The sequence below is a fragment of the Saccostrea cucullata genome, unplaced genomic scaffold, assembly GCF_032062105.1.
Source record: "Saccostrea cucullata isolate Sc308-1 unplaced genomic scaffold, CSIRO_AGI_Scuc_v1 ctg2262, whole genome shotgun sequence".
NCBI classification, from domain to species: Eukaryota; Metazoa; Mollusca; class Bivalvia; order Ostreida; family Ostreidae; genus Saccostrea; species Saccostrea cuccullata.
The window spans coordinates 213,656-285,744 of record NW_026927022.1 but is presented as its reverse complement, the minus strand read 5'-3'; the positions used below and the strand labels follow the sequence as shown (position 1 = coordinate 285,744).

Sequence of the window (72,089 nt, the reverse complement as noted above, 5' to 3'; positions counted from 1 at the left end):
GATTTTGTTCCCCTTTATCAACTGATGCTATACGCCAAAATTAGTTGAATTGGTTAAGAGCTTTAAAGAAGCTGAAAATGTTCAAATGTTTCTGAATGACTCAGGACTCATGACAAATGAAGAACGATAGACAAAAAATGGAGAGCAGTAGGTCATCAGTGTGACTCAGGTAACGTATAAAAAGGGGCAAGCAGCTTCAGAATGAAAATTTACACAGAATTGTAGGGGCCCCTTATAACCCCCCCCCCCCCCCCCCCCCTGCGCACAGCATGTCTGGTATTTTTTGTTCAAATGGAAATTTGATACATCCCTTAAACCTTTCTTTTTCATTAATATCTTTACCATGAAAATTTTGCTTTTCATTTAGTCAATTTTAAACTATCGGTGTTTATAAATCCACTTGAAGACATTTGATAGGACAAAGATTAACAAAGTCCACTAAGGTTATAGTGTACTAATTCTAGAATTAATCCTTCATGTCAACGACAATGATTTAGCACTTTTTCCCCAATAACTAGCGTTGCTTACTCTGCGGGAGCAAGGTAATGGATGTCATCTTCATTTCCTTACATTTCCTATTAAGGTTCAAAACCGCAGTGTCAATTCCTATAAAATTTCGCTTTCTACTAAGGTTCAACACCCCATTGTCCATTAATTCTATAAATTTTCGATTTCTAATGATCATAATGATGTTTTAAAACATTTCTCAGTTATACTTATAGATGATCTAGAAATTATTGAAATTGTAATATTTTCATTATTTTATATTTATAAAACAGCTCCTTTTTAAAAAAAGATTGAGAGAGAGAGAGAGAGAGAGAGAGATTCATATATAAATGATATACAATTTTTTGTGTGTGTTTGGAAGACAAGTGTGATATTGCAGTGCACCTAAAGAGGTTTGTCCCGTACATATACATGTATGCTCTATTGATACATGCAGATTTAATGGAAAGCTACCCATTTATTTTTCTTTCTGTTGACTGCTGATGTTGAAAATTATAAGAGACGGAATACTCCAAGTTTTCTCAGTATTGTTGGTTTTACAATTCTTTGATACCAATAAACATCTATATCTTTTAACAAAAGCAATCATTTTGAATAATAGCAATCAACCGGAATTACACTTGTAAAACGGTAAGTCAAACAAAATAAGAAAGAAGCAAGTGGGTATTGTCATTTGACATTAAAAAAAAGAATGTTTTCAAGCTACATGTACATGTATATATTTTATTTCTAAAATATTTGAAAAAAAATACATTGTAATCCTCTACCATTATACTCATCTCAAAGAAGTTGGGAGGGCAGCTCTTATGTAATACCGTCGGTGTCCCAGGTTAAGGTTTTTGGTGCGGACCTTTATGCCCTGCAATGATCACGCATGCATGGAAGATGCTTCTAGTGTGTTTCATTGTATCAGTCAAGGTTTCAGATGCTGCAATATCAGAGAGGGAATGACAGGTTCACATTTTTGGAGCAGGCTAACATTTTAGGTGCAGATTAAAGTTTTTGGTGAAGGTCCCATTTCGAGGTAACTATAAGCCCTATGTTATCCCAAGGATGTATTCACTATGACAAAAGAATTGACCTATAGGAGAGAACAATTTCCCGGAAAAAGTGACATTTAAATATCAATCTTTATTTGTTGTTTTCTACCATACATATGTCTAAATTTTTCAAATTTATATTTTATACCTAAAATTTATTATTTTCAACAATACAATAAACCTCCAAAGTTGGCCAAAACACCATTTTGTCCGTTAAAGCGTTGATTTTAGCATGAATTTTTACACAGAAGTCCTTCAGGGCAGGCCCGCCCCTTATAAAAATTGTGATATTTTGATAGGTTAGGATATAAGGAATAATTTAAGATAGGATTTTTTTAGGAGCACCCCTGCTCTAGGGTCGAAATTTACAAAAAACCTACAAAAAATTAGGAAACCTGATTTAGATAATCAGCTACAAATTTATACCTTCTTTTCTTATAGTCAGACTAGCTCAGTTGATATATGCGCTAGTTTTACACCGTGGAAACTTTCTTTTTAAAGTCGATGGATCGAATCCACCTGATACCACAATTTTAAAGTTTTAAATTTTGCCTTTTCAAAGACTATTTTTTAAATTTTTTTATAGACTTGTGTATTTTCCTTCAATTATCTATCTTTTAAGCATGCCCATTCTTGATATTAGAAACACTAAAGAGATATCAAATCGTAACAATCCAATGTACAGCTGTCAGTCAGGCGGAACAATTAACCTCAGCATAGGCACACTTTCTCCGAGGACAAGAATAACTCACTCTGTGTTATTAGATACAGTTATTCTTAGCAGCATTGAGCTGCGATGAATTTCAATTGTATATATCCCTTAGAATTTAATCACATTGATTTTGGCTACATATATCAGTAATTATACTCCTTTGGATTTCATTTAGGCTAATTTAATTTGCACACATAAATGACATGTTTTATTATATCCACGGATAAATAGCCTAGACATAAAGAATAGAATTTAAGAGACAGTACACATTACAATTATGCACAATGAAAAGTAAAAACAAATATCAATCATTACATTTGGAGATAAAAAACTCAGAAAATCAATGAAAGGGTTACTCCTACATCCACTCACGGAAACAAAGGTTTAGGAAAAACAAATTGTTATATGTATTCAGCCTAATGTCATTACACTAATCGGAACAGAAATCGACAAGCTTCTTGTAGAGAAAAAAGCCAAGCCGGGTCCTATAGGTCAGATTCCCATTTATAATGAAGTGATCCTTTGCATGGAGGAGGATGCATCTTAGGATGTATACTACCAAGCTTGCTTCGAATTCTGACCTACATTTTACAGATGAGTGAACAGGTTTATATTTTTGGTGCAGGTCTCATTTCCAAGTGACTATGAGCCCTATGATAAATAAGCTTGAATAGATGATACATCTAAATAAGTAAATATGCACACTACACAGCTTTCTTCAGAGGCTGAATCTGACCTACATTTTCCGGATGAGTGAACAGGTTAACGTTTTGGTGCAGGTTTTATTTCTAAGTAACTGTGAGCCCTATAATGACTAAAATTGTATGGATGACAAATCTAAGGATGCATACTTCCACACTTGTTTCTTAGGCTGGATCTGACCTATATTTTTCGGATGAGTGAACAGGTTTAAGTTTTTTGAACAAGTTCATTCTAATGTAGGTATCAGCCCTATGTTGAGCAAACTTGCATAGATGATACATTTAAGGATGCACATTAATTGACTCACTTTGGATCTGGATCCAACCCACATTTTCCAGATAATGGACCAAGTTAAAGTAATTGGTGCAAGTGTATTACTAAGACACTATGAGGCCTAATTAATTAAACTTGCATGGATAATGCAAGGGAAGAACACTCTCAAACTTGCTTTATATGCTGGATTTGATTGACATTTTCTTGATGGGTGGCTTATGTTTGAAAATTTTGGTTTAAGTCTATTCCCAAGAAATTACAAGCCCTATCAGATCAAAATTGCATAAATTTTGCACTTTGGGATGTAAACCTCTAGTATGCTAGTTAATTTCGGGACTTTGCCTTACTTAAAGACAACATTCGTTTTGTCCTTGGGACATTTTTGTAGTTTTCGGGTATTTAAAATGTTCTCAGCATTTTTCTATATTATTGAAAAAAAAAAAAAAATCAAGTTGCATCTTAAAAAGTAAGTCAAGGTTTTTGTACCTGCTGGATTATGTAGTTTTTATGAACGTTAGATTTATATAACCAGATTTGTTACAAAATGTTGCATTTAAAGTAACGTTTACTCGCAGCGTATTACAATAAAAAAGTTAATGTGTAATAATCAATATATTTATATATATTTTCTGACCAATGAATTCAAAGGATCCTTCTAAACTATAATCCAATAAAAGCTAGAGTCAGTGTGATAAATTTCTAGTCAGTACTAATATTATACAGAATTTGAGAACCCAAAAATTTTCAGAGTTATAATTTAGTTGTTGAATCAAGGTTAAACTACCAATGGTTGTACATATACCTCCTAAAACCATGATTGATGTTCTGCAGATGTATCTGTAGGTACTATGCCAATTGAAGGTAAGAATACTAAACATTTAAATACTAGTAGTACAAATTGTAAAAAAGAAAAAAAAACAATAATGGCCTTTGCGTTCTTCGGCGGTCGAACAGCAATTTTTTTAATAAGGATATTTTGCTTTTCGCTCTAATTAAAAAAATGCAGTGATTTGTTACCTGTATTTCCTCTCCTCTTTAATCAAGGTGTGAAGTCATTTTACCATTGTGTACATGTATTAAACACCTAGATCGGTGATTTGGTATCAGATGGTCTCGATTAATGAAATTGCAATGCGAGTCTATAGAACCGAGCTTGATGTTTGACTAGTTCTGGTTTCTAACGTTTATCAGAAGCTTGCAAAAGTACAGGGCTGTGGTAGGAAAGTCTTCAGTAAAATTACTCACTCACTCGGTCGTCCTTAGACGACATCTTCCTATCAGTCATCAGAAAAACTAGTTAACTTGCATACCTCGCATCTGTGTCACGTTTGTGTGTGTCCAAAAAGGTAGCCTTGGGAATAAAATTAACCAGATGGTAAATATAAGCAAAATTTCAAATGATATATTATTTTTGTCGATTTTAACTTGCATAATTTTTTTTCTTTCATTACCAAAGACATCGAGCCAAGACCTACTTTACCTTAAAAAAACTTGAATGACTCGGCATTAGTATCTTTCTGAGATTTTTTTAGTCCGTTAAATCTTCAAGAGTCATAGAGCAATTTATGTGATTCATACCTTTTATTGATAAGAACTTCATACTGTATTCACAAAATGAAAATATCTTTTAAAAAAAAAATAAAAATCTTATTCTACTGTACGAGCGCTGTTCAAAAATTACGCGGAGTAAAGTTATGGTTTTATATATTTGTCTTTGACCATAACGCTACAGATCCGTAATGCAAAAAAGGTGCAATTTTCGGCGCAATATTTTTGCGCACTTTTGGGGAGAATTTCTCCACTTTCCAGAATCGGTCAATTAACTACCTTCCACTCCCTAATTCTAGGCACATTATTTAACTAATCTGTATTGTATACCGGTATTTTATCGATCTCCCAACCCTTTATTATCGTCTCTACAAGTGATAAACTCGCTTGATTAAAATTATTTGTTAGATTGCTGAAAATTCACTTCAAGCGAGTTAATTGCCTGTAGAAACAACTATAAATGGCTGGGAGTTGGATAAAATATACATACTGGCTACAGAATCACCGGTTAGAACGGTGCATTCGGGGTGGCGGTGGGGCGTGACTCGGGGTGGCGGCACCGAAGCGAGAAAAACACCATCATGGTGTGTAAACCAGAATTTTTTTTTCATATGTTCAGGCGTCTTAAATACCCCATTCATACGACATGATTTGCATACCTCAGTATATTTTACACATGAGTAAATTTACTCACATGTGCAATTTTTGTCGTATGAACTGATATACTCATATGCAAATTCTGCACATTTGAGTAAATTTACACCTGATCAGGACTAGGTGCAAATTAACTTTTGCATACACTTTGTAGCAAATTATTAGTCCATGTTTGTAAACTGTGTCGTATGAACACGCAGCAAATTTACTTATGTATGTATTTTGTTTTGTTTATTTTATAAATTTCCATTTTAAGTGTTGTTTCAGTTGTGTATGCATTGGTGTGTGAAATATCAGTTCGTCAACATAGTGGTTAGATTGATTGTATGTTGTTTAACGTCCCTCTCGAGAAATTTTTACTCATCACTTGCCGGTGGACAGCTGCAAATGTTGTCCTATACTCGGCACTTAGGGCCATTTGTCAAGGAGGGCTCTTTTCATGCCAGCACCTACTGCGACACGGGACATCGGTTTATATACGGTCTCATCCGAAGGACCGATCTCCATGTCCAACAAAGGGATTCGAACCCGCGACGTAAGGATCAACTCCTCACTTCGCGACTCTATAGCAGACGCTCTAACCACTGCGCCACGCGGGCGACTTGATGGATAGAAAGCAAAACTATTAAACAAAGAGCCATTATCCCCTCCGAGATAAATTATCGAATTTGCAAAAACGAGGACATCTTGCACCCTTTCCGGCAAACCTTTGTTTATGTCTCTAAAGATATAGCTGTAGTCGCAAACAAGTGCCCTGTAGGATCAATAAGCAGTGTCCTTACTATTCAAGTTCTCTTCTTGAGAATGCTCTGGAGCTATGGTAGGAATCGCTAGGGCCCCATTACCGTTTAGCTCTTAATGACTTTCTTCTATCTTTCCCTGTTTTTAATTTTGGCAAGCTACTCATATATAAATAAATGTTACAGGAATTTCAATAAACTAGTGAAAATAAACATTCGTCAGTAACCTCCTTGGCACCTGATCTCATCATGAATGCCCAGGGGTTCGTGTTAATTTCTATTTAACATATTTGTACTGTTCAAAGATTTTTGAGATCGATCACTGTTAGATTTTTTCACCCTTTTCATTCTTCTGGAAAATACAAAATTATTAAATTATATTCAAGCAGATATTTTATAATGGCCTAACACACTTGATGTACTGTAGATTTCCCAACAGCAAAAATATTCTTAAATGGTCCTATTTCTGCCGAAGACGTCAACTAGTAGATGGCAAGTCACCTTTTTCTTTACACCCAACGGCTCTTCTACAATCTTTGGTAATGCAGCCAAAACATTTTTCAACAATAAAGCAATATGAAATGTATTTTTGAGAAAATTATTTTGCTATTAAAATGTGTTCTTATGATTATTTTGTATATAATTCAATCCCTTATGATTAAACCAAAATAAAATTTTTAAATTGTTTCAAAGAAATGTTTCTGTACAATAGAATATTATACAACTTGTTATTCACCAGAAAAATATTCATTATTGTCGTCCTGTGCATTATTGATTTCTTATCCTACATTTGAATAATGCTATTTTATACTAATGTGCGATAAGAAATCAATAATGCACAGGACGACAATAATGTCATTTTTCTTCAATTAAAGCTAATAAAAAGTTCTTCCATGGCAAATATGAACGGGGGGCTTTGTAGTTTATAAATGTTCTATTTTTTTTTATGATTGAAATAGTTAATTACAAATTTTCCCATGTCAATCTTGCAGCTCATATCGATAATTTTAATAAATTTTCCTTCTTCGTGTGTAAATTCTTATTCCATTCTTTCTCCTTAAAGTCATTAATTAAGTTGTTCCAAGAAATCAGTGGAAAGGACCCCTCCCCCTAGTTTCTTTGAGGGAGATTTAAAAGTGAGTCTTATACCCTTCTACCCAAACAGTAAGGAAATACCCCTTTTCTATAAAAAAAAATATCTGTCCATCTCCTTAGTTCATATGAAATTATGAGGATTTACTTACAGCACATAAATCTCGTCTGAACGCATAGCAAATTAACTTTTACTTACGTGTGTAGATTTACTTATATGTAAATTTGCACACATAAATAAATTTTTGTCGTATGAATGGGGTATACGATCAGAAACTTCTATGCTACGGAAGAGAACGAATATCAACGTAACCCTGACCGTTTAAAGAAGCCTTTGAGAGAGCTCCGTTTTCTCAAACACTCCTCCTCACTTTCGGGTATCAACGTTTTCGACTTCTGACATGATATTCTGTTTCAATATTGACCTCAAAGGGGTTTTTCCCCACATTATCAACAGTAATAAAGTTATACGATATAGAATTTAACTTCAACCCTACCTTAAAAGTCAATATATGTTACTAATTAAGCCAATTTAGGCTTCAAACTCTGTGCGACGATCGGGGTGGCGGTTTTTATGCCTTGCGGGGTGGCAGCATGTCCGAGAAATAAGGATTATTTTTTCATGCAGCGTTCTCCTGGCCCCCTTGCGAGACAAAACAGATTCAGATCTTTTAGAGAAATTTAGATTATGGCATGGCATGATATTTCGCTATAAATGTGGCTATGTCAAACTTTAAGAAGTTTTTTTTTATAATTTAAGGTCCGAAATGAACAAGGAATTGACACCTTATAATGATACAATGTAGTAGTGCGTATTGCTATATACAGTTGCTACATTGAAGTTTTAAACAAAAGTCCAATTAGGTTAAGCAGAATAATCAAGATAATTTCAATCACAATTTTTATACACATATAAACATCCTTGTACTCGTCCCTAAACTAACAAAACAACAACAACAACTGAGTGACTGTTGTTAAATTGATAATCTGTTTATTCCGGGATATACGTTCATTACCGAAAGATGTGAAATTAACTGAAAATGTCGATTTATGTGTATCACACTAAATGCTAAAATTGGCCAAACCTTCTACACCTAATTAATGCGTTTTACAAGAAGTTGACTAATTATGGACAAAAACCTTGAAAATCTATCATAGATGATCGGTATCCATTCCTATATCTTTTAATTAGGGCGGAAGGTGGGGGGGGGGGTATCCCATCCACTAAATGCAAAACAACAAATAATTTCACTTTAACAAATCCCTATACGGCCCTCAATAATGGACAAAAACTATACCATACATTAGCTTCAGAAGCAAAATGAAAGGGGTGGTGCTAATTGAAAGAGAACAAAATTCAAACCTGGAAAAAAATTGACAAGCAAACGAAGTAAATTATTCAAACGCTAAATCCTATTTTTTTTTTGGGGGGGGGGGGTGTGTTAGGATTGATCAAAATTCTTTCAGTACCATTTTTTTCAAAACCCCATGCACAACTCACCCTTCTTTGAATACAATTAACCTGTGCGTGTAGAAAAGGGTGGGGTGGGGGTGAGGGCTAAAACTACCCCCAAAATGTTCAATGTCTTTATTATGCCTATCTTTGCAAAGAGGGGGGAAGGGGGCTATGCCATAAAAGAAACTGTAGAATCCCCCCCCCATCCCCCCCAACCATGTTCGGTCTAATCCATTGGAACAAACGTAAAATGAACTGAAATAAAATGCATAAAAACGACAACGAGAGCATACCGGTGTTGGAGAGTAAGATTTTCCCCACAGCCAGCTTTCCCCCGCGGGGAAATCTCACACCAGAGTAAAATTTCCCCTCTTTCTTTCTCAGAGTAGGATCCCCCCCCCCCCCCCCCCCATCGTTATAGAGTCAATATAAACCACAGCCGCAATATCTTTGTGAAAAAAAAGATAAATGGTAAACTGATTTCTAAAAGGTAAATGAGTAGGTTTAATTACTTATATTGTAAGGCAAATCATGTAATCTCAAATCAAAATATTTAGATTTCAAATGAAATGTAAATATTCTCAAAATATAATGAATCAAACAAAAATGGATGTCTAGATTGGTATATATTTTTGGACCTTCATGTATTTTGGTTGTAAATGATTACAATAATAAAATTTCTAAACTATTTAAAAATTGTAAACTTACTATGATGTTCAACTTTCCACCTTTCTGTAACCATCCTTATTAATGCATACAATTTTTTCGTCATATTAAAAATTAATCTCTTTAAATCCCATTTTTGAAACTTTCAATGAAACATTTCATATTTAAATACTGACTAGCACCTAAATTGTAATTTTTAAGGTTTTTTAAATCATCTGTCCTTAAATTATATTTCATAAATCGAACTCTATAACTACTATACAGATTTTCCGGGGGGAAATTCTACTCTAGAGCCAGTTTTCCGGGGGGGGGGGTCTACTTAAGATTCAGTTTTCAGGGGGAAAGATTTAAGGGGGGAAAGCCTACTCTACAAGACCGGTAACAAACATAATTATGTATGTGGTGTAGTAAAAAACGTCCTTGAGCTACACCCCCTCCCTTTAACCTGGGACAAGAAAAATGTTGAGGGATAAATTTGATTTTTTATAAAACATGATTTCCTTTCAACTTTTAAGTTTTCACTAACTTAGTGGTGTAACAACACATCAATATAACAAACCATAGTCTTTTTTTTTTTTACCAATTTTTCTTTCCGTGTTTATTATTTTTTGAAATTCACTATTTTTGTCTCATCTTTTTGCCAATCGCAGATCATATAATGGGCACTCCAACAATATGATAAGATCACTCGTTTTGTACAAGACATTTTGCAATTTTTTTTAAAAAATGCAATCTTTTAAATTATCTACAGATATTTCTCAATGAAGCAATGTTTGCTGGAAAATATTCCTGGAAACCTCGTGCGCCAATCAATGCATTACTATGAAATCTTATCCTGGACAACCAGAACCGAAATGGACAGGGACTTCGTTATGTTTCAAGATTGACATCCCTGCATCATCCCTGTAAGAATATATAAATTCGAGTTTTCTTTTGAAGAAATGAAACTGACAAATTAAATTTGTCGCAAAATTATGGACTGTAACACATCATTTAAGCCAACAAACGTGCATATGTTCTCTGTAGAAACCACAGATACTTGTGAACAGACCCACCCACCACCCACCACTCCCCCGATATTCTATATTTCTTCATAAATTAATTAAATTGTTTATACTTATTCATCATGTGTGCAATAGGTAAAAATCCCAAAACAATGGCTCCACAAAAATACCTCTCTCTTATAATGTATAGTGGTTTATACTAGTTGCTCAACTTGGACTTTTGTTCAAAACTTAAACGTAGCAACTGCTTGTATAAAGCAATACGCACTGATCATGATAAAGTGTCAATTCCTTGTTCATTACTGACTTTAAATTATATAAAAAAAAAACTTCTTAAAGTTTGACATAGCCACATTTATAGCAAAATAACATCATGCCATGCCATAATCTAAATTTCTCTAAAAGATCTGAATCTTTTTTGTCTCGCAAGGGGGCCAGGAGAACGCTGCATGAAAAAATAATCCTTATTTCTCGGACATGCTGCCACCCTGCAAGGCATAAAAACCGCCACCCCGATCGTCGCACAGAGTTTGAAGCCTAAATTGGCTTAATTAGTAATATATATTGACTTTTAAAGTAAGATTGAAGTTAAATTCTATCGTATAACTTTATTACTGTTGATGATGTGAGGGAAAAAAACCCTTTGAGGTCAATTCTGAAACAGAATATCATGTGACAGAAGTCGAAAACGTTGATACCCGAAAAAGTGAGGAGGAGTGTTTGAGAAAACGGAGCACTCTTAAAGGCAGCTTTAAACGGTCTGAGGTACATTGATATTTGTTCTCTTCCGTAGTATACAATTTTCTGATCTAAGACGCCTGAATATATGAAAAAAAATCGGGTTTACACACCATGATGGTGTTTTTCTCGCTTCGGTGCCGCCACCCCGAGTCACGCCCCACCACCACCCCGAATGCACCGTTCTATCCGGTGAGGATGTGTCTAGAAATAGGGAGTGAAAGGTATAGTTGATTGACCGATGTTAGAAATGATGAAATTCTCCCCAAAAGTGCGCAAAAAATATTGCTCTGTAAATTGCACCTTTTTTGCATTACGGGATCTGTAGCGTTATGGTCAAAGACAAATAATTATAGTAAACCTACAGATCTGCAGCAAACGCGGACTCTGCTATTATTTACTCTTACAGACGTCATATAGTTATGGAATTTTCACAGAAATATGTATCTTAAAGATTCCAACAAATTTTGGGCAAAATTTGTGTAATTTAAAAAAAAATTCTTTTAAAATTATCGCAGTGTTGATATCGCTGATGGAGAGGTACGGAGCACGACAAAATTGAAACACAAACATGAGGAATCCAAAAGGATCACTTCATTATAAATAGGGATCTGACCTATAGGACCGGGCTTGGTTTTTTTTCTACAAAAAGTTTGTAGATTTCCATTCTGATTAATGGCATAAGGCTGAAAACATATAACAATCTGTTCACCCTAAATCTTTATTTCAGTGAGTAGAGGTAGGAAGAACCCTTTCTTTGATTTTCTGAGTTTGTTATCTCCAAATGTAATAATTGATATTTGTCTTTACTTCTCATTGTGTATATTGCTGATGTTTACTGTCTCTGAAATTCTAAGCTTTATGTATAGGCTATTTTCCTGTGGATATAATAAAACATGTCATTAATGTGTGAAATTGTATAGCCCTGAATGAAATCCAAGGGAGTACAATTACTGATATACACATGCATGTAGTTAAAATCAATGTGATTAAATTCTAAGGAATATATACAATTGAAATTCATCGGAGCTCAATGCTGCCGAGAATACCTGCATCAAGTAACACAGAGTGAGTTATTCTTGTCCTCGGAGAAAGTGTGCTTATACTGAGGTTCGTTCCGCCTGACTGACAACTGTACATTGGATTGTTACGATTTGATATCTCTTTAGTGTGTCTTATATGAATAATGGGCATGCATTAAGGATAGATAATTGAGAAAAAAAATACACAAGTCTATAAAAAAAATTAAAATAGTCTTTGAAAAGGCGAATTATTAAACTTTAAAAGTGTTGTATCAGGTGGATTCGAACCCCCGACTAAGAAAGTATCCAAGGTGTAAAAAGTAAGCACACAAATCAACTGTGCTAGTCTGACTATAAGAATAAATCGCATAAATTTAAAGCAGATTATGAAAATCATGTTTCCTTATTTTTTGTAGGTTTTGAGTGAATTTCTACCCCAGGGCAGGGGTGCCCCTAAAAAAATCTTATCTTAAATTATTCCGTACATCATAACCTAACAAAATATCACAATTTTATTTAGGGGCAGGCCTGCCCTGAAGGACTTTTGTGTCAAAATTCATGCTAAAATCAACGCTTTAACGGACAAAATGGTGTTTCGGTCAACTTTTGAGGTTTATTGTAAAGTTGTAAATAATAAATTTAAGGTATAAATTACAAATTTGAAAAATTTATACATACATACGATAGATAACAACAAATAAAGATTGATTTTTAAATGTCGCTTTTTCCGGGAAATTGTTCTCTCCTATAGGTCAATTCTTTTGTTAAAGTGAATATATCCTTTAACTCATAATTTTCTACAGTTCGCGATAATTTTGTCAAATGTATCTTTATATTGGTCTATTACTATGTATTTAATTTTCTAAAGATCTGATATTTGAAGTACAAACGTTAACAGAAATATAGTGATTTTTCTCCGATGCGATTACTGTGAAAATGACGTCTCCTGAAATGACGGAGCACCACACTTTTGTTAAATTATGTGTAATGCTCGAGTTATCGCAAACATACGAGGGTTGTCCGTAAAGTTCGTGGACAAGCTAGAATTTGATAAAAGTTGCGTCATTGATATTTAATATTAGCATATTTCTAATCCTTTACTAAATGTGATTTGAAAAATGTAAAGTCTTATTCAATTTCAAATGCTTATTTTCAATTATGGCTTCATAATTAGATTTGGAATGGAGACCCGGAGCACCGCAAAATTTTAATTAAAATATCATGTATCACTTTATAAATTTCTTTTGTATTTTATAAGATTCTGCGAAAATCTGGATGACTTTTACATTATGAGATTGACAGAAGCTATCACGCCAAACATGCAAAATTTGAAGGTTCAAAGTCGTAAAATGGCTGAGGGATCAAAGTTAGAACTTATTAAGACTGATCGGAATTGTTCCAAAAAAGGGACGTTTTCGGAATAGGTGGAGCAGTGAGCAGTAATAAAATTCTGCGTAGACATCGGATAAACACCTACAGAGACAATACATTTTGTAAACAATCGGGAAAACATAGTAAAAGAAGCTGTACATTAATATTAAGTGGCATATAATAATATTTTTGGACGGAAGAATCAGTTTATATAGGATTACATGCGTGAAGGAAAACTATCATTCCGAGATTGCAGTGCTGTAAAATGACTTTCATAACGTGACTTTACCGTATTTCCCTAAATAAAATCGTTTTTACGCGGACAGAAGTTGGATGATTATAGGATATGAGACAGGCATTGTTGAATATTATTTTACGTGTGAAACCTGAACATTTTGTGCACATATTTATGAGTGGTTAATTGAATATTTTTCCGAAAAAATAACAAAACATGTTTTTTGGATGATAAAGGCCACAGCTTTAATAATTGTTTCAATGACAAATGTCAGACAAGCATTTAACAATCATTGGGTGCCACACACCTAAATCGGTAACGGGCGTTATGGCACCTCGCCTTCTAGGGTAATCCATAGCAAGGCGTAACAATATGTATAAATCGACTCCTAGGGTACCCCTTAGCGAGTCAGCTGGGATATGTAATTGCCTCCTAGGGGATTCCTTAGCGAGGCACCTGTTATACCGAACAGGTAAGCCCACTATACCGAGTAGGGCAAAAATAACCACCCGTTATACCGAACAGGTAAGCCCATTATACCGAGTAGGGCAAAAATAACCACCCGTTATACCGAACGGGGTACGAGGTTACTGTTATACCAAACAGATCCCACACACAAGCTTCTAGTGCACTCCATAGCAAGCTTGTATTGGCTCCTAGGGTAGCCTTAGCGAGCCACCACATGCTCTACAAATCACGTAAAATAGATAATCATACATAACAATAATTAATATAATGATGACAAATGTCTCTGCTTGTCTGACATATCCGTAAAGCTGCGACAGCAACATATCGTCAGTCCTCAGTCCCATTGCCTGTAGATTACAATCTTGCGCAGATTAACATGAAACATCCATAGTTAATTGTAACCTGAAAAATACAAATAAACAGCAGAAACAACAGCATCTCAAATTCTTAACATGTTTAAGGTAGCAATCTATCAACAACTAAGATTTAATTTCTCATTAAGTTGGAGTGGTGGGTGGGAAACAATTATCAAAAGTGCAGAAACGCTGGGAAAGCTATCGAGCGAGAGGAGAAAAACGCCACGTGCGCCCCTCTTTTATACTCGCGGCAATCGGGGAAAGTGTCAAAATACCTACCCCCTGTGTTTTTCGGAAATCAATTAAATGCGTTTAATTAGCGATTGCTTTAAACGACCTTAATTGAATATTTTTCCGAAAAAATAACAAAACATGGTTTTTGGATGATAAAGGCCACAGCTTTAATAATTGTTTCAATGACAAATGTCAGACAAGCATTTAACAATCATTGGGTGCCACACACCTAAATCGGTAACGGGCGTTATGGCACCTCGCCTTCTAGGGTAATCCATAGCAAGGCGTAACAATATGTATAAATCGACTCCTAGGGTACCCCTTAGCGAGTCAGCTGGGATATGTAATTGCCTCCTAGGGGATTCCTTAGCGAGGCACCTGTTATACCGAACAGGTAAGCTGAGTGGTTAAAGCGACATAAGAAATCCATTGAGTTAAACGGTGACTATGTTGAGAAAGGTTACATGTAATACTCGTTATGCTTTTGACGTCGGGTAACGTCAAGAATTTTCATTCTAGTGCTCCGGGTATGAGTGTATGTCTTTTTTTTAATCTAATAAAAATATAGCTATTTGTGCTTTGTTTTTGTTGAAAACTTGCATTTAAATGAAAGGAAACATGAATTTAAAGAAAATAATAGTTTCATCTATTTTATCAATGTTTGTCAGTAATTATCAATGTTGTCCACGAACTTTACGGACAACCCTCGTAGTTCCAAAATATGCATAATAAAACATGTAGTAAGCTAGAGCATTCGTGACCTTTGTCTACAAATAGTAAATCGGAAATTTAGACCGTTAGACCTCTGTAAACATGGGAGAACGGGAAGAAGATTATCGACGATTTAAAGTTTTTACTTTATCCGGACTGTAAAGAACGTGATTGAGGGTGACCAATGTTACACTATCATGTCTCATAAATACCTGCCGTGTTTTTTTGTTTTGTTTTTTTTTTCATTTTTATAATGCCTGTGACGTCGAAGATTTTGCTGCTCCGTGACTTGATGATACATGTATGTCCTGATAAATCACCCAAATTGATATCCATTTTCAACTATTTGATATGAAATTTTAAATATAAGTAAAGATTCTTTTATATTATGTGTTGCATTTTGCCTGATTATGTCGTCAAATATTTTTTTTCTGTGCAACAAGTCCGCATAATTTTTTAACAGTCCTTGTATACTGTAAATCACTTTTTATTCGCGAGAACTTTATTTTCGCGTAATTACGCGAGACGGTATGCTCGCGAAAATTTAATTCTCGCGTATAAAAGAATTCCTTAAGATTATATAGACCAATGAAGTTGAATGAACACAATTCGTGAAAATTTTGTCTCGCTGATAAAGAGTCAATGACTATCTCACGAAAATAAAGTGTCCCGAAAATTAAGTGATCTACAGTATACATTTTGCGCATCAAATCATCGCCCATTGGAGAACACGGGTCCAAAATAGGGATCGATCATGATCGGTTAAATAATTATATGCAAGTATTCCAAAACTTTGTTGAATAATGGTCCGTAAACCCTTTGATCACTCATTTAAAATGTTGATTGAACCTTAGTGATTTTCAAAAAGAAATGTATTGTACACTGTATATTAAGTAAAATATAAACAATCGTAGCATTGCTTGCGGGGCAAAATTGGACAAAAAAGGCACTTCAACATGGCAAATAATTATATAAAAGAATAATAGACATTCATGTAATTAAGAGCTATCAGAGTATCAATGAACCTTAAATGCCCTCAGTATAAATGATGGGGCAATAATTTGAAGCCCAACATTCTTTAAGAATATGAAGGTAAGAAAATCGATTGCATTTTTATCTTAACATAAAATAATATCTATATTTTTTTTGTATTTTCAGTTTGAACCTAATACCAGTCTAAGGATATTGCACTGAGAACAATTTGTTTGTAACGCAAAACATTTAATTTTGAGGCAACATGGATATCGTAAGAGACACGGAATTCCAAACAAATGAAAGTTTAAACTATACCATACAAAGTCCAAAACTAGAGAAACCATTGCCAACACTTTTTATCTCAGTAATATCGATTGGCATTTTGGCAATGTTCATTAATGGCGGAGCGTTCATTCTTTTTGTAAAAAAGAAAACGATGAGAAAGAATCCGTATTATTTTCTTGTGTTCATGCTGTCTTTTAGCGATATAACAGTTGGTCTTGGAGTCCTTTGTATTATCCCTCCATATTTATACCCTTCTTTGAAGGGAAACAAAATTTTAACAGTCACGCAAATGGCTTTGATGACAACCGGACTGTATCTTTCTCTTCTGCAAACTTTTTTGATCAGTTTGCAAAGATATCTGGTGATATGCAAGGGAAAATGGAATTTAATCATTTTTCGCCAAAACCGGAAGTACTTTGTGTGTTTTGGTGGTTGGCTCATGGTAGTGATCGTAAATTTGATTCTCATTTCGCCGCCTTCTAGAGATTTTGATCTAGGACGAGATCGCTTCCTGTCATATGTTTATCATGGGCATTATCTAGCCCACATAATTCATAGGAGGATTTTAACACTGTCTCTCTTATCCTTAACCATAATCCTCTATCTGAAAACTGTTAGGCACGTTCTCAAATATCACAAGAAAGTACATGTAGCTCCAGTAAATGTACCCAATATCTCTTCACGTGTAAAGACGATGAACATTGAAATGGCTCAGACACCGTCCTGTTCTCATACCGGAGACAGGAATGAACAAAGCAAGAAGACAATTTCAACGAATTCTGTTACGGAGAGTAAAGGAAACCCAAAATATGAACGCAACCAACATGTACAGTCTACATTTAAACGAAAAAAAATTGTTAGCACTTTATATTTAGTCGGTCTTTTGATTGTCTTCCTTATTTTGTTTACAGGACCTTTTATTATGACATTTTGGATAGACAATCTTTCTTCTAGATTCATGGGTATTGTGTTTTGTCTATATATTTTAAATTCAGTTTTAAATCCATTCATTTATGTGTGGAAGCTAGTTAATGTTCCGAGATGTCTTAAGAAATTGTGTTCCTGTTTTTCTTCTTGATCAGCTCCTAAAGATGATAGATTATTGTTCAAATAAAATGTATTAAAATCAACTAGTATATATTTCCAAAATAAATCTCGTTTATAATTAATTTGCTTACATTATATCTTGCGTATGGAAATTTTCACCAAAAAAAAGTCAAACATGTATATCCCAGTAAGAGATTATAGGAGAATTATCGCAAGACAATATGTGGAAACAAGAAGTCCGACATTTTTTAAGGATATGGAGGAAAGAAAATCGGTTGTATTTTTATTTCAACATGAATATCGTATCCTTTTTTTCGGTTTGAACATAATACCTGTCCTGGGATATTGAACTGAGAACAATACCGGTAATTATTTGTTTGTAATGCAAAACATTTCATTTTTAGGCAACATGGATATCGTAAAAGACACGGAATTCCAATCAAATGAAAGTTTAAACTATACCGTTCAAATTCCAAAACTAGAGAAACCATTGCCACCACTTTTCATCTCAATATCGATTGGCATTTTGGCATTTGGCATTAATTGGCAATTAATGCATTTTGGCATTGGCCAATTGTCATTGGATTTTGTGGCAAAATTTTGGTATATGCCACCTTAGTTTTTAAATTGTTTTGATTTTTCATATCACAGGGAGATCCCCCTGCCATTGTTGTATATATGTTACCTGGTGATCTCCCATCTTCTCAATGTACATTCATCAATGATAATCATGTCTTGCTTAGACTTTAGGGAGATCCCGCTGCCATTGTGATATTAGGTGCTCAGTAAGTCTCTGTACGTTTGTCTGGGATCTCCGTAGTAGTTAAGGTAGTTTATTTGTAATTAGTTGTTATCTTCGTCATTAATAAATGACAATATTCATCAAACAATGTCTTGTAGTGTTTTAAGGAAGTAAAAATTAACGAAGCTGCAGGACCAACAGGGAACTGGTTTTCACGCATTCTTTACAATATGGGTATTTGTCTAGCATAAGATAAATGGAGGGCATAAATTCTTTTTGTTAAAAAGAAAACGATGAGAAAGATTCCGTATTATTTCCTTGTGTTCATGCTGTCTGTAAGCGATTCAACAGTTTGGTCTTGGAGTCCTTTGTATTATCCCTCCATATTTATACCCTTCTTTAGAGGGAAACAAAATTTTAATAGGTAGCTAGAACAACTTTAAGTTCGCTGAGATGTACCAGTAATAACGTTTTCGTAATTAGGACATCTTTGACAGAATATGGAAATAAGAATAAAAATGAATCAAAATTTACTATCATATGGAGCAAAATTAAACATTATTATAAATCATTTTGAAGATGTGTCAATGTACACATAAACTTGCAAAACGTATATGATTCAAAATTGAATAGATGTGAATAATTTGCCGTTTTCATAATACATTTGTTTTTGTCTTCAATTGATTAAAAGCTAAAAATGCTCTGCATGTCGATGTCTTTTATTATTTTACTTTTACACGCATATACCCAATCAGCAAGTCATCAGTTCTCAAGTACACGTACGGTAAACCGTTGTGACTTCATATGTTCTATGTAGATGCGCATCAGATTTCCTATTATTTGTAATTAAAAGGATAGATATTGACTTCCAGCCTTAAGTGCTTTCCCTATTTGCTACATGTTTAGATGTATAGTCCGTGATGTTTCACGTTTTTTGCCTCAATTGAGTTGAAAGATCAAGTGAGCTTTCTGATCACCCGTCATCCTTCTGTCTGTCCGTTTGTCCGTAAACTTTTAACATTTTCAACTTTTTCTCAAGAACAAATGGCTCAAGTTCAATATAAGACGAAAATAGTTCCAATTTTTTTTCTCGTAAGAATATTTTTTTTGCATATTCATCAATATTCATAAATGTATAAAATAAAATAAATTACCATATTTAGGGGGTTCAGGTAACCCGAGTTAGCTATGTAATTGGGCCATTTAAACGCAATTTATTGGTGTTTATAAACGTAATTTTTGCATAATTATTCATATTTATCTAAAAATTAAGTATAATGAATTTTTTCTACATTGTTTGAACTTTCGTAAGATGTGTGTGTTATGTCATTATGAAAAGTTTGTAATAAAAATTAACCGAGTCGAAGTTGTGCTAAAATTAAATGCGGGGTTTTCCCTTTGATACATGGCACTGTAATTTTGTCTCCGCGGCGTTGATAGCGTCATTTTGATTGGCTTTCCGGGAGACAATTTTTAAGGAATTGACGACATTGACATATCACAGGAAAGCTTACATTTTGCAGATTAATATTGTTATTGTTGCATTTTAATGCAATGTGCAGAAGTTTATGTATTTTCGTTTCAAAGGAAGGAGGCCAATTTTACTACGGTAAGTAATCGGAATATTTTTATGCAACATACACTATTAGAAAGCTGAGAAAATTTCGCATCTGAATTTTGTGGTTCTGTAATCATTTCCGAAATTAATTCACCCGGATTCCACTCAAAAGTCGTCACCCGACGCGCACTTTTGAACAGTTTCTAAGTACCTTTAAATTTATGCATAGTTTGTATCGTTAGATCACAAGAGAAAATAGAAAATGTGAGATTAAATAATTTTAGACTTTATGGAAAAAAAAATCCATGAAAACTATGGTCATTACCTACTACATATAAAAAAGAACCTATAACAGATGGTCCCTGAAATAAATCATTAAATGTACAAATTTGATTCTGTAACCAGGATTTTCTCTGAATTCTTAACTACTGTAGCATAACCCGAAGTTCTAATGTGATAAAAGAAAATGTTTATTTATTGTTTTACTGATAACTGTAAAAAATATTTATAATTTTTTTATGAACATGATATACTTTGTGGTTAATTTTTTTTCAGTGAGAATATACAGTTAGACTTCGGGAAAATGCTAGGATCTTTCCATATCATAATTATGGTACCCGCTGGAAGTTTAAGCAGGAACTTAACATTCAACTTGTCCAGGAAGCATGGATAATTTAGACTGAATATTTACAATTAGTAATTGAGGCAGAAAATTTTATATGTATTTTAAAGATCTATATAAATTCAAAATAAAGCTGTGAATTTACTGTAGTAAATGCTTTTTCCCCAGTCTTTGCCAATTTCATAATATTGACATCTTTCTTCTTTGTGATCTCCAGGCAGAACTCTGTCGTTTAGTGACCATATTTTGATAAGATTACTGTCTTTATAAATATTTTATAAGAAATAAATTGTGAAAAATAAATAAAATTTCATTATTTATTCCTAGCTTACATGATTTTGAAAGCATTTTATCAATAAGTCTGAGTTGGCCATTTTTACTATTGGCGGCCATATTGAATATTTTGCCGCCATCTTGGATTTTTTTAAGCTGGCGTGGAAACAGAAAATTAGGGCTTGCATAGACCTTTCCGAAAATATATAGTTTGCCATATTTCCAAATAAAACTAGACTCTATCTTTAAAAAATTACCCAGATTTAACGGATTTTTCTTCCTTTTATGTGCCATCATTTAGTTACCTTATATAGCTCAATTTTCTTGCATAAAACAGCAGTACTCACAACATTGATAATTTCATAACTTCTGTTCTACTTGGAATTTTTTCACCAAGTAAAGTTTTATATATTTCTTAATGTGTCCATGTTCGTGCTAGAATATATTTATTTGAATATATCTCATCGATAATTTTTACCTGAACCCCCTACCATATTTTGCATATGAATCAAATGTGAATATTAATGAATATTTGGGGCCATTATTGGTAAATTAGTTATATAAACCAATTGCATTCTATATTGTCAACCAATTATTATATAAAATGGATCATAAAGTACGAAACAAGATCTGTATCTTACATATGATTTTATTTAAGTATCAATAAATTTTAATGTGCACTTAGTAGTCATAAATGAACATTTGTTCATAAGCATGCTACTATGTCTGGTCGACAGGCAGACGGGTTGACATTATCATAAATGCTACTAAGGTTGACATTAGTGTAAATATATATTTCAAAGTCATAAAATATCATTTGTTCAAAAAAATCCTTACATGTCTGCTAAACAGGTTGACAGGTCGACAGGTCGACGGGTCGACAGGTTGACAGGTCGACGGGTCGACAGGTCGACAGGTAGACAGGTTGACATAAATAATACTGTGAAGTTTGAAAGTAAATTTGTTAATAAATGTGCTTTTATATCTGGTTGACAACATTATTCAAATGTATTTTTAATTGACAATAAGACGTGTTGACAATTTATATATTCAGCTCATTTATAGTAAAATGAGTCAGCATAATACACATTGTTGAGGTAATTTGGTTTCTGTGTCAAATGGAGATGTATATATATCTAACTGTTATCAGACACTGCGCATATATAATGAGAATAAAATTTAGACTTTCAGGCATTCAATATACATGTATCTTATGATATAACCTGTCTACCTGTCAACCTGTCGACCTGTCGACTTGTCGACCTGTCAAACCTGCTGTCAAATTGTTGTTCTTCATTTAAACTGTTGACCTGTCTACCTGTGGACCTGTCGACCTGTCAAATTGTTGTTCTTAATTTAAAATGTTGACCTGTATACCTGTCGACCTGTCAACCTGTCGACTTGTCAGCCTGTCGACCTGTCAACCTGTCGACCTTTCAAATTGTTGTTCTGAAAACAATTTCATTTGTTTAATATTCATTAAAAAGTAATTTGCATTAAATGTTTTGTTCATATATTTATATTAGAATATAATTTATATAATTATATATGAATATTTATGATCTTACAAAAATATTTTAATAACAAAACCGATTTACTGCAGATTATGTGGATGGGACTATTTTCGTCTTATTTTGTACTTGACCCGAACAAAGGGCCAATTATAACTAAAATTGGTACAAAAATGTGTAAAAGGGAAAAGACAAAAATAGGATGGGATCATTTAAAAATCTTCTCAGGAACTAATGGTCCAGAAAAGTTGAAACTTATGTGGAAGCAACCTGGGATAATGTAGATTATAAATTATTAAAATCATGACCCCCGGGGTAGGGCGTGGCCACTAATAAGGAATCCAATTTTTACATTGAAATATATGAAAATCTTAAAAATGTTCTTCTCAAGAACCACTGGGCCAGAAAAGCTGAAACTTATGTGGAAGCATCCTGGGGTGGTGTAAATTCTAAAATGTTCAAATTATGACTTCAGGGTATGGGAGGGCCGCAATACGGATTCAAAGTTTTACAATGAAATATATATAGGAAAAATCTTCATAAAAATATCCTGGGGGTAGAGTTGATTCTAAATATATTGTTCAAATCGTAGCCTCCTGGGTAGGTTGGGCCGCAATAGGGATTCTAAGTTTTACATTGAAATATAGATAGAAAAAAAAAACTTGAAAGATCTCAAATAAAACCACTTGGCCAGAAAAGCAGAAGCAATACAGGTGAAATATACCTGGGTAAAGTTAATTCTATTGTTCAACTCATAGCCCCCGTTAACTTAGGATGGGGCTGCAACTGGAAATCCAAGTTTTCAATTGAAATATAAACAGATTAGGAAAATCTTTTCAAATCTCCGCAAGAACTACTGGGCCAGAAAAGCTTAAAAGTAAGTGAAAGCACCTGGGGTAGTACAGATTCTTAATTGTTCAATGTTAACTTAAATGGAACAAAGTTAAACAAACTTTTATGAGAAAATCTGACTTGCCCTATGACTTAGATGAGTTAACAAAAACATTTTCCCTGAGACAGGCTTTCATACCTGATGTTTATTATTAACATCACAGCATAGATTATACAGCATAGTTCATAAAATATTATACATTAAAATTGGTTTACATGTATACTATGTAAATGTGTGAATCCAGTACTTTGTGATTAAGCTCTTACTAAATGGTTTTTGAGAAAACGGATTTTAAAAACATAATTTTTAATCATATCCCCTTCATAAAGGGTATGTCGCTTTATTTGAATAACCTTGAAACCCCTTTAACCAAAAATGCTTTGTTGCAAGTTTGGTCGAAATTGGCATAGTGGTTCTATATCTAACGCAGTAGTTGAAAATATGAACTATTTACAAAAATGTGCTCAGAAAATACTTACTTGGGCTTTCAGCTAAAAAGTAAAAGATAGAAATGTTCAATTTAAGCCACGTACGAACACAGGATGTGTCCATAGGAGAAATGTTAATGACGAGTAACTACATGTAAGAAACAAGAAAAAAAAGCCTAATTGTATGCAGAAGTCTTTTAATATTTTACAAAAAATTTTAACTCTTACTTTCACTTATAACAATTAAAGCATTTTAAAGAAACATGAAAAAAATATGATAGTAAAAAAAATAAACACCGAAGAAAACAAAATACAAATAAAATAAATTTTAACAATAACTGAGAATATACAATTTATAACAATTAACGAATCAAAAATTCAGAGAAGACAGTTTTCATAAGGGAGAGTCTTGAGGGATCTTTCTACCAGTTCTCCTGCAAAGAAAATTACAAGCTATGTAAAAAAACGTAAGCATTATAGGATTCAAAAGATGATATAGAGAATAAAAAAAATTAAGATTTACATCAATGGACCATCAGATGCTCACTTATAGAAGATTTTACAAAGTGACTTGTATCTCATTAACACTGGAAACCAAAACATATCAGTAGAGATCGGGTAAAAGTAAAAAATTAATAAGCAATAATTATTATTATAACCACCTGATTCAACTCCGAGTATCATTTTATATAATTTCATTTTGTGTTTTCTGTAATGGATATATGCCGAATACTGTTCTATATGTAAAATTATCAGACTGTTTGAGGCCCGTTAGGGCCGAAAACTGTCTGATAATTTTACATGTAGAATAGTATTCGGCATATATCTTACTTAAAACATTGCCATTTAAATGTCCAAAAGTTATCTGGAGGAGTCCGATAATAACACAAAGGGAGTTTAGGTATCAATTGTTTTTTTTTACCCGTCTAATAAGTAAACAAAAGAAATGAGACAGTAAAAAAATGAGTGAACACTTGTTTCATTTCATTCATTCAATGACAGACGTTTATTATGAAGAAACCTGTACAAGTACATAAATTATATAAAGGTATCTTAATGAGTAATATATCAATAAGCCATTCAAATTTTAAGCTGAGATTATTGAACAAAATTTGAAAACTGCTTGGAAATGACCTTAGAATATTGCTATATACATGTGTAAAAGCTACTTTAAAAAACATTTCTCGTCCATGTGGCGCAGTAGTAGAGCGTGTGCTCTAGCGTTTAGGAGTAATAAGAAGTTGATTCTTACGTCCCGGGTTCGAATCCACTCTTGGACGTTGAGACCAGTCAACATTCAGATAAGACCGTACAAGTATAAACTGATATTCCGTGTCAAAATAGATGTTGGTATCAAAAAGATCCCTCAATACTTAAAGACCATAAGTGCAAAATTTGCAGCCCTCCATCGGCAAGTATTAGCATCGCTATATGAGTGAAAATTTCTCAAGCAACCGTTTAACACCAAACAAACAAAAGGTTTATGTTTTGACAAGATTAAATTTTGTTGTGTAAAATGGTAAGCATATCCATTATACATGCAGTAAAAATGATAATATTATAAGCAAACTGCTAGGGATAATTTACTTTATATAGACATAAATCGTTCTCTCTGTTAAGTTGTGAGATAAATACCTTTGAAACCACGGGTAATTAAGAATAATTCGCTATAGGCGAGATTTCTGTATAAGCCTGTTTGCTATAAGTGTGTTTTACTGTATAGTATTTCATTCAATTTCAGAGTAATTCATTTTGAAACAGATTTTTTTTGTGAATCCACGAAAAACAAAAAACACAAAGATAATTAACTGTAGGATAAAAACTAAGTTAGAAATTTCTTATTAAGATACGTGACTTTAAAAAGATCAAGTAAAAGATAATACATACCTTATGCAGATGAACGCGTGTGCAAAAATATCTCAAGGCAAAGTAAATTTATACAAGAAAACAACATGTTGAAAATAAAAATTAAACCAGAATCCTCTGTCAAGACTGTTCTGTCGAGACTGTAGCTCTACTGATTTGTATTCGTAACAAAGGGAGAGAAGAATAGCTATTGCAGTTGAATCTATGTAATACCAATAAATAGAAGAAAGGTCCTCGGTTTAGTCTCTTTGTGGCAAGATTTATTGTAATCAGATAAAACTGTTGTAGGAGTAATCTTTTGAAAGAATTTCTACAAAATATCTATCTTTGCCTACCATGATTACACTGTTCATTAAATCAAAAACCAATTAATGCATTTACAACGCACTTTGAAAAATTACGCACTTTGAAAAAAATTTTCAAAGTGCGTTAAAATTTGGGACCAAGCTAACGCACTTTGAAAAAATAATTTTTTTTTCAAAGTACGTAAATATCGACCATGTTAACGCACTTTGAAAATAAAATGTAAAACTTGATCAATGTTCTCACAAGTAATCTGTATGATAAATAATAGATCATGGTTGGATAATTTTTCTTATGATGAGGTCACTTCAGGACATGAGATATAGAATATTAAATATCTTAGTTTTTGATAAAAGTTATAAAAGGGAAATGGGTCTTTTAGAAAAAATAGAGAGATAATTGTTTAATATCATTATTTTGTTTCTGTTTAAAAATTCTAGGTAATAGGTAGATGTAAAAGGGGGGGGGCTATAATTGAACGACTTAAAGCATTGAATTTATCTTAAGAAAAAGAGGCAATTTGATTTTTCAAAAGTATGAAAGTTCTTTCTATCTCATACGTTTTACTGTAGTTACATTTTTTTTAGTTTTCATCTGTATTGAAAGTTTACAACGTCATACCATTATGTAAATACATATTACACTTTTGGGTATATAGCATAGGCATTGACACCGGGCGAAGACAAGAGGAGGGGGCTAAGCCCCCCACATATTTTGGAAAGATATACATCATATAAGCATTGAAAATGCAGCTTATCCTTTTTGGGGTTTATTACTCCCCTCCCCCTTTTTTGTTACCGACGCCTATTTATTGGAATGATAAAGATTTGGACAGATAGATCTTCTATCCGTCTTCTCCTCTTCTCGACGGGAGTAAATTAATGCATAAGTGTTTTGAGAATAAATTACAAATAAAATATTTCCATTACTTAAATCTGAATCCAATGGGATCCAATATTTTTACATATTTTTTCAAAGTACGTTAAGCGTCTTCATGATAAAATATATTGATGTAAACTCTTAACGCACTTTGAAAAAAAATTTCAAAGTGCGTTGAGTTGGTCCCAAATTTAACGCACTTTGAAAAAAATTTTCAAAGTGCGTTGATTTTGTCACAATTTTAACGCACTTTGAAAAAAAATTTCAAAGTGCGTAATTTTTTCAAAGTGCGTTGCCACAATACATTAACTTAATATGTTTTTGAAGACAGATCGAAACTGTTGAAGGATATATGGAGTAGGATTTTTGAAGTATTTCACAGAAATTTTTATTTTTAGTAATCACTGCAACACCGTTTTACAAATTGAAAAGCAACAACTGATGGAATAAATTATGGATCTTAGTGTAGTCTACTTGAGTGCTAAGTTATATTGAAATCAGACCAAACCTCTGGGAGTAGTAGTATTATATAGGAATTACACAGCAATTTCTATTTTTAGTTCTGAAACTATTGCATTACCGTTAATCAAAATCTAAAACTGATGTATTAACAGGTAAATTATTTAGTGTAGTCTGTTTGTCTGCGAATCAAGTTACTAGTATATTAAAAGCAGGCCAAAGTTGTAGGAGGAGAAGCATTTTAAAGGAATCAAGAATATTCTATTTTTAGTAAACATGGCAAACTCTGTTCATCTAAATCAAAAACCTATACACTAAATCATGTATCTTATTAATCAATACAGATATTTTTTTCCAAGTTGTGGTGAAATCAGATAAAAATGTAGGAGTAGCATTTTGAAAAATTGTTTACAGACAGATAGACAGCTAGACTGAAGGACGACAGACACATTACTGTCACTGTATACTAGTTGTTCTTCACGCCTCTGACCAACAGAGTTAAAAAAAAAGGCACCATAACAGCTATACCTGTATTACTAGTAAGCAACCTATCAAAAGAAAATTTTATTAAAATAGACATTAAAGTAATTAAATTAAAAGCTCATAAAAATCATATCAGGAATCACATTCAGGTAGCTTTTTTTATTAAAAAAAAATTATGACTGTTGTTTCTCTTTTCCATCAGATATAGCAAACAGTAGAAAGCCGAGTGGCATACTACCAGCTAATTCCCCAGCCATTTACACGGTACAAAAGTGTGTGTGAAACAAATATGCTCATTAAGTTTATTAACCTCTTAATTGTTGCAACCAAATCAGTTCACAGATAATTTAAAGTTAATATTTAAATATTTTTATTGCTTTATAAACAAACTTCTACGTACAGTGTATGTAGTTCAAAGTCCAACAAAGTGATTTACAATTGACAAGAATATAAATGAATAGCTGCAGATCTGTAGCGTTATGGTTTTAGGACGATTTTCTCCTTACTTTGGACTTTCCGTAGGACGTGGCATTCTCGGCGCTACGTACTGGCGAATACTAGTAGATTCTCATTGGTTAAGAAATTAATAACATCAGGAACTTAAATTTGTTGTTGAAAACGAAGAGACGACTTATGCTCCACCTCTGTGCCGTGAGAGAACTTTTAATTGGCTCTTTACTACACCAGTTGACATTCGGCCGCATTTCTATCATATGTATATTTCAACAGTCAAGGGAAGCTGTGTAAATTTCAGAAGCTAATTAGGTAACGTCGAGAATGCCACGCCTTACTGAAAGTCCAAACTAAGCGTGTAATGGTCCTATATATTTGTCTTTGACCATAACGCTAAAGATCCCGTACTGCAAAAAAAAAAGAAAATAAAAAATATGCAATTTACGGCGCAATATTTTTTGCGCACTTTTGGGGAGAATTTCTCCACTTTCCAGCATCGGTCAATTAACTACCTTTCACTCCCTAATTCTAAGCACATTATTTAACTAATCTGTATATTTTATCTATCGCCCAACCCTATATAGTCGTCTCTACAAGTGATAAACTCGCTTGATGAGAATTATTTGTTAGATTGTTGAAAATTCACTTCAAGCGAGATTATTGCCTGTAAAGACTACTATAAATGGTTGGGAGTGGATAAAATATAAATATTGGCTTCAAAATGTGTCTAGAATTAGGGAGTGAAAGGTAGTTGCATGATTGACCATTGCTAGAAAGTGGAGAAATTCTCCCCAAAAGTGCGCAAAATAAATTGCGCCTTAAATTGACCTTTTTCGTATTACTGGATCTGTAGCGTTATTGTCAAAGACAAATATATAAAACCATAACGCGACAGATCTGCAGCTAATAAATGAATACCTTCCTAATTGTTTTGGTCATTGGGGGGGGGGGGGGTGGGGACGTTGAGGGTTGAATGTCAAATTGATTGATTAAAATAATTTTAATTCAAAATTTCATGTCGACACTTTAGAAGAGTTATTGTTCTTGGCTGATTAGCAGACAGGCTTGGGGCGAATTACATTGTAAAGTAATGCATTACATTACCATTACTTCAACAATTTCGGCATTAGATTACCATTACCATTAATCTATTTTCTTTAAGTAATGCATTACATTACCATTACTTTAGTAAAGTAATGCATTACCATTACAATTACTTTTGGAGGTTTTTAAACATAGAAATTTATACAAAACTTAGCGATTTTTTTTTCATAAGTATGTTTCCACCCCCTTCAAAACTAAACATGATAAATAATAATTTAAATTTGATTTCAAGTTTTTGTATATGTTACATTGTTGATAACTTACATTCACAGAAAGTTCCAATTTTTAAATTGTCAGCTATACAACACATGTAAAATATCCACTTTTTGTTTAGCTATTTATGTCATGAAGCAATTTAGCTTTTGGGGCACTTTAACCCCTAGCTGCCTAAAATATCTAATAACAAAGCAATTATAGGCTATTTTTATTAGTACTTTATGAAAAAAAATAATTGCATTGACAAACTTTTTGAAAAGGTTAGACAGGATGTACTTTTTGATCTGTTCATCATATAATGCCTGCATGTCTTCTAATTTATTTGGTGCAATAAAATTTTCATGGTCAGTACAAGCTAGACCAGCTTAATTAATGTTTTATAAACACAGTCAGGAGAAAGGGACTGGTAATTTGGAGCATTTCTTTAAACAATGCATTGTTTTAATTGTTACATAACCCAGAGGCATAGTGTGTTTTGATGACACTCTAGCTATTCAAAAGGTGGCAATTATCAGTTTACACTGTACATAAAATCTCATATGTGATTTTTAAAAAAATCTTTTAAATCTATTTTATATAATTCTTTGAAATCATTTCTTATCTGAAATAAGTTTGAAAACTAACATGTAAGGTAATGGTGCTTTTAACAGAATAAAATGTGTATTTAAATAGATACAGAAATTATTTATTTAGATAGGTTAACTTTTTTATTCAATTTTATTATTTGCCCAAAAAAATAAATAAATAAATAACCTAAACAATAATTTTCTATCATCCATGTCCATTTAAATTTCTTAAAATAGGTACATACAAAATAATGCTTTGTAATGCTATGTAATGCCAGCATTGCACTGTATTTTATAAAGTAATGCATTACCATTACCATTACATGTAATGCAAATTTTTGGGCATTACACATTACTAGCATTACTTTGCGTTCATTTAATGCATTGCAATACATTACCATTACAATTAGCATTACCCCAAGCCTGTTAGCAGATATCCATCTAAAAATAATTTCCAAAATTGTAATCATAATAGAGTGTCATCCCACAAACCTGCTGGCAACATGCAATATGTCCTTCTTTTTATGGTAAAATACAAGGGATTACAAGACTGGGAAATAGGCATTCTTATAAGAACCTTATCTTAAAGAAAGAGGGAAAGAGGGATAAGATGATCAGGATCAAGGAAATAAATCTTATAGAATTCAGTGTCAATTCATAAATTTCTTTTATAGTGTTTTAAATCCCACATTGTAACCTCTCACATTTAGCCTCCCTTGGTCTTAGAAGAACATTTGTCTCATCTTATTATCTATTATTTACAAGTCTACCTGATCATTAAAACCATAAAAGTATTTTTTTTTTCTGTAATACTGTAAACGTATTATATTTAAGGAATCACTGTCTAGATGGTATAGTATGCCAGGGCATCAACGATAGTGGTAAACATGGGATAATTTGCATAAATTATTCCATGTTTCCCGCTATCGTTGATGTCCCTGGCATACTACACTATCTAACCAGTGATTGCGTGGACCCTGAGGTCCACGCAGTAAATATATAAGCGAGGTTAAACCGGATGCCATGGGCAAACGATAGGCTACGCATGCGCGAGAATGCTAGAGAGTTCGCACTTTAGGTAACTTGCCCGTAGAATAATTCGCCCTATTCGAATTAGAATATGCAATTCATTGTCAAATTGCGCTTTTTAATCCGCATATCGCATTTACATATTCACTGGCGGATCCGAATTTCTCTTTTATACATATACAAGGGCTGTCCGTAAAGTTCGTGGACAACATTGATAATTACTGACAACCATTGACAAAATATATGAAACTATTATTTTCATTAAATTCATGTTTCATTTTATAAATATGCATGTTTTCAACAAAAACAAAGCACAACTAGTTATAATTTCATCAGATACACAAAAGACACACACTCATACCCGGAGCACTAAAACGAAAATTTTTGACGTTACCCGACGTCAAAAGCTAAAAACGAGCACATGTAACTTTTCTCAACATAGTCAGCGTTTAACTCAATAATTACTGATGTTGTTTTGACAAGTCATAAAAATATGCACAAAATGTTCAGGTTTCATTCGTAAAAAAATATTTAACAATGCCTGTCTCATATATCCTAAAATCATCCAACCACTGTCCGTGTAAAGACGATTTATATTTACGGAAATACGGCAAAGTCATGATCACGTTACGAAATTCATTTTTTACATCACTACAATCTCGGAATGATGGTTTTCCTTCATGCTGTCATCCTGTAAACTGTTCATTCCGTCCGAAAATATTATATACCACTTAAATACTAGTGAACGACTTTCTTTTACTATGTTTTCCCGATTGTTTACGGAATGTATTAGTCTCTGTAGGTGTTTTTCCGATGTCTACGGAGAGCTTTATCACTATTCACTGCTCCACCTATTCCGAAAACGTCTTTTTTTTTTAACAATTCCGATCCTGTCTTAAGATGTTCTAACTTTGATTGCTTAGCCGTTTTGAAACTTTAAACGTTTCAATTTTGCAGGTTAGACGTGATAGCTTCTGTTAACCTAATAATGTAATAATTCTTTTAGACTTCCCCAGAATTTTATAAAATACAAATGAAATTTTAAAAGTGATAAATATTTTTTTAATTAAAATTTTGCGGTGCTCCGGGTCTCCATTCCAAGTCTAATTTTGAACCCATAATTATAATTAAACATTTGAAATTGAATAAATTTTTCCATTTTTCAATTGAAATTTAGTAAAGGATTAGAAATATGTCAATAATAAAAATCAATGACACAACTTTTATTAAATTTTTAGCTTGTCCACGAACTTTACGGACAACCCTCGTACTTTTATATACAAATTAAACATTGATTCTATTGTACAAGCATTTTAAGAAGGAGGAAGAACTTGCAGTATATAGATACCTGTAATTTAACAACTCGAATAAAAAGCGTCATTCAACGACTAGTTCTAGCTTTTAAAAGAAAGAACAAGTTTTCACCGGCATTAGTTTTGTGCATCAAGGCTCGCAAAATAATTTTATACTTCAGTAATCCAAATACCGTTCGATAGAGGTCTGTAGCAACGGCTTTTAATGTGTGTGTGTGGGGAGGGGGGGGGGGCTCCGACAAAAAAATCTGCATACTTCAGAACTGTGGTACACGTTAACAATCAGATCTATATTCTTTCCATGATAGATTTCTTCCGCATAAATCCAGAATAGGTGTCAAGTCCAAGGCATTATGGGTAACATGTATCAAAATAGCCCGATTTTTTTAAACTGACAAAACTAAAGGCCGTTATCGGAGATAAAATTTAACAATTTTGCTTTGAGACTACAACCAGTCATAAGCAGGCAGACCATTGTAGTAAATGTGAACAAACCTACATGAATATTCACTACACCTAGATATTTTCTTAATTGAATTTCGGTTAGAAAAACATGCATATGGTCCACGTATTGTAGTCCTTTTTTAAAGGACAGCAACTTGTTCCTTATATGACCATTTCATTGTGAAATAAAATTGTAGATTTAGACTTTAAAAATGTAGACATAGATTTAAATTACACGAGGACTCCAATGCCAATCTCAATAGTCCACGCCCACTGACGTCAAACACAAAGGCAGCCGCAAAAGATTTACATGCATATTTGGCCTCCTTAGTGTCAGAAACAGAGTAAGATTCGCACAAGATTTGCATGCATATTAGACCTCCTTAGCTCCTGACCTATCGACTTGCCTAATTAACATTCTGGTAGAATTACCAAGAAATCGAACTCCGCTAACTTTCAAAGAGTTATCAAAGAGAAAAAATAAAAATGGAAATATTTGGCTGTGTATTCTTTCTAGCGCTTTTGGCGGAAAGGAACTTCCGCTAATTCAAGAAATCAATGCTAAATGTCTTGCTCAGATATACATAAATAAGAACATTGAGAAATGCGCTAAATCAAATTTACGCAAACTCGTTCAAAAATCAATTTCCGCTACATATCGTACACGCTAAAATAATACATTTACAGTATACAATAAGAATTCTTGTATAATTCTCTTGTTCCATAAACATCTCAGATACATTATTTACAATGATTAGTTATCAAAAGTGAAAAGCAAAGGGGAATAACTTTTCTTAGTAGAATACTTAGTACTTAAAAGAATTCAGGAACCAGGACACATGTCCAAATGGTCCAGGTGATAAAAATCTGGTAAAAGTGCCCAGCTTAATAAAATTTTTACTCTTTTTCCCTCAGATACGCACAGGAGCAGAAAAGATTTTCAAAGAAATAATGCATTTTCAACACAAATTCAACACAATGCTACCAAAACACCAGAACCCATGATCCAGGGTCCTGGAATTCATAAATTAAATATGTTTTCACTGTATTATCATTAGAGTCCTCACATTACATACCTGTTGTTTTCTTTCTTAATATCTTTCACTTTCCTGCGTGTAAAAGTTTTACCTACAAATTAAAAATAAAAACCATATAAATAGGGCCTAGGTAAATTAGTGAAAATCAACAACAATCAACAGGTCTCTAATATTCTATTATGAAATAGAATGCTAGATGGAGACTTTTTGCTTGTCAAATTATAGAAAATAATAATCCAGAAGTCTCTGTCGAGAAATTAATACTGTAGAAGTCGGGGTATTTTTGAAGTTTATTTAACAGGATTTTTTTAAATAACCATGGCAACATCATTTATTGACATCAAAAACTGATAAAGAGAACTACGTATCTTAGTGTAGTTTACTTGTGTGCCAAGATATATTGAAATCAGACCAAAACTGTAGGAGGAGTAGCATTTTGAAAATTGTTACAGAAAGACAAATGAACATTGAAGCCAGACACAAACAAACACCTAGACAAACACCTTACTATTGCATAAGCTCTCCTTGTCTTTGACCAGTAGAGCTTCAAATTTAATCAATTGGGTACTTTTCCTAGATGTTTTGAATTTTTAGAACATTATACTTGGTCGATCTGAGACCAATTTGTCCATGCAGAGATGACCTCAATCATGTAAAAACTTTATATTTCTATAATTTATTTGCAGAATATATAGAATGATATAAATATTTTGAATTATCAACTCATTATCTGTTTAATTCTTAATTTCATCATCAATACAGACAGTTATAGATGCAGGCTTACTTTTTGAGGTGCCATGCTGTTCCACTGTGACATATAAGCCACGATCCTCCGAGTGTGTTGATGTGAAGCTGGCACTCTGTATCCTGGCGTGAGAGTTGAAGTCCTGTACCAAATTGGGGGGCATCTGGCTCACCTCAACCTTAACTGGCTCATTTACAACGTCAGTACTGCAGTTGGTCTGTTATTAAGAGATAGAAATTAAGAAAAAATGATATACAATTAAAATCAATGCTACTTTCAAATAATTCGATCACTCCAAAATGAATCTTCAAATGCATAAAAGAACTTTATTCGGTAATAACCAGTATTTGCCCCCCAAATCAAACTTTGATGGATATATATTATATTAAGTTCTTAAACAGGGGAGTATATGCTGACTTCAAAGCACTGAATATTTTCATAAGTAATGACGCCATATGTACGTAATGACGTCACAAACATGACGTAAATTTCAGTTTTTTTATGAATTTTACAGAAAAATGTACATATTTCGTCGATATTTTGAGTAAAAGTCACCGAGCGCATGTGTGTTCAGGATCAATATTTTGATATAATGTGTAGAATGATAATATCAATGTAATATGTCAATATTGTTCCTGAACACACATGCGCTCTATAAATTTTAAAGCTAAAATTGTTGAAATTTTGTCCATTTTGTCCTCTTTCTGAAAAAGGATATAAAATCGGACTAGTTTGTGACGTCATAAAAACAAAAATTGTGAATACACTGCTTTGACACTATAATATTTTCTGTTAATTTATATTTCTCATACAATTTATTGAATTCAGCACATTTCAGGAAGTTTTCAAAATTTGACTTTTGTGGGGGCAAATATATGTAATATACCGCATATAGTTCTTTAAGCTAAAAGGACGTAAACACAATGGCTTACTTTCATGTAGCTGCTGACACTCTGACTGCTGTGTAGGTTGTTCCTTTCCCTGGGTACTAGGTTATCCAGTGGATCAACTTCATTTAAGGAATAGGAGGTCTGAATCCTTGATTAGTCCAGAAAAAAGGTTTATCAATCAAGATTTAGTTTTTGGAAATTTAAAATAACTACACTCATTACTTTAAGATTTTCCATGAGTATAATTTTACACTATGCAAACATTCACAATTTACCCAAGAAAATACTACAAGTACATTTGGGGCAAAAGAATGTTTAATCTAGGAAATAAATTGTCTAATTTTTTATTTGAAGATTAAACAGACTGAAAAGTGTGATTCATTCAGAAATCCTGACCCCATAGTATACAGTTAATGTATCTATTTGAATTATTTTGTTATATACTTACCAATTGGCCATTGCAATCATCTCCACAACTTTGGAGACATTTTTTAATGCAGGACATAATTTAAAACAGCAGAAAAGTTCCTTTCTAGACATCAGAGGAAATCTAATATGAGACATTATCTTTTCTAAATATTGCATTCGATATTCGAAGTTGTGATGGTTGATCCATGATATGGCGGAACAAAAAATGTCAAACTCGGAATCCGTGGACAATGTGTCTTGTGATAGGATAAGACACAAAGTATCTACGTCCAACTCGAAAAAAGAGGGCAATTCTTTAACATTGATGAAATTTTTCCCAATTCGTCTCATGATAAGATCGCAGTACTCTACCTCTTCCATGGCTCTCATTATTGGAAGAATTTCGAGCAACTGCTCACTGCGTGCCTCTTTTAGATGATTAAGGCAAAGGCATTTGACTTTTGGCAAATTAAAAACACGTGCCAATTTCAAAAGGTCGGCTAAGACGGTTGTTTTTAAGTTGATAGTACCGGAGTATAGAAACTCCAGAAACATTGTCAATGATTCCTCTGACACGCCTGATACACGGATAATTTTAGGCGTGACAGCCTCTTGCAAAAAGACCTCCTCTTCGAACAGATTGTTAAAAAAGGGGCTTTGCGAACCCAGCACAAGTTTGTGGACTGGAATTATTTTGTGGCCTATTTTAAAGGCCATATCGCATAATTTCTGTTGTTGAAATTTGTCCATGATGTAATGTCCCAACTGTATAAAGTGGTGATGAGGGACATCAGTAGGATATGCTGCAGTGTTACAACTGGACTGAGGCGCACTATAACTTGAGCTGGTTCTGTGCCCGGATCCTGATGGAACAGGATGAGGCCCGCTATATCTTAAGTAGATGCTTTGCCCAGATCTTGAAGGGGCAGGAGGAGGTCCACAGTCACTTGAGCGGGAGCTGTAGCCTGATCTTGATGGGACAGCAGGAGGAGGCCCGCAGTCACTTGAGCAGGGGCTGTAGCCTGATCTTGATGGGGCAGCAGGAGGTGGCCCACAGTCACTTAAGCGGGAGCTGTGGCCTGATTTTGATGGCACAGCAGGAGGAGGCCCACAGTCACTTGAGCGGGAGCTGTTGCCTGATCTTGATGGGGCAGCAGGAGGAGGCCCACAGTCACTTGAGCGGGAGCTGTGGCCTGATCTTGATGGGGCAGCAGGAGGAGGCCCGCGGTCACTTGAGCGGGAGATGTAGCCTGATCTTGATGGGGCAGCAGGAGGTGGGGTACTATTACCCGACCTGTTCCTGTAGTCATAGTTTCCTGACCAGTCTTCGGTGTCCACTTTCACTGAAATAGCAGTCATTGTTATAGTTATGATTGTTAGAAGTGTTAATTCTTATATAATAAATGTAATAAACTTTTGATAATATTTAATGATGAAACCTTTTACAATTGTTTTGATCTCACAATATTTATATTTCAAATTGCTTTCTCTTTGATAATTTTTTTAACGTTAGGTGAGTTGATTTCTCTATAATTTAACCTGAATGTAACTTTCACCCATGTAAATGTCTGATATGCATTTCAATCTCACGCGGTTGTCTTTATGTATGTCGTCAGAGGGTGAGGACTTTTTAAAATGGCATGGGAGTTGGGCCTTGTGTATCTTAAATAGCCTATATCATACAACATTTTTATGCCCCGCCATGAATATGGCCAGGGCATATAGTGTTTGTCATGTCCGTCTTCCGTCCTTCCATCCTTCTGTCTCTCCTTCCGTCACAGTTTGCGTTTAGCTTAGTTCAAAGCTCTGTTTCAAAGAAACTATCCAATATATTTTCATCAAACTTCATAGGATGATAGATATTGATGAGAACTATGCAACTACATCAACATTTTTTGACCTTGACCTTTCCTTTGACCTTGACCTCACTTTTCTTAAATGAGTGTTTAGCTCAGTTTTAAATATACCATTCAAGATAGTGTAATGAAACTTCATATGCTGATACATACTGATGAGAGCTAATCAATTCATCAACATTTTTGACGTTGAGCTTTCCTTTGACCTTGACCTCACTTTTCTTAAATGAGTGTTATCAAACTTCATATGTTGAAACACTGATGAAAGCTATTCATCTGCATCAACAGAGGTATGTCCAGTACACGATGTTTTTTCGATATTGTCGACATCGTTATAAGAATACTAGTCCTCCTAATATCATAACATATTCAATATGACAGTAATACCTTTGTTTATATCTGTATATATTACATTGTTTACCAATATAATGTAAACATCTTGTTAACATTGCCTTCTTTTTATCTTGTTTACATCGTTCACATCGTCGACAACGCATTGTTGGTCGATATCGAGTCTACATAGTGTCAACGTTGCCCTACTTATTTTTCTTGTTTACATCGTTAACATCGTCGACATTGCAATGTTGGTCGATATCGAGTCGACATCGTGTCAACGTTGCCTTCTTTTTATCTTTGTTTACATCGTTCACATTGTCGACATCGCAATGTTGGACGATATTGAGTCTACATCGTGTCAACGTTGCCCTACTTATTTTTCTTGTTTACATCGTTAACATCGTCGACATTGCAATGTTGGTCGATATCGAGTCGACATTGTGTCAACATTGCCTTCTTTTTATCTTTGTTTACATCGTTCACATCGTCGACATCGCAATGCTGGTCGATATCGAGTCAACATCGTGTCAACATTGCTTTCTATTTATCTTGTTTACATCGTTAACACCGTCAACATTGCAATGTTGGTTGATATCCAGTCGACATTTTGTTAACATTGCCTTCTATTTATCTTGTTTACATCGTTAACATCGTCGACATTGCAGTTATGAAACTATATCAATCAAAAAAGTGATGATTCATTGCTTATATTTACATTTTTAAAAACTTTCTATCTTAACTTCAAATGTGATTTCTATTTAAAAACCTAGGTTATAGTGTTTAGCTTTTAACGTCGTTGCTATCGTGACGGCGTAAACGTGACGTCAGAAATAAACTCTCTATAGCGACGACAAATTGTACGGGAAAATACTTTAATTTATTTGTTTTGTGTCAGTTACGTTATTTATTTAGGGAATGTGTATACTTTTATTATGGATTTGAATGACTTATTGAAACCAAAATACCGAGTCGCATGTAGACGCAGAATACCGTATAAGTAGAATTTTTAGCGAGGATTTAATTTTAGCATTATTAGCGAGGGTGCCGAAATCGCTAAAATTAAATACTGCTTAAAATTAATTGCGTTTTATTTGTAATAGCTTCTTTAACCTTTTCGCTGCCGTACAGATTTGGCGTTCAAATTACGTACAGTGCCGTGACAGTTTTTTTATTTCGTTAAATCTATGACGTTACGTTACTCTGACGTCACAATCAAAGTAGGTAGAGATATAAAAACTTTTTCGCCTTTCGCTTTTTGCAGAAAATTGTTTAAATACAGATAATAAAAAAAAATTTCTGCAACAAAACACTTCTAAAATATATATTTACAAAATTCACGCAAAATTGATGCACAAATATATTTCTAGTAGATTAGGTAGGTAAGCATTATTATTTTTTTTAATAAGAAAAATAATTTTATGTGACGTCAAGAACCTATAGGTCAAACCATATATTGCACAACAATGAACGTAATACGAGTAAAACTGAATATATATAAATGCAGTGTTATTGAAACACAGTTATGCATAAATAACTATTTAAACGTTTTCGTGATTTATCGTTGAAAATTCTATTGTACTTGAAAAAGGTTCATTTCTGTTTGTATACCATAATATATATCTTTTAACGTAGACCTTACATAATACATTTATACTCAACAACAAAAAATAAAAAAAATAATGGAACGCATATTGTTTTACTCATCAAAATTTTTTTGAAAAATTATATAGAACAACTACCCTTTTTATCATTGGATACCTGTGATCTATTTAAAGGACAACACGGTTTTTTTAAACCAAAGTGTTGAATTATTTCCCTTGATTAATAATGTTCATGAAAATAGTCTTTTTGAAGATTTCTTTTAAATCGGATGTCTATTTTCATTGATATTTTGGATTTAGAAAAACAAAAAAAACACTCCTATCAAACCCATATTTAAGATTTGATAACAATGTTGATGCTGCAATGTCACGCCTTAATAGAGATGAACGCAACACGGGCTAACTATGATGATAACCAGAGCTACGCAACAGGAGGTCGCAACTGCAAATAGTTTACATCAATCGGCTTTGCAGCGGTTTAACGTATATCTCCACCAGCTAAGAACACGAATGACAGAGCAAGAACTGGCCGTCAACGGGTCACCACACCCAGACAGGACCGTCAGACAACACCCCCCCCCCCCCCCATTTTAGGGATTGAATGAGAACTGCCGCACAAACTACTGCTACAATTGCTGGTTGAAGAAATCAGCATAAAAGTGCACAAATTGTTCGCAAGAGACTGAGAGGAGCTGGTACTAGTAATTGTCCACGACATTCGTACATTGGAAACCCACTAGCGCTAGCTGAGACATCGCAAAGTACATGTACATATTGTTATGCCCCTAGTATTTGGGGGCGATGAAAATGACATGACATCAACATTTTAACTTTTCAATTCGCAACATAGGACATGTTTGATTTTTATCACAACACAATCTAAAATCACTTTCAAAAATAAGGTTTGAACTGAAAACTTAGATTTTCATGTTAAATCTGAATATGCATATATTTTTATTATGGAGAGAACGATCATAGGCATTTATGCCTGCTGTTCAATCCATTTCTTTATATGAATAAAATATATTTTAAACTAAATCTGAATATGCGAGATACAGCTAGTTCTGCAACTATATCCCGGCTAGTAGAAATGGTTTAAAGATCGCTGGGGAGGCGGTTTTAAAAATCTTGACCCCCCCTCTAAAAAAAAACCTAAATTGTTCTGATGTTCCGGTCTCCAATACCGTGCGTATGTGTGTGATGGGGGTGGATTTTTGTTTTTGGTTAACGTTTCCGAAAAAAAGAAACCTTGAACATGCCAGAAGTGAGGGAGGGTGTGTGTGTATTGGTAGGGGTGTATCTAAATAAAGATTTACTGTTAAACTAAACTCGGAAAAAAGTACCCCCTCGTTATACGGGCCTTTGCACACTCGATCACTCCTTTTCCTGAACCACTTGTACGAGGATTGTTAGAAAAGTTCTATTGTGAACGCGCTATTTCCTTGAGACTCTCCAGATAAAAACATTATATCTATTTTCTAATAAATATACAAACGTTTCGTGTTTTCTGTTGTTGTTGTTTTCTATATAAAATATAGAGCTATATTAATTTGATAAAAGAGCATGCTACTTTCACGCACGTTTACGTCGCATAGGGTTTTTACTGAAATTTAAAAAAAAAAACACAATTAATTTGGACAATTAATTTTTTATATTTGTTAACGTTTATGTTGATATTGTAATACTGTCGCATTTTGTAATCGTGTTCCTAAAAAATATAGAATACATGACCAAGATGTGAGTTACTTCGTATGTTATCTTCGTCTTTTCACCCTGGATCGGAAACTCGGATGCAGTCTGTGGATTGTTTGAATCAATCAAATAAAGAGGTTAAGATGTTTAGGTGTATAAAAAATTATTTCATTATTTCTCTACAGATGTTATTAATTAAATCATGGTCATTTGTTTCTGTAATAATTTTAACTCATTGTATAGTAATGATATATTTAAAATATTGATTTATAAAAATGTCACCAAAAAAAAAAAAAAAAAAAAAAAATTCAAAACAAACAAATAAAAAACAAAATAAAACAAAAAACAAACAAATACGTTTTTTGTTCTTTGCGTATAAACCCTTCAAGGCCCTTAAAAATCAAGAAGCATGCGCTATAATTGACATATCTTATTCTTTTTAAAATCGCTTGCATAGCTTTTGGAAAATAAAATAAATAATACATGTACATGTATATTACTACCGGTTTAAGTAACGTTGAAATCTCGAGGAAATCAAGATATTAGATGTATTTGCGCGGGGGTGGCGGGTAGGGGTACTTGCCCCCAATTTCGACAGACAAAATATCTTGCCTGCTCTCTGATTGTAAATTTATACCTGCCGTAATTCTTTCATTAATTTGATAGTGAGATATAATCTAACAGGAGAAGCAAGCGAAAAAATTTTGACCCCCCTCTCCCTCCCCTGTCGGCAATTAAAATCGATGCCTAAAAGAAATTAATAAATCTCTGTTGGACTTTTGAACAAACAGAATGGATTGAATTCGATGGGAACATACGTATAAACTTGCCTACAGAGGTTCTATGTCAAAGTCGTTTCTTGCAGAAAAAATAGCCCTAATTGTTCAATGGACATACGCATGCAGTCTTTTCCGGCAATTGACAATGTCATGCACTGTCTACATGTATTCTAAAAATTGAGGGGTTTATAGGTTTATCTGTAAAGTTTCTTGTCTCTTTGTGGATTTTTTTTTTACATTATGTGGCATTCATGAAATAAACTCATTCACTTCGATATGCTCCCGAGGATAAAACTTTTTTTAGTCTTTTACGTAAAAAGCCTTCAAGGCTTTAATGTTTAATGATGTTACAATGTTAAATCTTATAATATATCATGCCGATTAAAGATTAAAAAATATTTTCAGAAATTACTAGTATTTCCACGATCAAAACATTATGTTTTTACGAGTAATTGTAAATTATTCCCGTTTTTAAGATAGGCTAAATAAATATTATTTTGAAATTTCTCCCTATGGAATTTTGATTGCTTGACTGTATCGTTCAAACGAGGATTGAAAATGCAGACAAAGTTCTTTAATTTCAAACCAGAATTTTCTTCTTCTAATGACCAAGACAAATGAAATACCCTTTTAACATTCCTTCCTACATAAAATTTTCAGTATAACGCAAAATGATTGAGGCCAAAATGGCGCTAAACTCAGAATGATGACGTAACGTCACAATCAATTTTACTTGTGACGTAAATGAGCTAACGGTAGGCCCAAAATAGGCCCGTGGCACGCAACGTAGTATTTGAAGATAGGCCCAAAATAGGCCCGCGGCACAAAGAATGTTAATGTGCATTTTGGAATTGCTAAAATAACATCTCGCTAAAAATAAATTACCAGTTTTTAAGGACAAATCGCTAAAATTGCGTCTCGCTAAAATTTCCACTTATACGGTATTATTACATTTTTTGCGAGACTAAACCTAATTATTAGAGTTGTGTGCGAGACTAACCCTAATTATTATAGAGTTGTGTGCAAGACTAACCCTAATTATTATAAATTTTTTTGCGAGATTAACCCTAATTAGTAGAGTTGTGTGCAAGACTAACCCTAATTATCATATAGTTATGTGCGAGACTAACCCTAATTAGAAGAGTTGTGTGCGAGACTAACCCTAATTATTATATAGTTGTGTGCGAGACTAACCCTAATTAGTAGAGTTGTGTGCGAGACTGACCCTAATTATTATAGAGTTGTGTGTGAGATTAACCCCCCTAATTAGTAGAATTGTGTGCGAGGCTGACCCTAATTATTATAGAGTTGTGTGCGAGACTAACCTTAATTATTATAGAGTTGTGTGCGAGACTAACCCTAATTAGTAGAGTTGTGTATTTGTATAGAGTGGGGTGCAAGACTAACCCTTTTTTGTATAGATTGGGGTGCGATTTTGTCGAGTTGTGGTTAAGTCTAAAGTGAAGAACGTATCAACATCGTTTACATTGCGATGTCGACATTGTCGTCATTTAAGGAATGAATTTAATAGCTACCCATTTTATACGGTATAAACTGGGTTGGGGCAGTTTACGCTTTATAAACCGCGAAGCGGTTTATAAAAAATGCGTAAACTGTTCCAACCCAGTTTATACTGTATAAAATGGGTAGCTATTAAATTCATTCCTTATAATTTAATTTTCATTCATTTAATGTAAGAAAAAACGATTATTGTACAAAGAAAATGACTTCAATTTGTACAAATTTTGAATGTAACATCAGGCGGATTAATACGTTTCTGACGCAAGTCAATGTGACGTAGGCAACCCATTTTATACAGTATAAAATAATTTTTTATCCAATCAAAAAAAGCGTTACAACTAGAATTAAATTATTTAGAAATAATAACAATGTTGACAATGTAAACGCGATATCGTATCAACATTGTCAACATTGCGATGTCGACGTCGACGATGTTGTCATGTAGAAATGATAACAATGTAGACGATGTAAACGCGATATCGTATCAACATTGTTTACATTGCGATGTCGACAATGTCGTCATTTAGAAATAATAACAATGTTGACAATGTAAACATGATATCGTATCAACATTGTCAACATTGCGATGTCGACAATATCGAATTGATTAAGTGAACTGGACATGAATGCATCAACATTTTACCTTGACCTTTCCTTTGACCTTAACCTCACTATTCTTCAATGAGTGTTTAGCTCAGTTTTAAAGATACCATACAAAAGCATTATCAACTTCATAGCCTTATATATATTGATGAGAGCTATTCAATTGCATCAATATTTTGACCTTGACCTTTCCTTTGACCTTGACCTCACTTTTCTTAAATGAGTGTTTAGCTCAGTTTTAAAGATACCATTCAAGATAGTGTTAGCAAACTTCATATGCTGAAACATACTGATGAGAGCTATTCAACTGCGTCAACATTTTTCGACCTGACCTTTCTTTGACCTTTGACCTCACTTTTCTTAAATGAGTGTTTAGCTCAGTTTTAAAGATACCATTCAAGATATATTTTATCAAACTTCATATGCTGATACATACTGATCTGAGCAATTCATCTGCATCAACATTTTTGACCTTGACCATTCATTTGACCTTGACCACACTTTTATCAAATTGTGATTAAGTCAGTTTTAAGGAAACCATTAATATTTTTTCAACTTCATATGCTGATGCATACTGATGAGAGCTTTTAAACTGTATCAACATTTTTTTACCTTGACCTTACCTTTGACCTTGACCTCACTTTTCTTAAATTAGTGTTAAACTTCATATACTGTTACATTCTGATGTAAGCAATTCAACTGCATCACTATTCAAGATATTCTGAAATTTCATGCAGAGATTCGATTTTTTATGTTGCATTACTGATATAACCTCGGCGGGGCATTCATGTCCTATTCTAGTTATCTATATTAAAATTTTTATGTTTCACATTTATATATAAATGTAACAAGAAAATTCAAAAAATTGTGGTCCCCCGCTTTTAGTGTCTTTGTAAGTCTTTGCATCTTTGTGGTGTCATTTGTATGGAATATTGTGTCATATATGAATGCCCTACCATATGTCATTCAGAAATTATCACCGAAGTTGATTTTGAATTTATAAGGTCAAAAATAAAAGTCAAGGTCAGGGGTCAGAAATCATAGCATGTTCAGTAATATTTTAATTGCTGTATGTAACATGTGTAATGCACAAAATAACATTTTTCAAATGTAGGTCAAACTTCAAGGTCAAGGCAAGACCAAAAACCATAATGCATTCAGAAGGAGGGAAAAAAAATCCACATGAAACATAATTTACATGTTATGTTAATTTTTTACTGCGTCAAGACTCAGTCGTAACATTAAGGTATTCCTTGCAGATACCAGCTTTTCCATAACATTAAACTTACTGGTCCTGACCTCTTGACTTGAACATTAAAAATCATTATAAGTGTCATAATTGCAGTCATTAGTCACATGGTCAACCCAACAACTGTACCCAGGACTGTATGAATTTGGCAACATAGTGCCTTTTCACCAAATATGAGTGTAATATTATACACATACAAGTAAACTAAAATAAACAAGAGATGCGATGTTTGTGAAACACTTACCCCCCCACCCCCCCCCACCCCCAATAATTTGAATATTTCAAAGTCCAAGAGACATAACTCTTTCTAAAATTGTTCCATCTTACACAAAACAGAGCTTCATATAGATATTCTTATCACAAATCTATATATCAACTTTCATTTCAGTATGTGCAACCTCTACAAAGAAAATGAATGGAAACTGTTTCTTGACCAACAGACAGACAGATCAACAGACAGTGGTGAAGCAATACCTCTCCCTTCATCAAATGGGGGCATAATTAAGAAAAAAGATTTTGATTTATTTTGTACTGGTAGCTGTTGTAAAATATTAAAAAGTAACTTACCACAATTGTTCTCTGCTATCCATTTACTAACTTGTGCTATTTTATTTGTAATGGGGAGCATAGCTGGTGACTCTTTTGTCTTTTGGATCTAGAAAAAATTGAAGTCTTAATTTAGCAACACATACATTGAAATAAACAACAGAATGTAACTAAAAAAAACAAGCTTCACTGTAGTTTAGTAAATCTACAAATTAAAGCTTTGCAGACATCAAAGGCTAATCAGATTCAAAGCATTTTAATAATATGAGTTAGTGTGTTAGAATTGGGAGGAGGGGGTGTTAGTTTATGTTTTACATATGATATATTTGATCTTGTGACGCATTACTGAATATATGAGTTCTAATAATATTTAAAATGTTCTTTAAATTATTATCAATAAACTGTGGAACTGAAAATCCAATCCTCTCAAAGAAATAAACAAAATTGAAAGCTAAAAGGGGTTAGGTTCCAATGTTCCAATTAGGCTCCAAGTTCTCTCTGTATCAAATTATTCTCATACACAACTTAATCCTTACTTTACTATATTGCAACAAAAAAGGGGGGAACCTTTCAATGGACATTTTCAAAGGAAAAAAACTGTGGTTTGGGGCTACTTTCTTTAGGGAAATGGACATGCTTTTGCCGACAAAACAGGCCGAGGGACTTACGACAACTTAACAAACAACAAAATCAGAGCTGGTATATACAGTATTAGGGAAGAGAACTCCCCTAATAACTGTATTATACTGCATGTATATAGTACCGAATTTGCTACGATTGTTTCAAGCCCCTGTGATAATAGGTTGTGAACCCGATGCTACGTGAATGCATTGTAAATAATGGTGAGCTTTGCTACACCAGAGACCTATACTCTTCCATGTCTCTGGCTACCCTCAATGGTTTAATTTATTGTTTACATGAAACTGTCGACACCAGTACACAAAACTATAATGCAATTAATGAAGAAAATGTATGGCAATAATTAAAATCTAAGAAAACTGACCTTCATCTGACGTTTCCTTTCCCAGGCAAGCTGGGGGTAGGCATCTTCAAAGGCCAAAAAACTCAATGAACCGCGGTCAAAACAGACACTAGTATCTTGCAGCGTCGCCATTTTTGCGATTGCTGTAACTAAGGAAAACTCTGTATAAAATCTGAAAAATCCCGCGCAAACTACTTTGTTTCCGGAAGTTAAAGCTGGAGAGATCAAAATCACTTGGCGGTATAATTAAAAAGATCTGTGTTTTATACTTATTGCCGAGCATTTTTAATTACTCTAAATTTACTGTAAATATCAGTTTTATGCAGAATACTCACTAAAATGGAACAAATTAAAGACTATCCATATATAGACATTATTAATTTTATTGTTACAATGTATCAAGTATAATTTACTAAAATATTAAAATATTTATTTACCAGTATATATATATTTATTCTTTTTTTATTATTTGATCAATTTACTAGTTTTTATTTATCTATTTATTCATTCATTCATTCATTCATTCATTCATTCATTCATGTATATCCTCCTGGTCATCATCTTCGCTAGACAAGGGTTTCCGATCCGAAATCTAGTCTAGAGTAGATTTCGGATCGGAAACCCTTGGCTAGCGAAGATGCCTGGTCATTAGACCACTCCTCTGCCACAGTATCTCGTATTCCTCTGCTGCATATTTGCCCCGTGGGGATCCGGGTTAGAATAGGTCCTCAGTACCCCTTTGCTTGTCGTAAAAGGCGACTAAATGGGGAGGTCCTTCGGATGAGACCGTATAAACCGAGGCCCCGTGTCACAGCAGGTGTGGCACGATAAAGATCCCTCCCTGCTCAAAGGCCGTTAGTGCCGAGCATAGGCCTAAATTTGCAGCCCTTCACCGGCAATGGTGACGTCTCCATATCGGTGAAATATTCTGGAAAGGGACGTTAAACAGTATACAATCAATCAATCAATCTGCTGCTTACTTCTCCCAGTCTGAGGGCTCAGTAACATCACTGTCAAACAGAAGCACTGGCAAAAGTTAACTTACGCACTGGTGTAATTTAAAAATACGCAGACTTCGTGACGGCTGTAGGGGACGGAGCGTGCATGCCCCCAACCTATGGATCCTCCCACCTTCAATTTATCCGTATATCTTTTATACACATATTATTCTCTTATTCTCTTTAGACAAGTGGACAAGCTTTCACCTACAGTGGACAGGATTTCGCATGGATGTAGGCGAAAGCCTGTCCACTTCTCTAAAGAGAATAATTATTCTATTGTAGAATCTATATACATTATGCATGTACTATTAAACAGATTTGTACTTCATAAGAAGAGTCCAGCTTAAAAACAATTACCGGTAATGCATTTTGTTTTGAAAAATTATCCTTGCATGCTTTGGACCACAGCAAAACGCCATTAAAAAACCCACAGAAATCTTACTCTTGCAATAGCAAAAGGATATCTTTGTTCGCGAATATTAATTTTGTAAAGATTGAAAAAAAAACGTCAAAAATTATGTTGGCCATTTTGCAGCTTCTGAGGTCAGACCATTGTACCTCTCGCTATAAACTTATTAAGTCTCACAAGAGCCAGCCTCCGTTAGTGAGAAAACATAATGAAAAGAGAAGCGTAACGTAGACCATAATGGGGATTCTGTGGTCCTAACAAAGCATAGGCGTCGGAACCCGGCCCGGGGGAGGGGGGGGGGGGTTAGCCCCATTACCTCTTATTTGCAAAGATAAACATGATATAGGCATTGAAAATTGGGGCATACTTTTTTTGTTGGTTTAACTACCCTTTTCAATTAACCCTCTCCCATCCCACTTTCAATTTGCTTCCGACGCCTATGAAATACATTTATACTTTTCGCCTTTTATTATACATCACCAACTGGTTACCACCACCCCCACCCCTCCCGCCCTTCCCCAAATCTCCAATAAAAATTGGACGATGAAAATTCACAGTGATTGGGGTCGGGAGGTAGGTCATGTATGAGTCCAGTCTATTAGAGTGTTTGAGGTATAATTTTAAGTAATTTGTATTAAACAAATTTAAAGAAAATTTTTGCTTGCTCAATTTTAACTAATAAATAAATTAACCTTCTATACCACGGAATAATTTAATTTTACTTGTAACACGTCATTTGATTGGATAAAAGATTTTATCCATTTTGTATAACATAATTTGCCTACGTCACAATGAGTTACGTCAAAAAACGTATTACTCCGCTTGACGTTACTTTTAAAATTTAATCAATGTGAAGCCTTATTCTGGGGGAAAATTGTCTTATTGTCTGCACTGCAATAAAATTATAAGGAATGAAGCTTATTTCAACTTATTTTATACGATATAACATAACTTGGGGCAGTTTATGCTTTTTTTATAAACCGCTTCGCGGTTTATAAAGCGTAAACTGCCCCAAGTTATGTTATATCGTATAATATAAGTTGAAATAAGCTTCGTTCCTTAAATAAATTGAGTTTAATATATATGATACTTTCACGGACTCCTTAATACGCAATTGCGATTTAATTGTGCAACTACTGTTTTACTTTTTATTTCAAGCTGACACTTTTTTCGGGTTTCTCGGAGAAAAACGTGGACTTTGTCATTGTAATCATATGGGAGGCGGGGGGGGGGGGGTTGTCATTTAGAGAGCTCAGTGTCCACAGTACCTGTAGTTTAAGTTGTTAGGTGGGGGAAAGGTACATGCCATCTCTAAATCTAGCTGCCACTGTACATGTATACGTATCATTTTTCATAAGCTTGTATATCTAACTTTTTCTAAAAGAAAACAAAATGTGTATGTAAAACACTATGCGCCCGGCGGCAACAAAGTTCGAAAAAAGCTACTTTAAGCATATAGGTCACAGTCAAGGTCACAAGGTCATTGACCTTAGTGTCATTTGAAAGAACTTTTAAAATAAGTGGAGTATGCATACCAAACATGGCGTCTCTATCTCCCATGGTTCAAATGTTATGGCGAAAGTTAGAAAAAGCTATTTTTAGCATAAAGGTAACAGTCAAGGTAACAAAGTCATTGACCTTGGTGTCATTTGGAAGAAATTAATCAGTTGAGTACGCATACCAAATATGACTGAACTCTCTATCTCCTTTGGTTCAAAAGTTATGGCGAAAGTTCGAAAAGGCTATTTTTAGCATATGCCGGTAGGTTACAGTCAAGGTCACAAGGTCATTGACCTTGGTGTTATTCGAAAGAGCTTAATTAGTGATGTATGCATACAAAATATGAAGTCTCTATCTCCCACGGTTCAAAAGTTATGGCGAAGGTTAAAGTTGACAACAGACAAACAGATAAACAGAAAGACAGATAGGACAAAAACAATATACGCCCCAGATCTATCGATCGGGGAGCATTGATATATCGAAATTTTACCTACATTCCTTTTTTGATTTGAAACTGAGCGAAAGAATTTTATTCGGGGAAAAAAATCTTAGTCATGTTGGTTCTAAAATTAACTGACAAAACGTTCAGGGGACTCAGAAAGTTAAATTACATTGGTTACGTCAAACCATGAACATTTTGTCAATATTGCAGTTTTTCTCAATATCTTCACACATTTACCAATGACAGAAGAATTTTGATAATGTAAGCGGTATATTGAAAGGTGAGTATTGTCCCCAGAAGTTGCAGAACTAACGTGTCAAAACGATAACACTGATCGATTGATAACATCTCTTTCTTTATTTAAAATTTGGTACTCTTCCAATATCGCGTATCGATATTTTAAAACTCCGTCATGTGACTGCATTTCAGAATTTCATTTTCAATTTCATTTTCATTGCAAAATATATTTTAATGCGTTTTAAACTATTGAGCATTTCAATTTTATTTTTAAAAAGTTTTCTCCACTTGGATTAACTATAAATAATGAATTTGCAAGTTAGTCTAAATTATTTTTTCCTTCTTTCTCATATTTAGAAAAAAAAATCTACCAGTCATGCATAAGTTGATGAAAGTGCCAGCATTAGACAGACGTGGAAAGGCTAAGACCATTCATGTGTTTTGTTTGATAATTTTGACTTTCCTGCATGTCGAGGGGATAATTGCAATCTCAACAAGTATATGGTTGATTACAAGACTAAAGAGCACATCCTGTGAATTTTTGGACCAGTTTGTTGCTGCCAGTGTGTTTTGGATGGTGTCTGGACTATTATGCATTTTAGTCAGCATTCCTGGTGTTCTAATGACATTCAGACATCGACAATATCTCCGTCCTCCGTACTTTATCGGGGGTTTCATTATCATCATCATTCTTGAAATCACGGTCGCAATAGTGGCAACACTAGACTACAATAATTTATCAAATAAATTCCAAAGTCAGCTTTCAGAATCACTTTTAAATTCGAAAAATCAGGAGTGCTGGGAAAATATACAAGCTGATTTTGAGTGCTGTGGAGCTACAAGCTACCAGAACTGGATTTCTGATGCCAAGCAAAATGCTACTACCTCAACATGGGGACTGTCTTCATGTCAGTGCACAGAGGATATAACCAACTGTGTCAATGTCAATAATTTAGTCAGTGTGAATCTCACCTCCCCCTTTGTTTGGCCGACATCTTGTTATCAAAAACTGTTCTCTCACGTCAACCTTCAATGTAGTTTTTTACGAATTTTTTGTCCTCTCGTTGCCATTTCTCAATTTTTTGCTTGTACTTTTCTTGGATATGTTTTCAAAAAGTTAATGCTTAATAATGCAGTGGAAATAGTTCAGAAAAAATATGCCGTTAAATTTTCTTCCCAGGCTACTCTTTGCGATAACTCTAAGACCGATAGGAACAGTTCTCGAAATAGAGACAGTGTACACATGTGAGTACAGAAAAACCTGCACTTTTAAAAAATTGTCAGTGTAGAACAATTTTGCAAAAAAACATAGTTCCTTATATTCTTTTAAAGTTTAAAATACACAATGTATGATACATGTACAATGTTGTACTTTAAAGCCATATAGGGAATAAAGCTCACTTGGCTGTTATCATCAATTTATTATGAGCAAGTTAGGTGTAAGCATGTTTTACTGCACCTTAGATATCAACTGTAACAGTTGCATATGAAATTCAAAGCTAAAATGTAGCTTAATTATCATGAATACTGGTACAATCAGTGCTTGAAATAACCATTTGACTGACTATACAAGACGCAAAAATTTTGTTGCATGGGTTAACAGATTTGAATGTATGAAAAACTTTGCGTAAATTAAACTTTAGTTTGAATATTGGATAAATCTCTCTCAAATGAACTAATAGTATCGACAGCAAAATGTACATGTAACAAGCAAACAGGTAGAAATCATCAGCCTATATAAGCTCAGGATCAAACAGATATTGTGATCTGTTCCCCAATTCACATTATTGCTGAAATCGAAACAAATTTATAAAGTACAGATACAAATATTTTCTCAGGCAGGCTTCTTAATGTTTTGGCAGGGCTGACAACTTTTACTAGCGGTCGGTTCTGCATAACTATAGCTTATTTTACAGCGAGTCTCAAACACTGATATTGAATGAAGCAGAGTGCTGAGTATTTCAGGGCTTTTTCTAAAAAAAAAAACTGTGTTCAGCAATCATTTGCTCAAGGAAATACATGTATAATTAATAGAAAAATGATATTCATTCAATATTGCAATTGCCTAGTAATCTTGATTTGAAAGCCTTTACACTGTACCCATGTTGTGTTTTTTGAATACCGGTAAATAAATCTTACCTCACTATATTTATTATTCAACATCAAGTGTTCAAAATATGATAATTTTGCAAAAGTCCAATATAACATTTTGTGAACGAAAACATAAATAACAGTTTAAGTTTGCATTTAAAATGGAAAGCTTTAATATGTATTTGCATGCATGGTTGATGAATTTGATTAATGTATTACTGGTACATGACATTGTATTGATTTGCAAACTTTTCAGGGAGACAGACAATATATTACACTTAATTACACTTAATTACACTTAATATAATGATCAGATGTGAATAAAAGTGCCTATCACCAGATAAACTTTTCAGCAAATGTATGGAATCTATTTATCATGTTTATGCATTGTATGTACTGCTAGAGACACAAAAATCACTATTTTTATAGAATTGTACAGTAGCAATTTGTGCACATGAAAGATTGTTGAAATACTAATTTATGTGTTTTAGAGGTTTTAATGATACTAAATATGTTGAAATATTTTGAGCCAAAGAACATTTTTATGTGTACAGTTATGTTTTTACACATGCTAACTTAAACCTGTCCTCTGTCTTTAAGGATTTATTATCTGTATAATTTTTAAAATATTTAATGAGTATATGTTCATGCATTTCATGTCTTGTTGGTACATATAGATATAAAAGAAGTTGAATTAATTGTTACTGTTTACGCAAATAATTCATTGTTTCATGATTTTTTAAAGATGTCAATATATAATTTCATTTTGCAACTTGAAAGTATATACCTTTATGAAGTGATTTCCATTTATCAGAAACCATTATTTTTTTAACTTATAAATTAACATTTAATTTTTTAGTGTATTGTTTTAATGGTGCATTTTTAATGATTTCATTTGATAATTATAAAGTTATTTATTTTATTTTTTTCTTTGTTAGAAATGGTTAAAGTTGAAATAAATTGTTGATTCTTTCACTTTTATTTTGTGTTTAGTTGTTTTCCGGGTTATTGAAAGACCAGTTCCCAATTTAAAAAAAAGTACCCTTCCCCCAGCTGAATATGTTATTGTAAAACAGAGATTTTAAAAAAAAAACATACAGTTATAAGCTAAGCTACAATGCATGAGGAGATAAATAAATGTTAAAGACCCCTCCCCCTTCAAGAAAAAAGTTGGACAACTTTGATGGCCTTGGTCATTACCAAATTTACTGTGAGAGCCCTAGAACGTTTGTCTACTTTTTTGTACAAATATTTGGCCTTTATTAATTTGATATGTATGAATGTATATACCGAGTGCCAGTATATAGGTGAAATTCAAGAGTTCATTTGAGATGGGGAACTACATGAGGCACCTCCCTCGATCCCCGACCTCTCCAAGAAATAAGGAAATGCAAAACTCATTCAATGTGCATTACGACCCCGGCTCTCTGTACATGTACATGTAGTTCAGGAAAAGAAATTCAGTCACAGTGGATTGTGATTTCCCACTTTCAGGATTCTTTCAGAGTCTTATATATAATAGTATGACAAAGAGGTATTGTAACATTACCATACATGCATAATTTCGTCCGTGTGTTCCTTTGCAAAAGTTACGGCCAAGGTTCAAGTTTTTGAAAGTCAAACTTCGAGTTCCAGGTTGACGGGTCAAAAATTATAGTATATATGGATTGGTCTTGCCGAAGTTAAAAAAAATTAATGCCCGATATGTTTTAGTGCAAAAGTTGTAACGGTAAACGTTTACAATGTTTTGGTAAAGTAAGACAAACTTCAAGTTAAGGTCTATAGGGTAAAAATCATAATTCAAAATTCATTTGGAAAACTCTTGCCATATGAAATGCACCTTTTAAATATGAAATTACTTTATTTTTCTTATTCAGATGTATGGGCGGTTTTTTTTTTTGTTTTTTTTTTTGACGGACAGACAGACAATATGATATTTTAAAATGTCCCAGTGCTTCTATAAAAGATTCATTGGGACAAAAAGGAATCCTTTTTGAATTCAGTGTTTCGTAGTAAAATAAAAAAAAAATAAATTTTATTTTCAATTTCTCTCTCTCTCTCTCTCTCTCTCTCTCTCTCTCTCTCTCTCTCTCTCTCTCTCTCTCTCTCTCTCTCTCTCTCTCTGATAAATTTTAAGACGGAATTTACGAAATTTTGAAGAATTTTGTCAAAGTATGTATAGATAATGAATAAATATAAGTGTTCTTGAAAGTAATGGAATTTTCAAAAGAGGGAGAGTAAAACAAAGTATGCCGTACATTTCAAATCGGGCAAATTAATTTGATTTGAACTTTGAAATGAAATAATGGTTACTTTTAATTTAATGATAATTTTACAATTAGTATCAATGGAATAAATGAAAATTCATTGAGACCTTTTTTTCTCTCTCGGGTGTTATACTAAGTAAAATTAAACTTAATATTTTGTGAATTCAATATGTATTTTTTAAATTTCTATGAACATTTGAACATTTTTATACTGTTAACAATCCGTAAAAATATTACTCTACTTGGTTTTGATAGCGATATATTTCAAAAATAATTTTTGGTTTTGGGACATGGATTTGGGGGGTTTAGGAGTTATCTCCCGCAACGCACCTGTCAGCACAAAATCTCATTGCGCATGCTTTAAATTATACCGGCGAAATTCATCAACATTCAACGAGAAAGAGAGAGGAATACTGTTTTTGTTGACTGACACGGCTTTTTAAAGGTAAGGAACAAATAAATCAAGTATTGCAAACGCTTCCTTAAAATCTTAATTAGCCAGGTGACGATTTGCTTCTGTAAAATCTTCAGACACTCTGAGACAGACAGTTCCGGTTTTCTGGTTTCACACCATTTTTGGAGTGGGAGTCAAAATGACTCAGTTAGGGAGTTGAATAGCGTGAAGTAAACAAAGTGATCTTTCATCGATCGACCGTAGTTCTTACGAGAAGGTTTTGTGGGACTTATATATATTTTGTTGTAAGTAACTTATTGTTTATTTTTCATATTTACTTTTGTTGACATTGAACTTTGCGTTTGTTCAGCATCAGTGATTCAGAACTGACTGATTTTGTATTTTTTATTTAATTGATATCTTTGTGTTTGTATGTTCTATTATTTTCTGTTTAATTCATTGACTTGCAGTGTCCTTGTTGTAGTTGTAACCTGGTTTTCAATCAGAATACAACCAACATTGTGATTGTGAAAATGTATTGTTGATCATTTAAGCCTAATTTCATTAATTCTAAATTGTCACCAAATGATTAATCAACACATTTTGTTTCTTTTTACATAAATTCATCAGAATATTAATATAAGCCAATTGATTTAAGTGTTATATTATAATCTATTGGAACACTTTATATCAAAGAAATGTCACCTGCATCAGGTGCAGTGGTAAAGCGTCTATAGATCGGGTTGCAGAGTAAGAAGTTGATCCAAAGTTATGTTGTGAGTTCAAATCCCACTGTGGGATGTGGAGACCCTGCAGTCCTTCACATGAGATGGTATAAACCTATATGTCCAGTGTTGCAGTAGGTGCTGGCAAGAAAAAGATCCCTCCATGCTCAATGGCCTTGAGTGCTGAGTATATATAGGTCAAACAAACAAACATTTTTTTTGTTAAAAAATACTTTTTGACACACATAATTGATCTTTTATATGAATTAGGTAACACTTGTGACTTCATTGTTTTGAGTAAAGCGTAATTATTCTATATAAGAATATATAATTTTTACACATCTCAAAGGAAGTTACTTTTTAAAAAACACTTGTTTTAAGTAATGGCACTTTAAAATGTTAACATTCTTTTCATCTTAATCCACAAAGAGTAACAAATTTAACACCCAGTGCTGCTAATGATAATACTTCAGACAGAGTTAGCAAATGACTGCATGTCAGTAAAGCTATTCAAGGCCATGACTAAAAAGGCAGCCAGTTTGAATGACAATGTGGAACAATAAATGCTTCATAATGTGGAGCAATGCTTATGCTGCATTCATACAAGCATATAAACTTTCTCATGTACCCTCTGTAAATTTACTGTTTATAAACAAGTCTCTTATGAAACTCTTGGAATAAATGAAATTTTTACTGCAAAAATACAAAAATTATCTTCTCTGTTGCAAATCTTGAGACACTTTGTTGTTTGTAAGATGAATAATAATTTGATGGCATACATATCATGGTGAGCAGTGAAATGTTATCTCCGTGTTTTATTTGAGTCAATAGCAGTGGATCGAGTCCACCCACACAACTATAGTGCTTTCACCAGTCCCTGACAGGTGTATTTTTAAATTCTGAAAAATTAAATTAAAACACTCAGGTAACTGAGGTAAATGAGGTATAATGTATTACACATCTTAGAAGAATGCAAGTAAACAGAAATTTGTTCAACAATATCCCACTTATAGAGTGCAAAATGTTGAAGTCAGCATTTTTGTGTGGGAGTAGATGTGCTATGCTTGCATGCTCTTATGAAATATAAACATCAATAATTTGAAGTGTTTTAAAATGTCTCAATCAGTAAAATAATTAAATATGGAACAGTAAATAAAGTCATAATTTAATTACAGTGTATATACCTTTATATTATGTACTTTAAAAATTTAGAGATTTCATGTATTTTAGCTATCACAGCTTGTTTTGACTTTTCCACCAATGGTCAGTAATATATACCTTTTTATCCTGGTCATTGACCTAATAAAGGTAACCTAATAAACCAAAACTTTATCCAGTCATATTGAGTTCTATATGATTATTTTCACCGTATAATCAAGATTTATATATACATATTGGCATGTAAAATACGCACCCCTTTCTCACAGAAATTTATTTTTGGAAAAAAATATGTATTATATTCGGCCAAACACTTGTAATGATTCTAATTTTGGATAAAAAAATACAGAAGTACACGTAAGTATGCAAGCCCAATTTTCAATTTGTCCTTGTCTGTCTCAACTTTACATAATCATATGATTGTACTTTTTTAGATTATAACATGTATAAGGACAGGGTTCATGGTTCTAGGAATTGGAAATAGATGAGACATTAGTTGAAGGGGGTTTGGGGTTTACAGAGATAATACTGGAATATCAGGAAGTGGGGATTACAATTTTCTGATCCCCAGGTCTGGGGGACGACCCCAGATGGATATTGTCACACACAGTGACACAGATTTGTTTTGTCAGCTAGTGAAGAGGAGAAAATTGTATTAGGGTTTTCCCTAAGACCTGGGGGCCAGGGAATCCCCCCCCCCCCCCCCCCTTTGGCCCCCACAATTTCCTTTTTGATATAATCCCCTGGTTACTTTGGTATTATATTCCTCCCCACAATCCACAGCTCCTTTTGGGAGTGGATCCAGATCCCTTTCTATTCTTTCATTGTCCCCAGCTATTTTAATTCTTAGGGACAACTCCTGTGTATACATCATGTACACACAAATGATCTTACAATGAGTATTTAAAAGCATCCAGGCATAAAATCCAGATGCTGCAAAACACAGCTTATCACAGCCATTATCAATGCACATCCACGAGCAACTGAATTCCGGATTATATAAGCTTTGATGCTATCAGTTCATATGGACAGAATGTAAATTATTACACTGTGACTCCTCAAAGCTTTGAACATCTTGAATGTGACTTTATTGTACAATAATGTGAATCAGAATGTAGAATTAGAATATGCCTCTTTTCAACTATGTCAACATGTTACAGTGATGCTAGACATATTTTTTCTTACAAATTGCTAAGTATGCACTATATGCATACAAATTAGAAACTTAAAGGATGTAACAAATTATACATGCACACTAAAATCCCTGTTATTTTATCTGATAGGCTCCACATTTTATTCTTTCCTTTTGGCTTCCAAGTTTATGTTGTGGGTGGAACATGGAAAATCAATCAGGTTTATTTATTCTTTTCATCTGTCTGGTGTATGATATGATAGTCTGTCACAGACCCAGGTATTGATTAACGACTGGAGTGGGTTTTAAGGAGGCTCAGGCTGATTTAGAATTTCCTGTTTGGTTACCTGTCTGTCTGTGCGTCTGTCGATAATGAGATCAATGTGTTTAAATACATTGCTGCCAGGTGAAAGTTAATTAAACGATCGACCAACATTTTTTGAAAGATTCACTCACTCAGCATTTTCATGAACTACATGTAGTAATTTAAAGAATAAAATTACATTCAGGTGTCTTCCCTATAGAATGGTTTTCACCAACCAATGTCCAGGTAATTTTGGAGAAATTTAGTTTTAATACTCAGCTCAAAATCTACAAGAGAAGCATTCTTGTTGGATGTGTATGTAGTATATTTATTCATTCATGTCTACATTGTTTATTTTAGAGAGCTTTATCAAGGTTCAATTTGAATACTTCCTATAATTAACTTGATTAAATTGCTACTAATCCTATTAATCTTCTAATCAGGCCCAAAAATTGTCCATGTATTTCACATACAATAACATCATAAGAATTCCTTGTCCAATTTTGAAAAAGCAAGCTAATTTTCTAAAATTAAAAGTGAACCAAATTAAAATTATAGAGGAAACCTAGTGTTAATATGGAGGAGTATTCTATCAATATAGTGTACCCCGTCAAAATCTGCAGGGCCAAGCCGCCTCACTTATCGTGTCAGCCGCATGCCAGTTATTGGAAGGTCACTCAGGTAGTTGATATTTTACCTGTTCCCAGCAGGCCAGACTTTAAGAAATCTAAATATTGATACAGGTTTTAATAAATCTTTTCCACAACAGCTTAGAATGCCAGGGTTGTATAATGGGCTGAACATATAAGCTTGTTATTGTGCAGGGGAGATTCACTCTGTATTAAAATTAGATGTCTTAACTTAATAATGAATATTTCATGCATAACATCTGACAATTCATCATAGAAAGAACCAGTATATATACATGCACAAAGACTAAATTGTATATTTTTTTTACATAATTTTCTTAGAATTGTAAACATCACACTTTCTATAAAATGTAAATATTTTTATTATGCGTTAAATTTCAAGGCCATTTGCTGTTACTGCATGCTTGAAAATAAATGTTAGCTGCTCTGCATACACATTCAGCATAATTTATACAATCCGGAAACTTTTTATGCACTTTATAAAATTCTTTTTCAGTTGGCCAGTGGTAAACAGTCACAACCATGCAGGCCCCCAACCACTTTCAGGCGGTCAACATCCTGACCCAGCAACCCAACGTGCCCCCTCCCGCCCGCTCCAGATACAGGAAGTTCGACATCTACCGAGACGTGGGTCAGTTTCGATTCATAGACGAGCACGCCATCTCAGTAAGTCTGAATATTGTGAAATCACTAATCTTGCTAATTTTTTTGCGGGTTTAATTTTCGCTGTTTTCAAGATAAAAGATGTGACCCATGAATTTAGGTCCACCACGAAATTCAATTTTTAGCATAAATTATAGTGAACAATTCTTCAACCACAAAATCAAATCCCCATGAAATGATTTATTTTCCTAAAACCATGAAAAATTGACCCCTCGAAAATATGTGATTTTACAGTATACTGGAACTATAGGTACATATCTATCTATGTGTATGTGGAATTATGAAATTATCCTAGAATTAACGAAAGATCAGATCAATATATGAAATACAGTCAGTTGTTTTGCATGCTGACGAGACAACAGCCCTCAGGAATGTAACGCTTTGTATGCAAATAATGGGAGAACTCTCTGTATAAATTAGTATTATACATGAGTGACATTTTGATTGAACTGAAATTGTAGATGAATAGAAAATATCATCTATCTTGACCCGTTTATTGTGTAGGGTGAAAGAACGTATCACTGAGATGATGTTATTTATCATAAGCTAGCTAGCATAGAATCTCCTTAAGGGTAAAATTGCCAGCATTGTAGACATCATTTTTACATATGAATGCATGTAAAATATTTTCTTCCAAATTTTGAAGCAATTAATCTGCTGTACCGTGAAGAAAAAAATTATTTGACCTTTAATTTGAAAAAAAAAAGATGGACTTCTTCATTCTGCCAAATTTGCGTGCAGTTGCAGCATCTTTTGGGAGCTTGCAGTTTGTATACATATACATTGATGAGTAATGAGTTATTTGGGTATAATTCAGTGCATACAGTGTTATCAGCCAAAATCACACATAAAACATCAATCTTGGAGAACCACTGAGATATTAATATGTGGCCCCCATCCTTGCTATCAGTGCTCCAATTTAATGATTTGTCTGGCGGCTATAGCCTAGTGTTAGAAATTCTCAGTAGGTGAAGTAGTAAATTGTGGTTATTTGATACATGGTGTATAAATTTAGAAAATAAATGCACATCATCAAAAAATGCATACAGGAAATCCACCATTATATAGAAGCTAACGTCTGCACTTTTTTGAAGACCTTATTAAAATTGATGAAATCATCAGTTATGGATCCAGTGTTCTTTAAAAAAAAAGGGGGGGGGCAACGAATTCAGGGTCTGGGGTTGGGGTCCAGGGGATAAGCTCTTGCCTTGGGGTTTTTTCTATCTAATTTTAGCTATACGTTTTGTGAAATTAATGCAATATACCCCACAAAAATTTTAATTCATTAATCTGGTGTATTATATTTTGGCCACAAATAGAAGGACCCAGGGCCACTCTTAGACCCCTTCTAAATCTATCAGTGAAGTTCAGTGGACGCTCATAGAGGTGCCACTTTTCCAGACATTTTATTAATCCAGACAGTATACTCCGGAACAGATCGAGCATCTGGATTAAAAAAGCTCCATTGTACGTGAAATGTTTATTTAAAACAAAACTTCTAGGACATTTTCAGGATTTCTTTATAATTCACATCAAGCAATAATTTTCAGAATGTGTAGAGTTCAGAGGGGTTAGAACCTTTCTAGTTCTTTCTACAAATTTCTCCTGGCTTTTAACAAGTTGTAGCAGGCACATGCGGTTTCTGAATTTCTCCGTCTGACAGAACATTAGTCAGGCATCTGCTTACTGATGTTATCCAGTGAGTTAGAGGAGAATTTTACAATGATATAACAGACACCCACACCGACAGAAAATAATTTACTGTCAGTCACTGTAAAAAAAAAAAAAAAAAAATGGAGAAACGTAGGAACAGTTCAAGTTTGGCCAAATGCCCGAACGAGAAAGTCCAAAAAAACAAATTAAAAGAACCTTGTCTTCATCAAAAAACAAGAATGCGATTAGAAGGGATAATATATACATGTTAAAAGTGCAAAATAGAGGCAAAATTTAATTTTTTTTAGTGTAATTGATATTTGATTAAAAAAGAAAATTGTGATTGTAGGTAGCCAGCCAAGACCACAAGACGTTCCGGGATCTAATATGGCACCTGGTGTACAGCCAGAATTACCAGTCTGAATTGGACAAAGCCAGGTAAATATGCAGAAAAGCTAGCCCTGTAGCCTTTACTTATTTGCTAGTAGCCCACAAAGGCAGAGAAATATACACAGGTGAGCTAGTTTAGCCTCACTTGACAGGGTAGAAGCTCACAAACCCTGGGGAATATTTCAAGAGAGCTAGCTTAACCTCAACTCAATTAGTCTGGTAGTACCTCAAAAACCTTATACAGTGGACCCTATAACAAGAGCACCCAGTATAGTTCAACCTCATGTTCATATCTAATCACCAGTTAAACAAGACAGAATAACATTTTAAAATTTCGTTATAATGAAAATGTGTTGTAGAACTAGATGGCTCATCCTTATCTGAAGGTCCACTGTATTAGTAAATGTATTAGAGAACTAGCTGGCTAGTCTCAAATGATTGACATTTGCTCACAATCTCTGGAATTTTTTTCCCCTGCCAATACACACACAAGTAATGACATAAAAAATGGAAAGATTACCAAAGGTTTTGGCATTCCTAGTTTCAGTATTAATCATCCTTGAAGGATAATTAATGCATAAGTACAATGACTGAATGGGTAGCTGAGATTCATACATTGAAGTACTTGTGCACTATTGCGCTATGATGCGGTGTTGCACGTCATGGTTACCTAAGGTATATCAAATAAGTTATCATAATGTTTTATGTGGATTACGTAAACACGAAGCCAGACAGCATACCCTGCATCAAAATCATCCTCGTAAACCCGTGAATCATTCTTCCGTGCATTTTAACCACATAGGAAAGAAGCCAGCTTTGTCACCACGGTAACATTCCCTTGTCTGTGTAAACAATCTCTGGAATGTTGTTTATTTTTCATTTTGATCAAGTTCTCCAATCTGGCCCTATTTTTTCAGAGGAGAAAAAAAAATGAAGTAGGTAGTATCCATGAATTTATAGTGAAGTATTCAGAATCAGATGATGGCCTTGATGATAAAGATAAAGTACTTTATCAGACGGTGGTCTAATGGCTATATAGATTAACCTGAGGCAAGTTCATGGAGAAGTTCTGATGGGGTTGGAGGGGAATATCCTCAGAAACCCTCCAAATTTAATGAGGGAGGGGGTATAGTCTTGAGCTCCTACAAAATCTGTCCTCATGCCACACAGTAGTCTGATTATTAAACTGAAGAGAAGCCCTGTTATTTGTGAATTGGACATATCCTGACAGGAAATCTCCAATCTTGTATAATTGTGAACTCTGTAATATTGCAGACTAACTCATAACTACTGTATGTAGAGAGGTGAATCCCTTTAATACCTTGGTAATATAACAGCTCAGCACTATGCATAATACACAAATAAAACAAATGAGATTAATTTATTATTTATGGTGATATAAATAAATGATTTAGGATCAATGTCTGTGTCATAGCTTTCTGTTTAATGAAACTTTACCCCTAACACACAGTTATACCTTTACCCTTAACAAACAGTTATACCACATATAATTGAGAGAGAGAGAGAGAGGGAGAGAGAGAGAGAACAACAAATGGATTTGCAACTAGAGATTTTTGATCAGCAAAGATGAGAAGAAAGCTCAATGAGGCTCATATAAGAACAGACCTATCTCATAAATATCTACATCAAGGTGTGCTGGACCAGAAATAGAACCAGTCGGTATACAGGGAATTAAGATAGAGTCTTTGATGCTGAAGAGATAGCCCTGTGATCAATTGTCAAGTTTTGTGGGGAGATGAGTCTCCTCTTGGCTTAAAAACTGTTGATGTAATAAGCTTTGTGAGTTGAAAAATGGTTACAAAGATGAATAACAATGACGTAGGATAGAAGAACTAAAAGATTAATAAAGATTGGGGTGACAGTGATGCCGGGGAAAAGTGATCTTTTAATGTTGCTCTGCTCTGCAAGTGACAAGAAAATTTGTCAGCCCTTTTGCATGTAGTCTTGCACAAATCTGATGTACAATGAAGAATGTGTTCATCACTTGATACTACTTTCATGAACTTGGAGAACATACAATTCCTATTTCTTCACATTTGCATATACATATAATATATTCATTATCAGAAAGTAGGACTGTCATATATCTTTGAATTAAGAAAAATAATTTCATGAAGTATTGAGATCGATTGCCTTTCAATGATCTATACTTTAAGATGTTTATTTCATGTGTAATATTTAAAAACAGTACAATATTTGTAGTCAAATGAATTAAATCCAAACTGAAACACTTGATCACATCCTAAATTGCTACTCTCAATATCTACATTGTATATGCATGGGTACAAATGATATATATTTATGTCAATTTCACAGACAAGTCGTGGGTTAATAATAGGAAGTTAGGAGCCCCACTTCTAAAACAGAGAAGATATGCTGATGCAAATGTTTTGATAAAGATAGATTTCTTGTCGATGAAATGAGAGTGGAATGCTCTTGTAAATCCAACAAAAAATGATAAGCATTTGCCAAAGGCTCAAGCCAGATAGTAATGTAGTACGCAGAATTGTCTGTGCGTGCAGAATGCATTTTCTCCAAGTTAATCCATTTCAGAAGGCAAGCAGTTAAATTGAGCAGGCAGTGCTGTTTTTATTTTAGAGCAGGGAGCAAAAGAATGGGAAGCTAACTTCTAATTAACTTCATTTTCTTAATTACATTCCTCTATATTTCCCCTTCCGCCATTGACCTAGTAGGTACAAAACTCGCTGAAGATCCAGAAACTAATGTAATATTATATTGCTTGCATCTATCAGAAAATCTTTCAAGGTTAAGGGGTAAAAAAAGTTAACAGGCAGCCCATATAGGCAGATCTGTAGAAGCAGAGAGATCTAACGAGATTTTTGACAGGCAGTATGATGCAGTATAGTTCTTTTTCTCATTTGTTGAACAGATACAGATTAACCAAGAAGTTATCCTGCCAAAGCAATTAAGTACAATAAATGAAAGTGAGAGAAAATATAAACTTGAAGGAGAATTTGAATTATGAAAAATTGCCCTCCTAATGATAGATTAGCCTTATAAAGCTTGACATTTGATATCCTAGCTGTGTGGTTATGTTTCAAGGCAGAATGTACAAAAATTTCAGCAATCATGTATTTTTCCAAAATGTTATAATGTTCAGGGCTTGACAAAAGTACATTGTATAACTTTTATATAGAGCTCTAAATTGTTTGAAATTCTGTTTATTTAGAATTATGAATTTCTTATTTTCTTGATTGTTGTCATATTTGCTAGCAAAGGGTTTCCGATCTGAAGTAGAGATTGGATCGGAAACCCTTGGCCAGCGAAGATTGTTGGCATATAACTTGCATTTTAAAAAAACTATATTTTAACTGTAGAATTTTAATCCTCCTTTCATCCACTTGTTCACACTGTCTTCCTTTTACCCATTTTACTGTTCATTAGAAAACTGGAATCAAATTAAGACAAATTTTGTCAAACACTATATAAAACTGTTTTAAATCTCCATTTTTTTTACACCTAAATAGAATTATTAATTTCTATTTTCAGGGCAATCTTCCGATGGATGACTTGTAAGAACATGTACACAATCAGTTTTGCCAATGTTCCCAAAGGCTCCCCAGAAGAGGTGCTGGAGTCCTTCAAAAACAAGAAAGGGACCTACGCCAGAATATTTGAAACTCTCTGTGGGTAGGTACCCTAGTGGAATCAAATCACATCAATATATGTATATCAAGGAGATAAGCAATGAAGGAAAAATTGCAATATTTAATTAACATACCAGTATACAATTTATGAGAATGCTGTATCAAAATGATAAAGTCTGAAAAATTCTGCTGGAAAACATGCATTAACATTTTTTTTAAGGTTCATGCATCTATGTGTCTATAGCCCTTCATTCATAAATTTAAGTACTCAAGGATATTATATTTATCTCCAGATGAAATAGGATGACAATGAAGTGGTACTGAAAATATGAAATTAATACAAAGAGAGATAACTCTAACTTGTGGATTTTTTTTTACAGGCATGCTGGCCTGTTTTGTACCGTGCTGACTGGATTTGCTAAAGGTTTGGACTACCGACCAGGGGACAAGTTCAAGGGGACGGAATACAACCACAGCTGGAATGCAGTGTACATAGACAACAACTGGTACCTTGTGGACTCACACTGGGCCACACGATATCTCATCTCCGAGAAAAACATGCCCGAAAATCTGGTGTGTAGATAATTACAGCTTTAAGAGTTATCCTCTCTTAATCTATTTGATAAATGATGGGAAAAGTTTGAATTTAGGTTTGGGGAAATATATTATAAAATAAAGTTGCTTTGAGAGTGGTAATCAATTGTAATTGTGTTTGTTGGAAGAAACTCATGATTAAGAATATCAATATAAGGCCATATAAAATTAATCTTTAGATTCTCATCCTAATTTGCTAAAAAAATTGGGGCGGGTGGGCGGATTTTATTTTTTATTTTTTATAATTGTTAAATTGTAACTATCAACAAAACATGGACTCTTCGTGCACATTTTTTTTTATTAAGTTAATGCCAATATGAATAGATTTTATTCTTTTCATATTCTTTTAAATATTTAAAGAAGATTCTTGATTTAAAAAATTAAATATTTATTGTTAATTAACAAATTATCAAGTACACAAATTTATACGGCACACGCCAAACAAAATGAGGTGGGGATTATTGACGGATAGCAATCAATTGTGTATGCACAATTCCCCACTTCCCCAAATACCTTTTAGTTTTACCAACAAATCTCCCTGTTTTCTGTAAAATATCAAAGATCTCCACCTTCCTAAAAAATTGATCGTTCTCGAGACTTGAAATGTTCAACATTAAAATAGGTCATAATCATAAAAATTCGTATATTCTAATAAAATATTCTACTGAAAAACTTAGGCCTGAATAGTTTTAAGATTTAACATTTTCTTAGTACTTAACATTCTCTAAAGTCTGCCTACAATGTTCTTTTTTCCTTTTTTCCAAAAAAAAAAAAAAAAAAAAAAAAAAAATCACACATGTACACAGCAGGAGATCGTTTAACTTGATCAGGTGTCATTTTCCTCGTCTATTTTTACTATGTTAAAATCTCTCTAAAAATTTGCTCATGCCAGTGATGGTATCTAGATGTGTTTGTGCTCTTTTTTCTTCTCTGCCTTCTCTACACTGATAAAATATCTTTTCCTTACATAGTAGTATTTAAACTGCTTTTTTTCGCCGATTTTTCGCCATTCTTCACATGGCTCTTTTGCTATAAATTGCGACACACGACTTTTAATACAGACGGGAGATAACTCTTAAACTTTGACCAAAATTCTTGCTGAATTAAAAATACATGAAAATACTTTTAACACCCAAAAAATCAAAATAAAAAACATCGGGGCGGGACACTTTGAGAGGGGCGGGCGGGGATGAGAATCTAAAGATTAATTTTATCTGGCCTAAGCTTAGAAATTTTCAATACTGTAAACCAACTTTATTTCACAATCTACCAGGAGTAAACTAGTTTGTGACGATTAACTTTCGCGATCAAGCCTTTTTTGGATCTGCTGTTAAAAGACAAAGATACTTTAAGGACCGGTTTGCAGCGAGAAATGTTGGTAAATTCGAGGCTCTTGCAAACCTCACGATAAATTTTCGCACACGAATAAAAGTTGGTTTACAGTATATACGAATATTCGTGATCATATGATGAGAAGGTCCAGCTTGTTATTTTAGGCCTCTCAGCGTACCGTGGCGGTAAGTCTCATGGCTGGGAATTAGAACAAGTTTTGTGATACCCCAGCCAAAATAAAAAATGTTTCAAAAGCAGACTGGTTCCAGGCTTAGTTTCTCACTAACATCTAGATATTCCAACTCATTAGTGCATGTCAGGACAGCTGTTCATAAGTGTAAACGTGGAAAATTACATATTGGTAAAATTCATACACATTGAGATATTTTTAAAAGGGAAGTAATAATTAATGGAGATAATTTACAAAAGAGATAATTTACACAGTCCAAGATAATTTACACATTGAGATAATTTTTCACAGTCCAAGATAATTTATGAAGATAATTTACACAAGGAGATGTTTAGAAAGAAATTTTCATCCAAATTTACAACTACATAACAAGTCCTTTCTATTGGTTTACATACAGTATTTACCAAATAACACACAGAAAATTTCCATGTTTACACTGTCTATATTTCCGTGTTCTGCATGACTTAAATTGTTTAGAAATTAAATGAATCAGTCTACAGTTTGTTTCAAAACATGTTGATTGAAACTTATAATTGTTCTTGCTTCAGAAACCAGGAATGATTTTTCATTAATTAAATAATTGAATAATGAAAGCAGTGCATGATTTAGCGGGAACTTTGATTGTGGAATGTTTGGAGGAAATCATTTATGCAGAAAAAAAATATTTTCTATTAAAAATGTTAAATGTGTGCATCAACAGTGACTGTCATTAAGAATGAATCAACTCTGAATGTTAATCTGTGAATGCATTATAGGAAATCCCTATTTACTCTAAAGTCTGAAACACTTAATTGTTTGTGTAGAATATTGGCTTAACCTTAATTAAAGTAATTACAGTGTAATTTAATTACTTATACTGAAATAGTATGTACTATATTACATATAATGAATAACAAACCCAGTATCATAAGTGATGAAACCACAGTGTGTATATATAGTTTTTTCTGAGGCACCCTTTCATGTTGTTCTTTTTGCATTCTCTGAAAGAAAAGAAAAACGCATAATTTTCTCAGTTTATTTTTTTAAATGAGCTTCTTATGCTTTCAAAGTTTTTAAGTTGCTGGCATTGGGCACAATTGCTGCATAAAGTGAAATCTAAGAGAGAAAAAAGCCTGTGCACAATTGCATTTGATTTTTAAAAATTAGCAAACATAGGAACTATATTTTGTCACTTTTTTCAGGAGAGATGAGTAAAATGTTGATATATCTTTTTAGGTGTATGAATACGACGACTTCTACTTCATGACTGACCCCGAGCAGTTGATTTACAGTCACTGGTCCCAGCGGGAGAAATGGCAGCTCCTGTCCCGACCCCTCAGTCTGGCAGAATTCGAGGATCTCCCTCTGGTCAAGTCCTACTTCTTCAAGTGTGGGATGTACTTCATGTCCCACCAAAAGGGAGTGGTACCCACCCAGAAGGGAAAAATCGCCATCACGGTCGGGTTTGTCAAACCCACTAATTTCACCTACAAGATCGTCTTTGCTGAAAACGGTGAAGAAACCTACAAAGGGCACAAGCTGAAGAGTTACGCCTTGCAGGAGACGTCTTATAATGAAGTCACTTTTATCCTCAGAGCACCAAAGTCGGGGCCCTACTACTTCACCATCTTTGCCCAACTGCTGACGGGGGATATAGGGGTGAAGAATGTCTTTACCGCTTCCGCGGAGTATAAAATCATTGCAGACACCACCGCCTCTGACGCAGTGCCTCTCCCCAACTGTTCCGACAGTAACTGGGGTCCGGGGATTCCAGTGGACCAGCTGGGCCTGGAACCGTCCCAGAAGGATGCCATTATCACCACCACAGATGGCAAAGTCCAGATGGAATTCAAGAAAAACAAACCAGCCTACATTCTCTGTAAACTCCGAAAGGACGGAATGAGAGACGAGGATTTGGAGAGGTGTGTGGCGGACCAGGAGAAGGGAGATAATATCGTGGTGACAGCCAATCTGCCCATGCCCGGAGAATACGGTCTGGAAATTTACGGCAATGATCCAGCCAAAGATGGCGACACCTACACCCACATTTGTCAGTACTTTGTCCACTTTGCCCCACCACAAGACCAGGCTAAGGCCTTTTATCAGGAGGCACCTAAGCGCCACCAGGTACCACCTGCGCAGCAAGCTTACATCACCAATGGCTACTCTCCAGATAACACTGGGGTAAGTCATTATATGAAAAAAAAGAGTTTATCTAGCTTTTGTGGAGCAGATATGATCAAATACCTTTTAGGAATTAATCTGTTTAATTAAAACATTTTAACTACCAGCTTAACTTTACTAACAAAGATCTAATTAAACGATAGTACATATATTCAGAACTGGATGTATTACATGTACCAGAGAAATGGGGTGTCGTAGAATTTGAAAATTTCTGTAAATAGTGTTAAATGTTGTTTATACATCTGTGAACAATATTTTTTCCATTTACATGCAAGCTACTCTTACATGCCATAAATACAGCCATAAACAAGGCAATAAATACAACTAGACACAAGGTAATAGCAAATATAGTAACAGCTGAGTATACAGACTGAATCATTATATGTACACATTTACAATGTATATCATATTCTACAAAGTAACAGACTGAGGTGTATATATGCATATACATTATTATGATAATTATAATTTTCTACAATGTAACACATATGATACATGTAATGATTTATTTTATATAGTTTCTCAGTATTTAAAGGCCTTATCTGTTACATTTATCAAACACAGTATCCAAAGTGACTTCATATTAAAACCCTTCTTTGTTACAATATGATTATAGCTTTCCCTTTTTATACGCCCGTCTTAAGACGGGACGTATTATGTTATAGGCTTCGTGTCCGTCCGTCTGTCCGTCTGTCTGTCTGTCCGTCTGTCTGTTAGCTTTTTCGTTTCCGGCTCATAACTTTAATACTACTAGGCCTAGGATTATCAAACTTTGTCATCTGATGCATCTTGGATAGAAGGTGTGTCGCGCACAAAAAGTAGGTCGCTCTGACCTTTATTTAAGAAGTTATAGCCAAATATGGAAAAATCCTTTCCGGCTCATAACTAGAAAACCATAAGACCTACAATCATCAAACTTGGCCAGTTTATGCATCTTAGGTAGAAGGTGTGTCGCGACCTATTTCAAGGTCACTGTGACCTTTAATTTAAGTGAATTTTTTTAAAAAATGTGTCTTTTTACTATTCATTTACACATCCCAAATAATGTAAGAGTATTGCACTGTTCTTATTAAAAAAGTGTTAAATCAAGAAAATACTTATTTTTTTTAAGCATATACTTGACAGCAATCTATAACAAATATAATGTATGTCAGAGAAATCCTGTCTCTCCCATGAGTGTAATTATCAAGCACTGGTCAAGAAGAATTTTGATAACAGAAAATTGCATGTCAAATTAGAGAGAAATTAATGGGTTTTGAGTGCGAGGAGCTAGCATTGGTGTTATCTATATCCCTTGTGTATTGGGCAAATGGGTAAGCCTGTTTGATTAAAAATAGCTCTTGTTGACTAGCTTAAGTTTTAAAATGAATTTGATGAAAAGTAATGAAAACTAATTTGATATTGCATAATAGACTAATCTGATAGTATGTAATATTATTAATTTAAAAACTAATTTTTTGGGGTAGGGTGGAATCAGCATGTCCATATGAATTACATATTAAAACCTGTCGGACATTAAATCTCAACCAAAAAAAAAAATCTTTGAGTATTTTATTAAATTTATAGTAGATAGTGCAGACCCATTCATCTCTTGGTAGTAATGAGTAGACAAGCATCCAGTTAAAGATTAATTAATGAGTTCAATGTAGGAAGGCTAGCTGTCTCAGTCGCTCTGATTAAGCAGTGACCTTATCTGTACCCTTTGGGGATTAGACAGAAGAACTGCTGGTCAGTTTATAACATGTCATTTGATGGCCAGCCTTTTCTTTTCAAAATTAATTTGGTATAGATTAAGTTGTTAAGACAAATTTGATGATGGGCATTTGACAAGGTCTAACACAACCAGCACAGAAATCTATCAGTGATGTAATATTTATTATAATTGATGCCTACATCACAGGGGATGGATAAATATTTTAAGGAATGGAAAAATCATCGAAATC

The 72,089-nt window shown here is 33.8% G+C and overlaps 2 protein-coding genes across 4 annotated transcripts in view; one reads left to right on the top strand and one right to left on the bottom strand.

The window, feature by feature from the left end:
* Positions 1 to 24,116: 24,116 nt before the first annotated feature.
* On the bottom strand, positions 24,117 to 46,337 carry LOC134273278 (kelch-like protein 1). The gene is made up of 6 exons (XM_062755468.1): positions 46,262 to 46,337; positions 36,098 to 37,400; positions 35,692 to 35,797; positions 34,799 to 34,976; positions 34,054 to 34,105; positions 24,117 to 24,296 (listed from the first exon to the last, which is right to left on the bottom strand). The coding sequence occupies exons 1-6, from the start codon at positions 46,320 to 46,322 to the stop codon at positions 24,257 to 24,259; spliced, it is 1,740 nt and encodes a 579-aa protein (XP_062611452.1). The 5' UTR covers positions 46,323 to 46,337; the 3' UTR covers positions 24,117 to 24,256.
* A 9,157-nt stretch (positions 46,338 to 55,494) lies between these two features.
* The window catches only part of LOC134273277 (uncharacterized), a 24,681-nt gene continuing 8,086 nt past the window's right edge, over positions 55,495 to 72,089 (top strand). The window contains exons 1-7 of one of the 3 annotated variants that reach the window (XM_062755466.1): positions 55,495 to 55,614; positions 60,029 to 60,198; positions 62,198 to 62,286; positions 65,770 to 65,910; positions 66,248 to 66,440; positions 67,958 to 67,978; positions 69,199 to 70,146. In XM_062755466.1, coding sequence (XP_062611450.1) covers positions 60,055 to 60,198; positions 62,198 to 62,286; positions 65,770 to 65,910; positions 66,248 to 66,440; positions 67,958 to 67,978; positions 69,199 to 70,146 — 1,536 coding nt within the window. In that variant the 5' untranslated portion in view covers positions 55,495 to 55,614; positions 60,029 to 60,054. Of the gene's footprint in view, positions 55,615 to 55,738; positions 55,869 to 60,028; positions 60,199 to 62,197; positions 62,287 to 65,769; positions 65,911 to 66,247; positions 66,441 to 67,957; positions 67,979 to 69,198; positions 70,147 to 72,089 lie in introns of those variants that run through there. The other 2 variants (XM_062755465.1, XM_062755467.1) reach the window with 2 other exon arrangements.

Coding starts and splice junctions, on each gene's coding strand:
- LOC134273278 (XM_062755468.1), bottom strand. CDS start 46,322: ATGCTCCCCATTACAAATAAAATAGCACAAGTTAGTAAATGGATAGCA. Junction 34,977..35,691: donor GTGTCAGCAGCTACATGAAA/GTAAGCCATTGT, acceptor TCTTAATAACAG/ACCAACTGCAGTACTGACGT. Junction 24,297..34,053: donor ATTAAGAAAGAAAACAACAG/GTATGTAATGTG, acceptor TTTTCTTTGCAG/GAGAACTGGTAGAAAGATCC.